The following is a 72,089-nucleotide window of genomic DNA, read 5'->3' on the forward strand; positions in this document are numbered from 1 at the left end:
GCAAGCGGTTAAGTGCGCACGTTCCGCTGCGGCGGCCCGGGGTTCGCCGGTTCGGATCCCGGGTGCACACCGACTCACCGCTTGGCAAGCCATGCTGTGGCGGCGTCCCATATAAAGTGGAGGAAGATGGGTATGGATGTTAGCCCAGGGCCAGTCTTCCTCAGCAAAAAAGAGGAGGATTGGCATTGGATGTTAGCTCAAGGCTGGTCCTCCTCACAAAAAAAAAAAAAAAAAAAAAAATCTATCTTGACACACATTACATTTTTTAAAAATCTCCTTGAAGAGATGAAACATTCTATCCTTTGCCTGATTCATCCAAAGGTGAATACAGAAAGTTTGAAAATACTCCCCTGAAGAAATAAGTTTAGGCTCTTAGAAGACTTTAGCAAACACTGGTTCCAACACTATGAACAAATGAGCTTTTACATGGATTTAAAACTATGCTAGGTGCGATGAGAGAAAAAGAAAAACCTAACAATGCTACTGACGAAAATAACAAATATAAAGATGACACAAATTATAGATTACCTTTTAGAAGATAAGAAAAGCAATGAAGGCTACAAAGGGGAAGAACATTCCAAACAATGGGAGGAAGGCATAGAGGTCAATGGGATACCGAAGGGACCCACCTGGGTAGCAAGGAACAAGCGTCCTTGAAGAACTGTGGGGATTCAGACACAGAGCTAGGGCTCTGCCAAATTATAAAAGGCCTTCCTTGAAAAAGCAAACGAGCGTAATTCCAGCAGCACTACAGAGCAACCAAAGATTTCTGAGGGCCAGTAGTGTTTAAGAAAGATAAGCCAATAGATTCAGGGGGAAGGTGGAATCAAATAAAGCAGCTGCGAGATCACAACAGTAATTCAGGAGAAGAAAATACAAAACAGGCTCACTGGGAACAGCCACATATGAAAAATAATTTGAAAGAAAAAAATATTCCACAACAGTGGTGTAGATAAAGGGAGTAATGTAGAGTGAGAAGCCAAAGCATATAATGGGCTCCCAAGTCTGGGCAACTGGGGAAACAGGAGGCCCAGGGACACAAAGGAGAGACTGGCAAGGAGAACTGGTGACGGGCATAGGACAAAGACGTCAGTCTGGAGCACTGAGTTTGAGGTAGAACAAAGGGGTGTATGTGTGTGCGCGTGTGTGTACTCCTCCAGATGAACAGAAAATTGTGCTTGCTGCACTGGGAAGATAACTCTTCTGTAATTTTAAAATCATATGCAGGTTTTATATATTAAAAGTTAACAAAGAATTATTCTAAAAATATTATGTCTAAGCAAATTACAATGGTGAAGAGCAGGATGAGGAAAAGTAAGGGAGATAGCTCAGTTCTATTCAAAGTGGAGTTACTAACACATTGAATGATTTATGGAATCAGAATTAGAGAAAAAAAGATCTCCTAGGTTACAGCCGACTGTATGCTCTAAGGATCCTTCTGTGAACTTAAGACACTTCAATAACGTCTATAATATACTTTCTCAACACTACAGATAAGACTTAATGTAATGGGAAGAACCCATCTAAATTCAACCTGAGGAAACAACTTCTCAAATATGGAATGGAATACCATATGCAAACAGAGAAGGGAAAAAAATGCCAGGAGTCAAAATAGAGAGAAATAACTGGCAATTGGCACTGGAGGCTGCAGTCTCAGACACAACACTGGGATGTACAAGCCTCGAAACAAACACACAAAAAACTGCAGTAAACTGGATCTCAGCCTCAACATTACCCCTCAGAGAAAACACTGAAAATCCCTCATAAAGTCAAAGTTAACTTTGGTCTTTCACAAATCTCGGAAATTAACTCAGATCAATTTTATTATGAAGTTATTTTCAATATAGACCTAAATATGCACCTAGATCTGGGATTTGTTTTATAAATTTAACAATATTGTGAACAGTGGTATTTGGCAGTGGACGCCAAATAATACCAAAGGCCCCTTCAGGCTCAGGAAAAAAACCAACAACAATAACATCATACAAACAAAAACTCCAGGATCTGTCAATTTTGTAACTCTTCCCTTGGGCAAGTCTCTCTAACTAATTAGAAAGTTAAGTAGAATTAACCATTTCCAAAGGGCTGGGGAGGAAGGCCCTCGAAAACATGCAGAAAAATTGAGGAGCACAAGCAAACAAGTGACAATCCAAAGAGGGAACCAGTGGGATTCACTGGGCCGCAGCACCACTGCCAGCCACAGACCCCAAGCATTAATAGGCAGTGTCCACACTGGATCTGTCAGAAGCAGACTGTTCGTGATGGGTGCAGGAGCACAGCTTACAATTCTGAACTCCACCCTCAACAAAAGAGCCCAAACATAAACAGCCAGGACAAATTGTGTGTCAAGATAAACAAAATTGTGTGTAAAGATAAATAAAAGCAACTCATCTAGGAAGATTTTCCAAATTCCCCACAGTTTTCCTGAAATAAAAGACTTTCTAGAATCGCAGTTGCTATCTAAATCCATTAAAGACAGGAAAATAAATATGCCTATACTTCACAATGAGAAATCTAAGTAGAATCTAAACTATTTCTTGAGAGTGAAAGCAATAATGAGCGGGAAAGGAGGATTCAGGAATAGCCTTCCCAAGCAGGCTTTTATGAAACACTTGAATTACTAGAATGTGTTTGCCTTAGTCTTGCCTAAACATTGAAGAAAATGACAACATAAACCCTGCCATCAAGATTAGTAATTATATACAATAATTACACAAATGAGTAGGTAAGTTGGTTGATTTTTATTCTAAAGTCATATTATATTTTACATTATTTTTGCTCAATAGAAAATGCTATTACCATTGAAGAAATGAACTATAAATAAGTTATTCAGATAGCAGAAATTAGCCCTTTAAGTTTATAATAATTATTGATAAAAATTTCCACAAATTCATTCTATCTCAACTTAACCAAGATCAAGCATATAACAGTCTGCTTTTTAAATTTTATTGTATTTATTTTTTCCCCCAAAGCCCCAGTAGATAGTTGTATGTCATAGCTGCACATCCTTCTAGTTGCTGTATGTGGGACGCCGCCTCAGCATGGCCAGAGAAGTGGTGCGTCGGTGTGCACCCGGGATCCGAACCCGGGCCGCCAGCAGCAGAGCGCGCGCACTTAACCGCTAAGCCACGGGGCCAGCCCACAGTCTGCTTTTTAAACTCTGCAGGGCCACAACTATAACATAATTAAAACAACCTGTTATAATACAGTGACGCTGTGTGGGCCTCTGGGGTGTAGAGGTCTGTTTGCTCCTATATGGCAAACTATCCCTAGAAACTCCTACTTCCTACCTCCCACTTGCCTAATCCCAGAAGAACTGGAAGTTGTCAGGGGAAACCAGAAAGCTGAGAAACAAGCTTGTTAAATCAGTAACCTTAACAATACACATAATTTAAAGTCAAGAGGCTCTGCTCTGAGGTCTGCAATACAGGGACTCCCCAATCTCAAAGCACTGGTGCATTTCCTTGTGCTGCCATTTCCTTGTGAGTCAGAGGTCATCTTAAACTTATTTGCAAGCTCAGAGCTGTGTTTTGGGCGAATGTCACGTATTTTGGAAAAATGACCTGATTGCAGCATTCTGTGTCAGATCCCGTAACATGGGAACAGGAGAACACACTATTCTAAAGAGAAAGAAGAGAAGAATTATCTATTCGTAAATTGTAACCTTTTTGCTAAGTGGAAGTAAGATGTTGCTTTAGGAAAGAGAAATCATTAAAATGCACCAACAAAATATGATCATTTATATCTTTAAAAAAGGACCCCATCTTCCTTGTTTGTAAGCTCATTAACAGAGAACTATTATGGGCAAAGGGCTTATTACAAAATTTGTAAAGAATACCAACAAACCATGAGGAGGGGTTGGGGGAACAGACAAGTGAATAGAAAAAGAGAATAGGTACTTCATAAACGAGGAAAACCAAGCGGTTAATAAATATACCACATGGCATTCAATTTCATTAGGAATCAGAGAAACACAACTGTAAACCACAAGGTGCCAACAGGCATCCACTAGATTGACAAAAACTAAGGCAGTGACAATTTCAAGGGTTTGCAAGAATGTACAGCAACAAGATCTCTCACAAACAGTCACTGAAATTATAAAATAGTGTAATCACTTTGGAAAACCACCCGACATTATCCAGAAAAGATGAAGATACATCTTTCATTAGCAAAATTCTATTCCTCGATATATACCCTTGAGCAGCAGTTCTCAAACTCTGATCTCAGAACCCCCTTACACTCTTAAAAACTGAGGACCTCAAAGAGCTTTTGTTTATGTTGGTTATGTCAATCAGTATTTACCTATTAAAAATTAAGGTTAATTTTAATTGAAAATTAAGAAATTAATTAAGAAATCTGAAAATCTTTTAAAAATACTAATTTAAAGATAACAGTAATAGATTACACAACATACACAGATATTTAGTCAACATAACGTTTTTTTATGAAAAACTATTTTACAAAGTAAAACAAAAATAAATGAGAAGTGTCATTGTTTTACATTTTTTAAAATTTTTTTAATATCTGGCTTGATATCTATCTTAATAGATGGATTGTCTTATCTGCTTCTGATTCAGTCCCTTGAGATATCACATTACATTTAGCCTCTGGAAAACTCCACTGTACACTCAAGAAAGAAAGAGAGCAACAAAAGGAAATAAGATCATAACATCTTAGTATTATTATGGAAATAGTTTTGACCTTGTGGATCTCCCTAGGGACCTCCAGGGCTCCCCGCACTTGGCATCAAAGCCCAGCTCTTTAACATAGTAGCTCTGTCAGACATGTCACAGCTCAGACATGTCACAGCTCTGACAGAGCTACTATGCTGAAGAGCTGGGCTTTGACGCAAAGTCTTTTTTAGCCCAGCAGATTTCTGTTGTTGTTATTTTGTTTCCTCACTATTACCAGAAAATAAAACATTTAGGCAACAAGGAAAAAGATGCTAACTAAACTTCCTCCTAGTTGACCCAATTAGACACAAATGAATGCTTACTGATCTGGAAGAATGGCTTCTTCATCCAAAGAAAACTTTCCTTGAATCCCATGACATAGTTCAGGTGGTACACCCACTGGCTGTGGAAAAATGCATTCCTGATTCTATATCCAAAAGAATGGAAATCAGGGACTCAAACACATACTTGGACACCGATGTTTACAGTAGCATTATTCTTAATAGCCAGAAAGTGGAAGCAACCCAAGTTCTCATCAACAGATGAATGGATAAACAAAATGGCGTATGTACACAAAATGGAGTATTATTCAGCCATAAAAGGAATGAAATTCTGACACATGCTACAACATGGATGTACCCTGAATACATTATGCTAAGTGAAATAAGCCAGACACAAGAGGACAAATACTGCATGATTCTACTTATATGAGGTACCAAGAAGAGGCAAATTCATAGGGACAGCAAATAGAAGAGAGATTACTAGAGGCTGGGAGGAGCGGAGAAGGGAGAAGTATTGTTTAATATTGTTTAATGGGTATACAGTTTCTATCTGGGAAGATGAAAAAGTTCTGGAAATGGATAGCGGTGATGGTTGCACAACATGGTGAATGGACTTAATGCCACAGAATTTTATATACTTAAAAACAGTTAAAATGGTAAATTTTTTTTCTACTTTACCAAAAATTTTTAAATGCATTCTCAATTAATTAACCAAATAATTAACTAACTGAAAACACTTCATGATGGCAAAAAAGACCATATCTCTGTGGAACCTGTCTGATACAGCTCTAAAACGAAGTCGTGCAGTGGGTGATGTTTCCCCACAAATAAGACATCGCCTCCAAGACTATTTCTTCTAGCTGGGGGAAAGGAAGAAAAGAATAAAGATCTAACCATTATACCTACAAAAGCAACTTTTATGAGAGTAAAATAGGAAGCACCTAAATTTTAAAAACTTAATTATAAAGTTTACAAAAAATAATAGACCTAAATGTGTGATGCATCTCTGTAGAAGAAACAAAGCTTTGACAATAAAGTTTCGAAGATCAATGACTATCAGAAAAAATTATCCCTAAAAGATACCTGAATATAGTCTTGCAAGATAAGGGACAAAGTTTTCTTATTTATACAGAACTTAATTTCTTACTATAAGAAACATATAGACATTCTCTGAGGAAATACAAATAAATTGCATCATCTAATAACAAAGATTATTCTATGGATGGTTCATAATTATTTCTATAGGTTTATTATACTAGTATTAAATAAATTTTCCAACAAAGCCCAGCTTTACAATTTCCCAATACTTTTAACTGTCAGTCTTAACGACAAAATGCCACTTTTTGTGTAAAATAACATTTCAAGTTAGCAATATGAGGGCAAATGCTTTTGTTTCAACCTAACCTTTCAAGCAAAGTTATTGTTATTTGGTGGGGATGAAGGGAAGAAGGGAGATGGAGGAAATTAATAATACCCTCCCAACATGCAAAAATACTTTTGTGTATGCATATTATACAAGAATCAAAGTCTTGGGCCTGCCGGGTGCTGTAGTGGTTAAATTAGCACACTCCACTTTGGTGGCCCAGGGTTTCACAGTTTCGGATCCTGGGCGCAGACCACCACTTATCAAGCCATGCTGTGGCAGGTGTCCCACGTATAAAGTAGAGGAAGATGGGCACGAATGTTAGCTCAGGGCCAATCGTGCTCAGCAAAAAGAGGAGGACTGACGACAGATGTTAGCTCAGGGTTAATCTTCCTCACCAAAAAAAAAACAAAAGAATCAAAAAGTCAGAAGATATTCTTGAAGTATTGCTTTTTAATAAATTTAACAAACACTTGTAAGTTAAAAATTTTATTTAATTACTATGCAACTTATGGATAGTAAATTTTAAGAAGCAAAGTTAACTTTTGTCATAAAGAAGTAAAATCAATGATTTATGCTTCCTTTATGGGAAATTTGACAAATGAAAAAAAAGGTCTAATTTTACAAGGAAATGTAAAGTCTCTATTACACAGACTCAATGTCGACCAAGTGGAAGTATGATTCTTACTCTCTTCTGGAGTGAGGTCTGGGTATACCTCTTCTAGGGCAGCTCGCAGCCTTCGCTCATCCACGAACGGCAACAGAGCAACACCTTGGGGAGACAAATGCACACCAAGCAGCCCAGCTATTAGGATCACCTAAATTTCAACTACTGTTGGTCCATATAAACATTTCTAGTAGAATTTCCCTGCTGATATAAAAACATTTTGGAAATGAACTCTATTTAGCCAAATTTCAGATAGAAATACTTCCCCGTTGTGGTAGAAGAAAAAATTCTATTTGTTTTCCATCTTTAAAAGGGTTCATATGGAAAACCACGTTTGCTGAATCTTTACTCTGTGATGACAAAATTTTTAAATTAAATGAACAAGTGGCCACCTGGACACCGGTCTATGTTCTCACCTTACTTATTTACTAGGATGCCTTCGGGCAAGCCAGTAATCTCCTAAGGGCTTGAGCATATCCCTTTATCTTTCTAGGACTTGGTTTCTTCTTTTGTAAAAAGAGATCATTCAACCAAAATACTCAGAAGGTCTGTTCAACTGGAATATGTAGAATGTCTCTTTCAGCTCTAAAATTGCATAGTATTCTGTTTACATTTTAAAACCTAATAATTAGGGCCGGCCCCGTGGCTTACTGGTTAAGTGCACGCGCTCTACTGCTGGCGGCCCGGGTTCGGATCCCGGGCGCGCACCGACACACCGCTTCTCCGGCCATGCTGAGGCCGCATCCCACATACAGCAACTAAAAGGCTGTGCAACTATGACATACAACTATCTACTGGGGCTTTGGGGAAAAATAAATAAATAAATAAAATTATTTAAAAAAAAAAAACCTAGGGGCCGGCCCGGTGGCGCAAGCGGTTAAGTGCGCGCGCTCCGCTGCGGGGCCCGGGGTTCGCTGGTTCGGATCCTGGGCGCGCACCGACACACTGCTTGGCAAGCCATGCTGTGGCGGCGTCCCATATAAAGTGGAGGAAGATGGGTACAGATGTTAGCCCAGGGCCGTCTCCCTCAGCAAAAAAAGAGGAGGATTGGCGGATGTTAGCACAGGGCTGATCTCCTCACCAAAAAAAAAAAAAAAAAAGAGAGAGAAAAAAAAAAAACCTAATAATTTATATACAAAAAATTTTTAGACTTGTTTAAATAACTTTCTCCCCGGGAGGGCATGTAGAATAGTGGCTGTTCATTTTTAGGCTGAAAACTGTCCTCGGGAGTGTGCTGGAATTAAGGTCATTATTTGGACCTACACGCATAATTTTCAAAGAATCACACTGGAATACAATTATCTATTACTACAAAAACATGCAAAGTTATTGAAGCATATATATATTCTGCTGTATATTATTATATATATTATAAATAGTATTTTGGCTAAATAAAAATTTTAAGATAAATAACGAGGAATGCTGACTAGAGCTAAATAATTTTGAAACTACTGCCACTCAAAACTGCTGTATTTGTGACTGTTCCCCTTAAAATGATGAGAAATGAAAGGTTTCCAAAGTTGTCTTTAAATTATTTAGCTACCATATTTTCAAAATTAGGAAACATGTTCAATTTGACTACCTAGTAGGGGAATATATAGATTTTTTAAAGTTAAAAAGAAACTAGGTTCTAGTGTGAATTCTGAAGGTCCAAAAAGTGATTTCAAGGATTATTAACATCCATCATCTGAGTAAGGCTATTTATCCATTACCGGTAAACACTTATGTAGAAAAAACCTAGGCAGTGGTCAAGTTTTATTTAGTCATACACTTAACAAAATCTGTATCATGCAAAACTACATTATCTAGCTTTTGTTTTCTACCTACTAGATTTAGGATTTAAACAAATCATCAGAAAGACTTTCCTTCAATATCAACTCCAGAATCTTACTCCAAACAGTAAGCAACCTGCAGTGCTAATGACAGCAATAAGGTTATTAAGCTAAAATCAGTCTTCCTGGCCAGGGTAGGAAGGAGTGTCTTACACCCAGATGTGATGACGGTCGTGCCTGAGAGGGAGCTGACAGTAACAATGGCAACAGCAGCTACTCTTTCCTACTTTTTTCCCACTGATTTACCATGTTACACGCATTAGCTCATTCAATCCTCTCAACAACACAGAGGCAGCCCAAGCAGTGGTAATACTTAGGTAAACACAGTGGCCATGCTCTCCAGGTTCAGATCTCAGTGCTGCCACTGTGTGACTTTGATCAAATTACTTAAATTCTCTGTTTATGTAGAAAATACAGCATTTGAAATGACTATGCTATATTCCTTTAATACATACTAAGCAAATATTATGAAAACACAACATTGCAAAAACATATGTTCCATAAATGTTGAAAAAGTACCCAGATATATTTTATCTTCTATCATTTTAAGATGTACTCAACTTGGGCCGGCCCCGTGGCTTAGCGGTTAAGTGCGCGCGCTCCGCTACTGGCGGCCTGGGGTTCGGATCCCGGGCGCGCACCGACGCACTGCTTCTCCGGCCATGCTGAGGCCGCGTCCCACATACAGCCACTAGAAGGATGTGCAACTATGACATACAACTATCTACTGGGGCTTTGGGGGAAAAATAAAAAAATTAAAAAAAAAAATTAAAAAAAAAATAAGATGTACTCAACTTAGACAAGAACTCACTTAGACAAGAACTTACTTATTATCATGACTTCCGATAAGTTTTAAAGACATATGCAGAAATGACTATCTCCTAATAGTACTAAATTTTATCTCAAGAAAGATGTGTTCTTGCTACAGTCTAATAAATAAAAATATTTATATAACATATAAAAATATAGAAATATTAAAGGTCTGAGTTTAAACCCATCCTAAAATTCATCTGGAATCTCAAGAGACCCCAAATAGCCAAAACAATCTTAAAAAATAAAAATAAAGTTGGAGGACTCCCACCTCCTGATTTCAAAACTTACTACAAAGATACAGTAATTAAAACAGTTCGGTACTGACTGGCACAAGAACAGACATATTGACCAAGTGAATAGAGAGCCCAAAAATAAACCCTCACATACATGGTCAAATGACTTTCAACAAGGGTGCCAAGACCATTCAATGGGGTAAGGGCAGTCTTTTCAACAAATGGTGCTGGGAAAATGGACATCCACACACAAAAGAATGAAATTAGACCCTTACTTTATACCATATACAAAAATGAACTCAAGATGGATCAAAGACCTAAATGTAAGCTAAAACTAGAAAACTCTTAGAAGAAAACAGGGAGGAAGCTTCATGACATTGGATTTGGCAATGATTTCTTGGATATGACATCAAAAGCACAGGCAACCACCACCAAACAACACAACAAAAATTAGACTTCATCAAAATTAAAAACTTTTGTGCATCAAAGGACACTATCAACAAAGTGAAAAGACAACCCACACAATGGGAGAAAATACATGCAAATCATATATCTGATAAGAGATTAGTGTCCAGAATATATAAAGTATTCCTACAATACAACAAAAACCCAATTCAAAAATAGGCAAGGGACTTGAATAGATATTTCTCCAAAGAAGAGACAGAAATAGCCAATAAGCACATGAAAAAAAGGTTCAACATCACTAATCATTAGGAAAACAGAAAGCAAAAACACAGTGATCACCACTGCACACCCATTAGGATGGCTACTATCAAAAAACAGAAAATAACAAATCTTGGCAAGGATGTGGAGAAACTCTAACTGTCGTGCATTGCCTTCCTTTTCCTCTGGATGATTTATACTACATTGATATACTCAGCAAGTCATCTGCATGCTTATATATTTACTTATTTATTTAAAAAATCCAGGCAAGGATTTATTTAACAAACACTTACATAAATATATTTACTTATTTATGTATTTATATTATTACTTTACTGCCTCCCATTCTCCTATGTCTCTTCTCCTTCCAGTTTAATCAAAACATCCTCCACAAAACATGTTCAAAAACAACCTAAGGCCCCAATCCACTTACATATAACAAAATATGACCACAGACCACAACACTTACACAACCCCAATCAATAGGCTGCAATTCTCATTATCATTCCATTAAGGTAATATGAAATTTCTGTTACTACATAACCAAAACTCAACCCTAAAATCTCATAAAATAATGATTTTCAATTTATAAATTATTATTTATCCCCCTTTGTGCCACAATTCTCTTTGAGTCATTTTACTGGTCATCTGCATCACAGGGAATAATAAAGGAAAAAGAGTGAAAACATGATTTTACCAAACTGCTTATTATCCTACAAAAATATATGGTGGAAGAAAAGGTTAAAATAATTTGCTGAAAGGGGCTTAGGTGTGAAATAATCGTTGGCTCACTGTGTGAGAGACTTCTCCACTGTGTTTTACATTCAGTCATCATCACACATTTGGTGAGTGATAAACAGTACCTTAAATTTAGTACTAATTTTATATTGTCATTCTTACAAAATCTGTGAACAGAAGGAATGAGAAAATAGATATGTAAATAATAAATAAACTTTAAGTAATGATTCATGCCAAGTATTTAAACGAAATTTCTAATACTTTTTTCAAAAGTTTCCATGGAGTATAAGTGAATCTCCACGTGGACACTTCATGTTTCTACAACTCTCAGCAACCTCACAAGGTGTCAATGAGCTACTGATGGAAGGAGCATGTCCCACATCCCATTAATTAATCACAAAGGAGACAAAAGATATAATCATTAATCTATTTCAACTCAATTTACTGTTTATCAAAATGCTACTATTAAAATTACTGTTAATCATTGCTAATCCCAGGTTAGATGAAAAAATATCAAAATTTCACATATAATCTTTAAAATACTTATCTTTTACAGAAATTCTTTCATCCCATAAATCATGTCTGCTTACAGTTTACCAAAAGGAGAAAATTATTTTAACAAAAAGTAATAATGTCTAAATTTTACCTTGCCAGGCATATTTCTTCCCATTTAAATCAACAGCAAAATCTTCAGGGTAGAAGTCAATTATACTAGAATCCTGTATCAGGGAGAAAAGCAAAGATTCAAAACAAAAGTCACATATTTCTGTTATAAAGAATTTGATACAACTTTCATTCAAGTTATCAGGCCTGATAAGAAAATGAAGTTTCACTCCTTTTAAAAAATGTTATTAAGATATCAGGTCACTAATCCCGGGCCTAGTAAAAACAAAATTAACAATTTTATTTTAAAAGATGAAAATAAAAAGGCCTTATTATAAAAGAATTTTAGAACTGACGACTGTGGGCCCAAGACAGTGAAGAGTTTATTAACTCTAATAATTCCTACTTCTCAGCTGGGTGTCACTCTTTCTAGCTAGGACACAAAACACACGCAGCGGTGACTGCAGGTAAACCAGCCTTCATGCTCTGGTACCCACCACACATGGCTGGAACCAATAAAAATAATGACTCACAGGTATGCTGAGAACAAAATGACTGTTATAAGAATTTCTCCCAAACACACATCAATTTTATTTACTGGGTAGGGTACTGATGGCCAAGGAAAGCAGGGAAAAAAAAGTAGCAAAAAATATACAGAAGAATCCAAATACTTTTACTTTGTTTCTGGACTTCACTATTGTAACTATAAGATGCAAAAGCAATTGTGACTAGTGCTAGCAAAATGTACGACAAAAATCCAGTTATCAACACACTCAAAAACTAAGACACTCACAGGATCACTCATGAGCTTCCGCCACGATGGAGGCAGGAAGTTACCACTTGCAGCTGGAAAAACTCCCATAAGTTGTTCCAGTGGTTTAAACTGCAAGAAAGAAAAAACGTTTAAGATAAGACACAATTTTTATCTAAGCCAAAATTCTACAAATGTTATGGCTCTAAATACTCAAGCTTACCGGTTTAGTACCCTTCTCAAAATCAGAAGGCATGTCTGCAATACCTTCAAAGTCTGCAGCAAATGGTGCACAATGAAATGGATAATACCACTTCCAGGAAGCACAGCCCTAAAATCAGTAAAAACAAACAAAAAACAACAACAAAAACAAATCTATGTTAATGATGGACACGGTAAAAACAAAAAAATTAAACTATCAACATATAATATTTTACTGATAAAACATATGACTTCTGGTATACATTCCATATATTAATTTTTTTCCATGAGTCCTAAAAGATGTTTGGATTAAATCTAAACTTTTACTTCGTATCAACGGCTCCTTGATTTAAAAAATACTGCAAAGCCTCTTTAATAATCAGTAGTTAATACCAAACTTTATATTAACAAACACAATTTGGTGAAGGTTTTTATCCTTAAAATGTGTTTGGTGACATTTCTTTCCAACTCGAGAGCTGCTATCATCCCATAAAATGAAGAACAACTGCAGCTGACACTCACTGAGTGTACAGGTGGGTAAGGGACATCACTAGAAGAGTGACTGAGAGTAAAAGAGCCCAAAGTTTCATTTTACAATTCCCTATTATATTTTCATGTGACAACTTTCTCTTTACTTTAAAAATATTTAAGTAAACCAAGCAAAAAGAAAAAACAGTAAGTTATACTCAAAGAAAAGAGAAGCCTTCCTGAAATGAGTTTTGACTCTGCACCTAGTGAATTAAAATCCTGAGGGTCAGAGCCGGCCCAGTGGCACAGCAGTCAAGTTCACACGTTCCACTTCAGTGGCCCAGGGTTCGCCGGTTTGAATCCTGGGCTCGGACCTACTCATCGCTCATCAAGCCATGCTGAGGCGGTGTCCCACATACAAGAACCAGAAGGATTTACAACTAGGATATACAACTAGGTACTGGGAGCTTTGGGGAGAAAAATGTTGAGGGTCGGAGTAAAACACGAAATGAGAATATTTTACAATTGATACTTAGTGTATTAAATTACTTTCTACTTTCCAACAAACTTCACCTATTCCCAAGTCACATCAAATTTGCTTCACTCCCCAAGCACGAAACCAGGTATTATCAGTGCTACAATCCCCTATATGTCCGCCTAATCTCTCACCAATCTGACATCTCATTTTCAAAAGCTTTAAGTCAGATACAGATTACTCCAATGAGAATGCACTTCATGTAACATCACTACTCTATATGGAGGAAATGGTATCCTTCAAATTCCTTTCAAATTCTTACCAGTTATTTTCCAGGCTTTTGTCCTTTGTTCAGTCATTTAGCAACTGTGTATTAGTTACTCTGTTATTTTTTATTCCAATTAAACAAAACAATAAACTTTAATAATTTTAAAGACCAAGTACTGTCAACCACACTATTTAATGCTGAAATTCTTTAGCATAACAAAAATTAGCTTCGTTTATATATTAACACCTAAGGAGCTTCAAAGGCTTTACAAACAAATCTTATTTAAAGTAATGAATTTCTTTATAGGAAGCTTGAAAATATGAGTCTGGGTTCAATTTCAGAATATAGCTCAACAACACACACTATTATAGAAATAACTATTTTCTTAAAATGATTAACTAGAGATTTAGAGGAAAATATTCATTTTGTACCTGGTAATAATATCAAAGAACCCAGCAGAGCCCTTCAACGTAATACTGTACAACTTTACGACAGAATTTGTCATTAGCTGCATCAACGTCAAATTTGTTCTTGTAGTACCGCTGCTTCCAACCAGCTTCCCAAAGCCTAAAAATCAGGCAAAGCCAGTTCATGTTGAATTCATACACTTTCAGTAACTAGCTACCAATTTATCATCCAAATCAATTTATACTTAATATTCAGGTAAAATGTAAATAAGTTAAACAGTAATATTAACATAGCTTCATTTAATTATTTCTAAAAAGTCCACTTTCACAGGATTTATTATCAACTTAAAGATAGTTAAACGTTAAAAACTCAAACACTGATTCTAGAAAGATCATTACAAAACTACAGTAAAAAAAAAGAGAATAACCATTTATTAAAGTAGATACACAACACTTGTTTGCTCAGATTTTCATACTGTTTTACATGTTTTTTTGATTGTAGAACAATTCTACAACTACATTTGAAGATGCAAATACTGAAGATATTTTATATAGTTCAAGTTCCTCAGTTTGTTAAAGTATATCTAAATTACACAAAGAAAGTCAACTAAATTACTTTTTTGAAAAAGAATAATCTAGAAGCCAGGCAGAAATTATGTATATACCTACTCTCCCTATCCTTGGGCCTTCTCCCTCATTCAGCAAAGCGTTGTTGGCATAAGTGAAGGACACGGACACACACACACACACACACGTTCTGGTAAAACTTAGAAGGAGGTCATCAATTCACTAAATTTTCATTAATCACTGAAAATACAATGTGAAAAACCACATTTTCACTCAAAGTATATTTTTTTATTTTTTTAAGTACTCATTTCTCAATCTCTGAAAGATTTAAAGATGCCAAAGAATACTAAAAAAAAATCAAGAACGATCAAGAACGTCAGGATGATTCTCCATTAAGGGCTCTTTTCCACCATGTGCCAGATCTTACTAATTAATTGCAGTCATGTTTCAGAATACACTTTATCAATTTTTTTTATTTATTTTTTTTTTGAGGACGATCAGCCCTGAGCTAACATCCAATGCCAATCCTCCCCCTTTTTGCTGTGGAAGATTGGCCCTAGGCTAACATCCATGCCCATCTTCCTTTACTTTATAGGGGATGCCGCCACAGCATGGGTTGACAAGCGGTTGAACCTGTGAACCCCAGGCCGCCGAAGCGGAGTGTGCACACTTAACTGCTGTGCCACCGTGCCGGCCCCTACACCATACCAATTTTAACTTTGCCCTCACGCAAAAGATTTACAGAACATCAATTAGGAGAAATATCTCCTATCCATAATGTTGAATATCACTATTTTACAGAAACTATTAATGAAATAAATGCTAAGAACTCCAAGCATTTCTTGATAGAAGCAATTCTACTTTGATTATCTTCAGCACCAAAATTAAACAATAAAGTACTAAAAAAATCAAGTTAACTATTAAGCTGATATTGACCATGATGGCTACATGGTAAAACAAAAAATATACTCCAAGAGTTGCAGAAGCAGAGGATAAAAACTCAGATCAGGTAAATGCTCAATCACAAGTCACCACAGATCTCTGAATCTGACATCAAAAGATGTTGGGAAAATACAGAACCAGACATCACACTTCTGAAGTTTCTAATCATAAATACAAACACATCATCCACGTCCTATAAAAGAAGCATGAGCTGTGAACCACTACTGTTTAACTTTGAAATAAATCATTTTGCAAAATTCTAAATGAGTTACAATTATTGAGGTTGTTGGCCCTTTGCACTTGAGCCCAGGGTTCAAATCCAGATTTAATCACACAAGAAGCTGTTAAATCTTATTATATAATGATCTCAAACTTCTGTATAAATTAAAGAATCCAATTTTCCTATTATAAATTTTAAGTATATAGCTAATGGGAAACTTCTCTGTCATGAAATATAGTTGTGCATATGCAAGTTCGTGGTTTTTAAAAATACATTTATCTCTTAACCAAAAGCTTTTTGCATATTTCATTTTAAAGAAGAAACTTTTCAATTGAGATGATTAAAACAAACTATATCAAGTAACCAAATGTAACAACTTTCTGGGTTAAGCAGCTTGAAAATTTAATCTCATAACAGTAACATTCAGATCACATAGAGCTAAACACCTCATGTCTAGCCGATCTAGTGCCTGGTCTCAGAGGGAAAAGCGGCTTGGAGGACGAAAACCAGCATGCATACTAATCTAGATACTTAGGTTTAACAGCTATAGCTTACACATCTAACTGGAATTTACTGACTACCCTAACCCTCCACATTAATTACTGGTGGATAAAAAGATCACAGGCAAGCATCTGAAGGCACTGCTGCTCTAAGCTAAACAGCATTAATTAGACGGCGTCTATTTCAGCAATTTGCTAACAAAGTGCCACCAAAAAATGGCTTCACCTGACGTTATCCTCTGGTTCAGGTTCACTGTCACTGTCTTCTGCTTTTCGCTTAATTCCTCCTATCGGAGACGGGCCATCAGACGTGAAACTCGTATTACGAGATAGTGAAGGACTCTGTAGACAATTATGACATTATAGAGGAAAGATTTAATTATTCATTTCACATAAGAAGTTACATCCAACTACTGTTACCACCATGCTTCACAGTAATACATTTTTTTTAAAGCTATTAAATAGATATGGTAAATATATTTAGAAAGTATAAAGACTGATCTTGGCCTACTCCACCTCTCCAAAAAAGAATAATATAGTACCAAGCCTCCTATGCTTAAACTCAAAAGAATTTGAACATTAGGGTAAAAACTGCTTCAGAAGAAATAAGAAAAACTTAATTTCATAGATTTTTTTTTTTTAATTATAGGACTTGAACATTTTTTTTCTTTGGTGCTTCCCTCGTGTTATGAATTTGTGATCACTTTCCACCAATTAACTAACAAAGCTCTAAGGGGAAAAATATGTATATATGTATATAAATTAATACATAAAATAATGCTGGTGAGAATAAAGTTAGATGTAAGTGGTTCAACCTAGTACAACCATTCTAGAAAGCAACAGTTTAATGAGACTCCGCCAGATATCTGTTAAACTATTTTATACATGTTGTTTTAAAATTCATTGTACAAATAAAATCTATTAGTCATCTTAGAAAAATGCAGCTTTTATTATTATTTCAAAGACTTGGATACCACTTTAAATTTACCATTATCTTTCCTTTGTACCTAACTCAATGAACATAGTAGCACCCTAAAGTATTTTAATATTTAACTTAAAAATTAGGGGCATCTTGGTGGCACAGTGGTTAAGTTCACACACTCCGCTTCAGCGGCCCGGGGTTCACAGGTTCAGATCCCGCGCGCACACCTACACATCACTCAGCAAGTCATGCTGTGATGGCATCCTACATACAAAATAGAGGAGGATGGGCATGGATGTTAGCTTAGGGCCAAACTTCCTCAGCAAAAAGAGAAAGATTGACAACAGACGTTAGCTCAGAGCCAATCTTTCTCACACACACACACACACACACACACACACACACACACAGACAAAAATTAAAATGTTCTGCAACTTTAATGTTAAATGACCAAAAACCGAAGTGGCAGAAAATGTTTTCATGGTAAAGTTTTTCTTCTGTTATTCACAGTATATTAGATATTTCAAGTAAGTTATTTTTAAATCGAGAACTCAGGAGCCTATTTTAATGATACTGTAACTAAAACCTCAGCATGAAGGTAGTTCACACCAAAGGCCAAGAAAAGTTACAACAAAGCAAAACTATATTTCACATAGAGCTCACAACACTTTCCTTTAATAAATGTATAATATCAATTTTATTCATGATACTGTATGGCTAATACTATCAAAAAAAAAAAAAGAAAAGAAAAAAGAAAGCAGGGGCCAGCCCTGTGGCCTAGTGGTTAAGTTTGGGGCCCTCTGCTTCAGCGGCCCGGGTTCAGTTCCCAGACACAGACCTAAAACACTCGTTGGCAGCCACCTATATACAAAATAGAGGAAGATGGGCACAGATGTTAGCTTAGAGCAAATCTTCCTCAAGCAAAAAGAGGAAGATTAGCAACAGATGATAGCTTAGGGCCAATCTTCCTCACCAAAAAAACCCCCCCCAAAAAAAAAAAAACACAAACAATAAAAATAAATCCAGGAAGGCACTGTTGTACTTGGAGAATGAGATGGGTATTTTCAGGCAGACACATCTGAGTCTGAAATACCAAGTCCAACCTTTAATAGCTGTATGGCCTTGGGCAATTTATTTAACCTCTGTCAGCCTCAACTTCAAACAGGAATGATACTGTTCTATCTCTTTACAGGTTATAGCAAGGAGTAAATGCAACAATATATGTAAACCATCAAAGCTGCCTGCCTGGTGCATGGTGGTTAACCATTCAGGAAGTCATCCCTATTAGTTTTTAAACAACACTAATCCATTTGGATTAAATTAGGAGACTGATATTCCTATCAATCATCTAAGTACAGAGAAGTTGTAAACAAAGCAATCTTTCCCAAATTCACAAACAAGATATAAATTATCTTTAGACAACAAAAATAATATACCTTCAAGGGAAAAAAAAAAGAAAAGAAGTTGTTTGCTCTTTAATGCTAAATATCTGCTTCTCTTTTCTGCTCTATCTCTACTAACAAAAGTATTCAGAAATATTCTTTCCTAAACATACCAGAGTCATACCAATTCATTCAAATTTCTTTTTAAAAAGCTGTTTTTGCGATCAAAGTTTATTAAACTGAGAATGGTCGCAAATATAATGAAACTACACTTCAGAATGCAAAATTTAAAAACATATTTATGAGGAAACAGAAGCTATCTAATAAAACATTAACCATGTTGACCATCAGTAGATACCAGTCAAGCACTGGAGCCCAGCACACCCAAACAGCTCAGAAAAAATAACACAGCAAAAATGCATAACTGTAAAGGCTTCCTTTAAATAAACTGGTAATTTAGCTTCATGATTTCCTTAAATTCAACACATTCTAGATGAAAACTCCTCTATGCAAAGATTCCAGTAGAAATAACTGTGTCAAGGAGAATTAAGACAGGATCAAATAAGCAACCTAATCACCAATCTCCCCATTCCTATTCCCATGGCAGACATTATTAATCAATATAGTCTAATCCTGTGGAGCCTGAATATTGGAATCTTTCTCAAAGCAATCATAGCTGGCAAAGTTTAAACCTACCTGCCTCCCTGAGATTAAGAAAAAAGCATTTTATCATCAACGTGGTGTTAGCAATACTAGTCACTCTCAGTTCATTCTGTGAGGACGGTAGTCACTATAATCTTAAATGATGGACATCAGCTTTTTCCATTCTACACAAGCATCTCATTGCAAAACCTTTCACTGACTCTCCATATCCCACTCTGTTAATGGTGTAAGGAATAAGACAAGAAAGGAAAAACAGAACAAAAACACAACAGAAACCCCAGCCACTTCTCTCAGAAGACGCAAAATCTGTTTCCAAATTCCAAATCTAAGGTCCTAAAACGTCTAAGTGTGAATTTATGGGAATATAAATTCAACCAGTCTCATGATATGGCAAAAATTTCACATATAGGGTTGCCTTGTGATAAAGGATTTGAGCATCAATAGGATAACTATTAGAATAATGAAATTTAAATATCCCAACTTATGTAATCTCCTTGGATATATCATAGCAAAAGTTTACATAGGATACTGTACCTTATATAACATCTTTCCTCCCTCTACAACACTCTTTCTCTCGTGCCTACTAGCCTGAAATAAGCAATAGCTTTGATTACCTTTTGTCTGTGTACATTAGTTCACGGTCTGTTCCCTTACCCCTGCTGCTGCCCTGCCGGGTGCTCTGAGCTCATGGTCTGCTGCCATTACAGGAAGCTACTGAACAGAGCATAGCCTTGCTGGCTGAGATGATTTGCTTCTGCAGTCTGGATTACAACGTTCAAATAAGGAGGAATACCATGAGGCAAATCCATTCAGTTCCTGAGTTTATAAATAGGGAGCAACCAAGCCAGCCCTGATGGCCTAGTGGTTAAAGGTCGGCGTGCTCAGGGCTGGCCCTGTGGCTTAGCGGTTAAGTGCGTGCGCTCCGCTACTAGCGGCCCGGGTTCGGATCCCAGGCGTGCACTGACGCACTGCTTGTCCGGCCGTGCTGAGGCCGCGTCCCACATATAGCCACTAGAAGGATGTGCAACTATGACATACAACTATCTACCAGGGCTTTGGGGGAAAAAAAGAAAAGGAGGAGGATTGGCAATAGATGTTAGCTCAGAGCCGGTCTTCCTCAGCAAAAAGAGGAGGATTAGCACGGATGTTAGCTCAGGGCTGATCTCCCTCACAAAAAAGTTTGGCGCGCTCTGCTTTGGCAGCCCAGGTGTGGTTCCCGGACGCAGAACCACACCACTTGTCTGACAGTAGCCATGCTGAGGTGGCGGCTCACATAGAACTAGAAGGACTTATAACAAGAATATACAACTACGTACTAGGGCTTTGAGGAGGGGGAAAAAAAGAGGAAGACTGGCAACAGATGTTAGCTCAGGGCAAATCTTTCCCAGCAACAAAAAAAGAGCTCTAAAAAAAATGTGGATAATTAGAGCTACCTTAAAATATGTATTCAGATATATTCCACGTCTGAGTTGGAGAGTGAGAGTTTAGGCAGTGAGGAGTACCTGTATTTAACAAACTGAGGAATGCTATTCTGCAAAATGCCCATAACTGATCCCTGGGAGGAAAGGGGAAATACGGCAGCAAAACCACCCTCCTCTTGCTCTAGCTATGAGACATTTGGATGTCCTGTCATGCTTCTAGCACCATCACCACCCAGTATCTTTGGGGAAGCAGGAAGCACTGTGGCCCGACTGCATTAGAGAAACACTGCAGCCACTCAGCTATCCACATTTACATGTATGTTCTTTTCTTTCACATCATTTAGATATTTTCATATTAATAAGGATTTAACAGAGTTAAAAATATCTCAAGGCAAAAGAAATTGAGAAAAACTATAAAACAAAACAACTCCAGGCTAAGTGATAAAATTCACACACAACTGTAAGAGGCATCTGAAAGTCACCACTCTTCAATGCTACATAAAAATAAGTTACTTACAGAATTATTCTGCATCCTCATTTCATAGGCTGCTTGTCTCGGATTACTGGCTACTTGAGAACCTGGTGAATTTCTTGAACCCGAGGCATGAGGGGTTAATATTCCACCAGGAGTGAAAGCTGGTTGATCTCTCTAACATAAATGGAAATGAATGTAGAAATTAAAATTAAATCACAACACAGTTAGATGACAGGAAGAAATGAAGGCAATGGAAAAGAGTCCCTGCCGTAAGCTCTTTAAAGACGAAATGGATTTCCGTTAACATTACAGGGTTGTCTACAGTTTGATTTGATGGTAACTTACCCTGTAAACAATAGTCTGTAATATTTAATAACTCTGCTATAAAAGTACATATAATACACTTTTCTGATACATAGAAGCTATTCAAATCTCATTAGGTTATTCCCTTATGTTCACTTACAATTTCAAAACGCATTCAAGACACAATTTTAGGCAAATAAAGATAACTATTAAGGTAAAAAAATAAGCCAAGAGTTTGATTTATACTTAGGAAATACAACTTCTATTCATCCTTCACCTTGATGGAATTTAACTCTTTGTTTCCAATTAGTTAGAGCTATGATTATAGCTACAGTAGGTGACAGTCATGGCTGACTGATAAAAGATTTTTTAACAGACACTGACTGAAAGAAAATAATAATACATAAGGTAGAAATCAAACATGCCCTTCCCTATCTAAGTGGTTTTGAACCCACCTGCAACAATAAATAACTCTACTTTTCTCCCTTATAGGTTCCTGAAATTGCTCGATTCTAATAAAACATAATAATAAAAGGTAGTCCCCAAACTCTTGTTTAAAATCCAGTAAGGAAGACAAGAAAAACAAAAACTTAGGAAGTTAAGTGACTATAAAGTGTTATGCAATTAACTAAGCAAACAAATATCACAAGCGAGAAGCACTAGAGTTAAAAGGAAGGACTGCTCAACCTGGATTACAAGCGGAAGCAATAGGGAGGCCTCGTGGAAAATGTAAGATGGGAGGGAGCCGTGAAGTCAGAAACCCATTGAGAGGGACCAAACAAAGGCAATGCTCTGAGTCAGGAGGGACCTGGGATATTTAGAAGACAACTGGGGAAAAGCAGGGTGAGAACTTGACCAGATCATAGTATGCTCTGCACGCCAGACTAAGATAGAACTGGATTCTGCGGGAACTAAGGAGTCACTGGTAATTTCTGAGCAGAGAAACAACCAAGTTTCGAGTGTTGTGTTCTAGGAAGAGTAACCTGACAAGGATATAGACAGAGTGTAGTAACTTTCAAGAAGATACAAAGACCTAACTATTTTTATTACAAAAACAATACCCAATTACCGGAAAAAATTCAAATAGCTAAGTGCTACCCGGCCCCTCTGGCCCATCAAGTGTATCCCCTCAGACTCTAGAGCTTAGAAAGGACTTCTTTAAAACTGACACCAGCATTCTTTCTCCAGGTAAGAGGCAGCTGGGTAGACATTATGTCCCTAACAAACTACTGGATAAGGAATAAAAAGCTATCTTCCTCCCAAATTGTAAATGTATGTTATTGCCAATCTGATGAAATTAATTAAAACTCACCTTCATTCTTTCTCTTTTCTTTCTGTCGTCTTCTAAAACTGTCCTAAAAGTATAAAATCCACATATTCTGTCAAATAATTACACAAAAATGTAAGAGTTAAACATTACCAGGAATGATTTGGGAGACAAAGTTTTAAAGGAAGACCCCAGAAACGTAACTAATTAAACTAGGCAATGGACTATATGTTCAAAGTGTTGCTTATCAGAACTTTAGATAGACAGAGATCATTCTAAATTGAGTTTAGATACAATTTAATTATGCCTCTTAATTTTTTTCAGATATTTTTTGATATCATTTCAGGAAAGAATGCAAGAGTCATAACAAAGACCCTCTGTTTTACCCTGGAGCAAGTAGCCCACCAATACAGAGAAGATACAAATAAGTAACTCCCCACTTACTTTGGGCCACTCAAAGGCCTCCTTTACCCCAGAAAGCATTCCTCCCACGCCCAAGTTTCTGTGAGCATCAAGGCACTGAGACGACAGCTACGGTGGCCAGGGCTGCTGCTGTGGACTGAAACAGGGGCCAGCAGGTCCTGTACTGACTGTCATTCTACCAGCAGCTGCACTTCCATCACTTCCAAGTCAGTACTGCCACCTGCAATATAACACCCTATTGAGATCTGAACTTTGTGCTTTCTGCCAGGAGAGGGGCTGAATGCTGGACACATGGTGACTGACGACCTTAAAACCTCCTAAGACAGCAAAACCACCAATTTCTTTAATCAAGCTTTTGCCCCATCTTTAAACTTATCTAGGTCACCAATGACCCACAGACTGTGAAATCCATTACTCAGTTTTCAGTCCGTATCTGACCGTGACTCTTTCTTCTTGATCCGTGCTCTTCACTTGGCTTCCAGGACACTACACTCACCTGGTTCTCCTCTTTCACTCTTGCTGAATGCCTTCACTCCTCAACTTCCCAACACCTTAATATTGGCGTTCCTCTTCACCCAGTACTTGGACTCTCACTCTCATGGGAGTGATCATCCAGTCTCACGGCTTTAAACACCATCTACGTGCTGATGACTCCCCAGTGAGGACCTCTCCCCACTCAACATCTCCACTTGGGTGTACAAACTTCACATGCCCCAAATGGCATCCCCACCCCTAGCTTTGTACCTCCCAGTCTTCTTTATCACAGTAGCTCAGACCATTTTTCAATTGCTCAGACAAAATGCTTTGGAGTCATTCTTAATAGCTTTCCTTCTCTCACCCCTAGCATTTAATTCACCAGCCAAATCCACTAGTTTTACCTTCAAAACATGTTCAGAATCCAATTACCTCTTATCAATCTCCACTGCCACCATGTTGGCTCCCTTGGATTATCGCAAAAGAGTCTAATTGGGCTCACTGTTTCTATCTTTGCCTCCATACAGTTAGTCTCAACAGGGCAGCTAGAGTGATCCTTTTATAATATGTGTCAGATCTTGTCACTTTTATACTCAAAGCCCTCCACTGATGCAGAGTGAAAGCTAAAGTTCTTATAATGACCTATAGGGTCCTACCAGATCTGGCCCTCCACCATCTTTCTGACCTCCTCTCCTACCCCTACTACTTTCCCTCTGCTTCCTCTGTGCCTGCCACACTGGCTCCTTGCTGTTCCCTGAACATCCTGGGTAAGCTCCTGCCCTAGAGCCTTTGCACTGGCTATTCCTTCTGTCTGAAATGCTCTTCCTGCAAACACCTGCATGATTACTCCCTCATATCCGTCAAAGTCATCTGTCAGTGAGGCCTTCTCTAGTCATCTTTTCTAGAACTGCAATGTCCTCATGTCCACCTTCCCAGATATTTCCTCATCTGCTTTTTTCTTCACAGCACTTATCACTCTCTAACACATTACACACTTTACTTAGTTTTTGTGTTTACTGTCCATCTCCCGCGGAAGAATATCAGCTCTATGAGGTCAGGAATTTTTGTCTGCTTTTTTCTTTTGTTTTTTGTTGTATCAGTAACACTCAGAATACTATTTGGCACACGGGAAACACTTAATAAATATATGCTGAATAAATGAAGAAGATTTGCAAGACTAAAGGCAAACATCAAAGCTCATAACATAAAAAGCATCATATTTCTGACCTAACTGCTCAACTTTAATAATAAATATTGATGTATTCTTCTTTTATCATGTATTCTGCTGGTCAGTTAAATACCTATTTCTAAGGGTGGTAGTTACACATAAGCAAAATAGGCACACCTGGTTGGACTTTACTGATCTTTAATTTTTGTGTGCTATGAACTTCTTTGGAAGTCTGTCAAAAGCCGGAGACACACTTCCTGGGAAAATACACACACCTAGATACTATTATATTGAATTTCTGAGGGTTCATAAATTTCCCCGACGTCCAACTATGCTGACAAACATCATATGATGTCAGGGATACCAAAAACGATCCAAAGCTTTAATGCCCTCTCTGCCAGGCCAGCTTGAAACTTTATTACTCAAATCTGAAGCACTCTGGTATCTATCAAATCCCATACATCCCAGTCTAATGGCAAATATCACCAATACTTAATAGTACAGAGTAACCTAAAACCACATAAAAGGACTGTTCTAACGTGAGGCTTTTACACCAAGTACTACACCGTCTGTGTAGCTTTTTCTTAAGCATAAATGGCAGCAGGTCAGGTGGAGCCACCATAATTGTTGAAGGCTTAGTTAAAAATGGCTGTCCTGATAGACATTTGATATCCTAGACAAAGTCAGTTACGCTATTTAAATTTTACATGTGAAAAATTCTTGCCATCTCAGAACATTACCAAGTACCAAAGGCTTTAAAAAGAACACTTACAGTCTACTCACACTGGTATATAAAATGGTACCCAAGGTTCTAAAAAAGAGATCACTAGCTATAGCATACAAAGCTGAAGAAAATATAAAATCTTGTCAGATGCAATGACATGTTTTAATCTGTTAGGAGATAATGAAGCAATGTAGCAATATTATTATGTTGCTATTTGCTCAAAATAGCCATATGACTTTTTATAAAATCAGTTTCTAAAAGGATTTCCTTCACTCTCTTTCTAAAAAGCTACTATCTGCTCATTTTACCCACTGCTTGCCTCCCTTGCCACTCTTGCACAATCACCCTGCAACCTACTCTGCCTCCAGGCTACTGCCCCTCCACCCCACTAACTCTTCAGGACCTCTGAACCCCTGGCCATGGACTAGGGGCCTATCTCACTCTGACGCCTCCGGCAGCACCAGTGGCTTCTCATCTCTTCAGGGATTTCCTCCCACCTCTCTAGAACTGACTCCCCTTTCTCCTTAACATCCATGCTTCTTAAGGTTTCTGTTGGAGGCACTTGAACTCCATAAAAAGCTCCAGGGATTTCAACTTCACACTCATGACGTGAAGTATTCTGCTAATGTTCTCAAATCTCCTTCCAAAAGACTTCTGCCCTGAGCTTTACACATATCCATCTAACTGCTTCACGGACTTTCCTCCTCTCAGGTGTCCTGTGACCCCTCCAACTCAGTATCTCCAAAATGAACCTCAATTTCTACCTTGTCCTCACCCCAACCTTCTCTACCCCCACTGCTTGCTGTCTCATGAACGGCCCAACCACACTCCCAACTGCCTAAGCCAGACCGGACTTCTCACCTAAGCACTCACTCCATCATATGTCATCAATTTCCAAGTGCTTTATTATTTTATTTCTTTCTTTTATGTTTAATTGCTTATTCAGAGCTGCAACCCTCTGCCTAGACTGATGCTATCTAACCCAGAGGCCCCTACACTCCACTACCAGAGTACAGAGTTCCTAGGTCTTCACCTGACTTCCACAGCATCAACATTTCCTCTAAAACATGGCATCCACTAGCTCATTCCAAGCATCCTTCCAGTCTTGGAACCCTCATTTCACATCCCGTTGATCAGACACGTGTTTGGATTTTTATCTTAATCAGGATTATGAAGAGAGAAAAAAATTACAGTGCAATTCACACAGTGTGCAATACACAGTTCCACACAGCAAGCATCACAGCCTTTATAAAATAATCAAAGCACTGGCCACTCATGATTACATTGGCGTTTGATACACTATAACAACGCACTCAAAGAGGTTAAAAGTACAATCACAGGATCATCACAGCATATTAGAGACAGGAGCAATTTAGCTACTGCAATAGAAACATTTTACCTCATCATCCTTTCTCTTTTTAAAAATGCTATCCTCAACTTCACCAACTGCTAACATGATCATCTGTACTCTTTGCAGACTGACATAACCACTTTCTGTAAGGTAACCCTGTAAGTGATGAAATACATGTAAAATGATCTTCTTATAAAAGCAAATACTTCTGTTTTGAAATTATTCAAGAATGAACTCACCCCAGTTTTGTGAACCACATTTTTGTATATGTTAACCAAACGGTCAATTGCACCTTCCCTGCCACCAGGAAACAAACATTATGTATTAGGACCAGTACGCACTGTAAGCAAGAAGGCTACAACAGTAGTTTAAAAACCCACACAAACACACATACCGAATCTCTAACGACGGCAGGTGAGGAAGGAAGTCATTTCCCACAAAGAAGCACATGAAGACCCAGTCATCAGTGCTCCTCTCGACATCAAATGTGAACGGTAGGCTGGCCATGGTGAGCTCTCTTTCCAAATACTACAACCAAAAAGGAATGCTGCCATTAAAGCTATGAAATGGCACTCTGCTTTAGAGGGCTGATTCAAGTGATTATTGCCACATACCTCACGAAGAACATTAAGACGAAGGAAGATAAACTCTCCTTCTGCACAAGGAAGACTATCTGCAAGTTCATCGTGCTGCAACAAAAGGAGTAAAGATTAAACAAGTCTACTCTAAACCCTGTAATTTTTTTCCAGCCAAACGAACATTATAGCTTTTTTTAAAGCAAGATCCATTTTAATATTACAAGTACTAAATAAAAAAAGAACACACCAAACCATTTTAAAAATAAAAATTACCCATAATCCCAATCATACCTAGACCAGGGATCGGCAAATGTTTTTTGCAAAGGGCCAGATAGTAAATATAGATATTTTAGCCTGTGCGGGACACACAGGGTCTCAGTTGCATATTCTTTCATGTTTTATTTTGTTTTTACAACCTTTTAAAAATATAAAAACCAGGGCCGGCCCCCTGCATAGTGCTTAAGTTTGGCATGCTCTGCTTTAGCGGCCAGGGTTCGCAGGTTCGGATCCTAGGCGTAGACCTACACCACTAGTCAGCCGTGCTGTGGCGGCAACCCACATATAACATAGAGGAAGACTGGCACAGATGTTAGCTCACGGCTAATCTTCCTTTAAAAATAAAAAATAAAAAATAAAGTAAAAACCATTCTTAGCTCATAGGCCAAATCTAGAGGGCTGGAGTTTGCCAATCTCTGATGGATAGCCAACCAGTATTTTGATGTGTATGCCTCTAGACCCTTCTCTGTGAGCGTACAGTATATTTCTTACCTGCTTTTTTCACTCACTATGTCTTTTAAAGAGGTACTATATTCTTAAAACAGATAGAAACCTCTTTAGAGACTGGATATAATCAAGTGAACCCAAAATATGCAGAAACTAGGAGTAACTTAAAAGTATCAACAAGTTTAAAGTATCAACAAGTTTAATATATTTGATTTGTAGTTCCTTTTAAGAATAACCATTTGAAACATTACTTGTACAAACAAATCATGTGCCATGGACATTATTACCTATGAGACTTAAGCCTCGTATACTTACAAGCTATGTTAGAAAAAGTGGAGAGTAGAAAGAATGAGTACACGCATGCTTTTGAATGTGTCTTTAAAGAGTTTTCAAAGACACATTTCTATGAGAGGGAACAGAGTAAGTAGGTAAAAAATCTAATCAAAAATAGTCTTCTCTTTATTTTAAAAATGAAGCAACCTGAATATATTTAATGCTGTTCAATTATACACTTAAAAATAGTTAAAATGGTATATTTTGTATTATATATATTTTATCACAAAAAAAATAAAATAAAATTTTTAAAAATGAGGCAACTACCATCTCAAATTTCTTACCTTTCCCTTCTTTTCTCTTGGCAAACCTTCACAGTCCTTAACTTCATGTCCAAACTGATTACAAAGAGCACATGGCTTGGGTTTGTTTGGTTTGAATTCTTCTCTAATAATGGTAAAGTTGGGTTCATATGTAGCAAGGCCGAGCATAATGAGATCAGCTATCAATCAACAATGACAAAACACTGAACAGTGAGCACTTTCAGAAGATCCTTACCATAACCAAAGACATAAGACATTACCATAACACAAGACACCAACACAAAGAAAAGCCCAAAGGAGCACACAAACAGAGGCAGCAAAGTCAAAATGCCTAAAACTTCCTAGTAGTTCTCAGCCAACAAGATGTCCCCCAGATACATGGGCCTAGAGTGTAGACTACCACTCAGGAGTCAACACTCGTCCATTTTAAAGGTATGTGCAGCCATATTAAAAGGTAGAAAAATGTAAGAAAAAAATTAAAGATAGGTAAACATTAATCACAGATTAAATAACTCAGTACTAATTTCCTCTCAAACATAAAATCAGCAAGGCACTTTAGAATTTCCAGGCAATCATGAATAATTCATTACTATACACCAACTCATCAACTTGCTACGGTTTAATCCAAGAGACTCAAATTCCAAAGAAGAAACTTACCATCTGCTCCACATAAGCAATGATGAGTGTTTGGGTCATGGTTAGGCTGAGCTAAAGGAGGAGAAAACATATATTTATTATATTTATACCAGAGGAATATCACATTTTACCATTTTCTATATAATGGCTTGTCAATCAGATATTCATAAGTGATTTTTTCCTCTTTGTCTTCTAATGTAATCTATAATTTTATGTTCTCCTTCACCAGGAGCACTAGCATCAGATAAAATAACCTATAAAAGACAGTTTTTAACACTTTCAGCTCATCTCCAATTTTCTAGGACAAAAATCAACAGAACTGAGTATCTTAAAATAAACTGGGATAATTCTATTAAGATGTTATTAATTGGAAATTTTTCTTAATAAGGTGTGTGTGTATTAAACACCAAAACTATTTACTTACCACATGGAATAGAAAATCAAATGTCTGGGTTAAACTTAGCCATTAGCAAAACCGACCAGTCACAAGTCTCCACCATTCTCACTGCCACCTAAGGACACAGCACTGAAGCACACAAACCCTGGGAGCAATCAATAAAAGACACCCAGTAAACACAATTTCCCACACCTAATAACAGGGAAATAGGCTTATGCCCTAAAATCACACAACAGTTTGTTTAAATTTTACGTAAATACTTAGGAGAACACAGTGATTCTTTAAAGGCAGACCCACGACTTTAATTTTGCTATATTTTGATTTCAAATAGAAATTTTCATTTAAAAATTACTTTCATACATAAATAGATATTTTTTAAACCATGAGTACCATTTTATGGCTTCATAGTGACGGTACGAGGACAAAAAATTGGCATTGAGAGAAAATTCGACTGTCTAAAACTGGATCATGCAAGACATCCCATTTCTAATAACCCTGGCAGCCTCTCCTTTCCTCTGACAGTCAACTAGGATTTCACAGGGGGGAAAAAAGAAAAAAATACTATCAGTCATATCAAAGTATAGACTCAAATATCACCTTCATCTTTTTGAAGTACCAAAATGTGAAACTTACTGTCAAATTTTTCCACCCAGGATCATTATTTAAACGATCAGCTATGTAATAGCGAAGGCATTTAGCAAGATGGTCCATGAACTCGGTTCCCTAAAATGATAGAAGGAAATAAATTAAGCTATCATTTAAGAGTTAGCAATAGCCAGCAAAGTCTGAGACTACTTACTGGTGTAATACAGTTGCTGTCAAATCTTTCTTTTATTTCTTCTGGAGGAAGAAAGCCACCTAGAGAAAAAGGCAATGTTTTGTTATCGCCATAAAAAGTGAGGTAAACTACACAATATTAAGCCCAAACAACAAAAACAGTAAGTTCAAATACAAAAAAATGAGAAGTATTGTCACTTGAGGAACAATGTTCCCCTTTCTGGGAAGAAAATAAGATTCCTCTCCTCAAATTTAAATAAAGCTTTAACAGAAGTGTCAAACAATATATAGTACACAAAAGATACTATATTGTTATATAAAAATATAAAAATTATGATGTTCTTCCTAAGGCCCTCTGCAGCAGAATACACACACGGGTTAGGGGTTCTAATTTGATACCAGTTCTTAAAATAAAGGTGCCTTAGAAAAACAAAATTAGGGCCAGCCTCGTGGCTTAGCCGTTACGTGCGCGCGCTCCGCTACTGGCGGCCTGGGTTCGGATCCCGGGCGCGCACCGAGGCACCGCTTCTCCGGCCATGCTGAGGCTGCGTCCCATGTACAGCAACTAGAAGGATGTGCATCTATGACGTACAACTATACACTGGGGCTTTGGGGGGAAAAATAAATAAATAAAAATTATAAAAAAAAAAAGAAAAACAAATTAAAATGCTGAATTTATCACAGCTTATGATAAGAAATAAATGATAAGAAATAAAAATATCAGCTAGAGGGATACAAAAATCCTATTTTTCCCTCTGTATCACTGATTAGCTTTTTCTCAAGACACAAACATATTTCATAACATGTTCAAGAAAGAAGACATCTTTAAAATCAAAGACAATCTGTTATAGATACAAACAGGTTTTAGAGTATTAGTATAAGCTACAGCTAAAAGTAACTATATACTCGCATACTTCTAGCAAATTAAAATAACATAGAATGTATCATAATTGCAGGCTTGACCTGACTACACTATGGTATCCTTTTTCAACTTCCAAGTGTAATATCCTGAGCCAATAAACTGTGGCTTTCCTGGTCTATCATATTGCCCTATGTAACAAAACACCAAACAAACCACTCTGCTACAACCACACCCCATCTCACACACAGGTGTCTTGGGAAAGAACCAGTCAGAGTGGGCATGAAGACCTCTTGACCTTTCTCCTCTCTGAGCTTTAGCCAACTCCTACCTATGTACCCATCAGGAATTTCAAGGCTTTGAAGAATTGCAAAAATGGCCACATCCCACCCCTCCCCTCCTCAAAATTGAGAGAACCCTGGGTACCTCACTGCCTCGGTTCCTGCTACATCAATCTAGACTGACAGTGTGTGTGACTTGGTGAAAGCCTGGAATATGGATCACATCATCCCAGGCCTCCTCATGTAGACCTCTGAGTTCTAAGAGGAAGCAATAGGCACGCTACCAAGACTGATTTGAGGAAAATGTTTACAGAATGCTAGCTTTCTAATAGCCCCCATTAGAAAAAAAGAAGTAAGAAGCACTTAAAATATTTGTTTTACAGATATAGAAAAGTTAGCAGAAGAGCTGCACTTGTCCTGAGAGGGACTGACAATCTGCTCTCCCTACCAGAATTCCCTCCTTGTATTCCCAAGTTTCTCTTTTACTACAGAGTTTGGAAACAAATAGTGAAGAATTCCATTAACAACTTTTCCTCAACAGTGAACATAAATTTTCCTTGCATATTCTGGGATTCTAAGTAAATTAAAACCTTATCTATTTGAAAGAAAAAGTTGCCGCCCCTCCCCCTTCTGCATACATCTTATAAAAAGTCCACCTTCAAGACTCATTTTCTTTACCTTTTGCCAGTATTTCTTCCCTGACTCGCTGCTTCTCTACTGCTGCTTCCATTCCTTCCTTTGATGCTCTGAACCTCCTCGAACGCTGCTGGTTCATTTTAGCACGTGGTTCCTGAAAAACATGTATTTCACATTCACATAATATTATTCAAAATATTTGCAACTAAATCTGCACATTATTTTGAATCAGTTGTTTTTATAAAACTAGTACACTAAAATGGAAAAGGTAAGTAATATGTCTAATAATCCTTTCACGACAGACAGGAGATCCTGAGGACTTAAATTTGGACCAAGAACCTAAAAGCTGAGCTCAGTGAGTGACATATCAAATGGACAAACATCCTATGAAGCCACAGCACTTAACAGTGCAGGCCCCATGACCTAATGCCAATTTCACTGGGTTATGGTGCTTCAAAGCACCCAAGAAGAAAGCTCACTTGACTCAAAGACTCAGCCAGCAGACAATGACTACAGAACCAGAATCAGGAAGAGCTTCCTTCTGTCCTTGCCTAAGAGGAAGGACGGTCTCCAAATGAGATCCACAATGCCCTATAAAAGCAAAAGAAAACTACTTGATCTGTAGGACCCCAAGGCACTTCCATTTTGTACTTCCCACAATAAGCTTCATAATCACCACTCTGTCTCTACAAGCACAGCAGGAGACAGGGAACAAGGTTTTTACCAAAAGTACTTTTAAATCATTCTAACCAAGTGAAATTTAAATCACTGGATAAACCTAAATGAAGTGAACTGGACTGTAAGGTTCTGAAGTTACTGAACTGAGTTTTGGGGTTGGAAGGGACTCTAAAGTATCCTGTCTACAAAAAATAAGTTCTTTTATATTCTCTTTTAAACAGTTCCCTTTTCTGTAAAATGAGACCACCTAATCTAATTCTTTCAAGCACCAAGTTCTATGATCTACATTTATATTTTAAGAAAAAAACATGTTACAGACATGAGCACGTACACAACGCACACAAATATGTACATATTTTATACTTGATCTAGCAGTAAGGGCATACTGCAGTAAAGTTAAAAATTTTCTTCAAGAAACTTAGCTAATGTGAATTGGAATATGCTCCAAATAAGACATATTCCTGTTCCCTTTATTCTTTACTCCACTTTAACTACAACTTAACAAGTTATCAGGTAGCTAAGATTTTTCTTTGAGTAAAGAGAACCTCACAGAAAAGTTAATCTTCTTGGACCCAAAGTTTTCTGGATTTTCAAAATCATTCCATTAGCTACTACAATTGCTAAATCTAAAACATAAAGAGAATCTATTTGCATATGGATAAATAAATTTAGGCTTATGATTTACCTTAATTTTCCTTGAACCCTGGTATATAGTTTGCTAACCAATTATAACCTAAACTACTTGATATTATTATCATAGGTCAGTAAGTTATTCCCCTCTTAAGGTCCTGTGATGACTAATCACAGCCTATAGGATAAAATCCAAACTCCTGAGTGTGGCAGGTAAGGCCTTCTTCAAGTCATCACTCTACTTTCCTTTCCAATCTAAAACTCCTACAGTTGCCCAAATATGTTAGTGTGATCATAGGCATGGAGAGTGTGTTTACCTGCCACATTTGAGAAGTCCATAAGGTCCTCCCTCCCCATATCTGTCCCATCCATCCCCTTCCACTGCCCACCAATCTCCAATTATTCTTTATCCTTCAAGAAATGGGACAAAAGTCACCTCCTCTCTATCTTCCAACTCTCTTAGTAGCACTGATACCTTCTTCCCTCAACATGCTGCATGTGTTATCTAGTGCCTATAAAGCCCATAAATAACTAACTTCACTCATTTATCTAAGTCTCTGTCCCTTTACTGGTAAGCCCTTCAAAAGCAAGGGCAGTCACCAACATCCCCAGCATTTCACAGTACTTGGTACAAAACAGGCATAAAAAGTGTTTGAATGCATGACTGAAGGATGAGGTTTGCTTTCTCAAATTTACCACACTCAATATTTTTCTTTATTTAGCTGACTTTCATTCTAGACACTGGGAACACAGCAAAAACAAAAACGGAAGACTCTAAGTTAATTATTTTAGCACTTACCACTCCATCTATTGCCATGTAGAGAAGTCATCTTGGTCTTACTATATTGAAAAGTCTGTCAATGTATTCAAAAATTGCAACCATCATTTCATCTTCGTTTTTTGGTGCCGGTCTATAATGATAAGCAAACAATGTAATATAATATAGTACTCCTCTGTAACTGGTGATGTCAGTCACAAAAACAGGTTACGTACTTGTCTTCAGGATGAGTACAGGGATGGATGATTCCATTCATATCCAAATACAGATTACCAAACTCCACGTCATTTGGATTAGGTTTACTGGCATCAACAGGAATCTTTACACCATTGCATTATTTTGGCTATGAGGAAATGATAATTAATAGTAGTTTGATTGTTCAAGTCTGAAATTGATATAACCTAGGCTCAGTAAATACCTGTGTTTCATTTCTGAATTGGAAATAAAACACTTTAAGCAATCTTTAAATTATAAGTTATCTTATTCCTTAAAGCAAACTGAAGTAGATATTTCATTTGTAGAAAGGAGACAGCTTCCAACACAAGTTAATCTTCTCTATGTGGGGGATAGTTATCAAATTTCCAAATCATTCAGTTGTCCAAGCGAGAGACCAGGGGAGTCACCTTAGAATTCTTTTCCCTTACCACCCATTCCAATAAGTCCTGTCAATTTAACATGAAAAACGCTAACAGCATCAGGGCATCATCTCTCACCTACAAGACTGGAACAGTCTTCGTATGGACTGCCCGCCTCTAGACTCTCCTGTCTCCAGCCTGCCCTCTATGCTGCCAGAGTTTTTTTTTCTAAAATACAAATGTGGCTGCATCTTAATCTTGCCTGATTCTCCCAGTGATTCCCATAGCGGGTGTAAACCAATGAGCCTGGACCCACCCTAGTCTCCTGTCCCACCACGATATTGTTCAGGTCCAGCCCATCTCGTCTAAGTTCCTGGAAAACGCTCTCATCTCTCAATGTCTTTGCACACTGCTTCCTCTCTCTCAACACCCACTTCCTGAAATCTCAGTAATTTTCCAGGGTCAGACTCAGATCAAATGTCGTTCATTTTATAACGCTTTGTACACATCTCCTAAGAAATGAACTGCTCTTCCTTCTGCATTTCCACAGAATTTTGCTTATTCACTTGTAGCACTTCCATGGTTTTATAATTAATTTGTCATTCTAACCCAGCTACACTGTGCATTCTTCAAGAGGTAAGGACTGTGCCTTACTCACTTCTGGAGGCACTCAATTATACTTTTGTGATAAACATTACCTTTCTTTGTCTTTTTCTCCCAGAGCTTCAGCAGATAATAAGAATATGAGATAGGCTTTTACTGTTACTAATAGTAAAAGTCACTTAAAAAATAATAGTTCCCCAACACATGCAAAGCATCATTTGTAACAGCAAAAAACTGTGAACAATTTAAAAGCCCACTATGTACATGCTATATCATGGATGAACCTCAAAAACATTCTAAGTGAAAGCCAGTCATGAAAGACCACAAAAGATTCCATTTATATGATCCAGAATAGACAAACCTATAGAGACAGAAATAGATTAGCTTTAATCTGAGGGTAGAGGAAAGGGAAGGGAGATAGGAAGTAACCACAAGTGGGTACAACATTTCTCTTGGGAGTGATGTAAATGTCCTAAAATTAGATAATAGTGATTGTTGTACAACTCTGTATATATACTAAAAACCACTGAATTGTTCACTTTAAATGGGTGAACTTTACGGTATATAAATTATATCTCAATAAAGCTATTAAAAATAGATAAATAAACGGTCAACTTAATTAGGGAAAAAAAAGAGCCCAAAGAATGGATTAATAAACTGTGATATGTCCATATAGTAGAATATCAAATAGAAGTGAGATTCAAAAAATAGAGCTGGATGGTCACAAATATATTGCTAAGACAAAAAAGCAAGCTGCAGAAGAACACATACAGGACACCACTTATCCAAAGTCATCACACAGACAAAACAATATTAGGTATTGTTCAGGGATGAATACATACGCAATGAAAGCAAAATTAGAAAAGCAAAGGAATGATAAACACCAATTTCAGGACAGTGGTTATCTTTGAGAGAGAGGGAAAGGAATGAGATTGAGCTTCAGTTTGGATTTATAATTGGGAGAAAAGGATATCAAAGAGATTTAAGGGAAGAATAGGGAAGAAGCTATCAGACAGTGTTCCATACCTCCGTGCTATGAATCAGGAAAGAGGGGTTCAATCAGAAGCAGTGAATGGGATAACTGGTAAGGAAAGCAGGAGGTCAATTTTTGGGGGGTCTATTGAAAAAGATAACCTGATGACCCCCAAACATAACAAAACAAATTCTATGAAGGCAGGAGGCTCTCTGCCTATCCAACTAACCTCTACACTCCAAAGTCCACATTTTCCTCTCTCCTGCACCAAATAGACACCAGACTCAGGAGAATCCACACCCACTTTATTTATGCTCCCCAGGAAGCCAGATAGTTAGTATTTTAGACTTGTTGGCCATATGACCTTAGTTGCAACAACTCATATCTGCCTTTGTAGAGTGAAAGCAACCATAAAGAATACAGACATGAATGGGTATGGCTGTGTTTCAGTAAAACTTTATTTACAAAAACTGTACACTGGCTTGCTAACCTCGGCCCTAGCGCCTAGCACACCACTAGGCATATTGTAGCTCTTCACGGATGTTGCGTATAGCTACATGAGAATTTCTACTTCCACTACCTAGAAAGTATAGCACGGGGAAGGGTGCATGGGGAGGTCCTAACTTTGAGAAAAGAGCTCCAGGCATTCCCAATAAGAAAACTGAACATACTTTCCTCTCAGGAGTTACTGTAGATATAGTCAACACATTAATTACGTAAACTTAGAGTTTCTTTCTTCAAGAGAAGATTTTGATGCTCACCAAAGGAACTCACTCCTCAAGAGCCTTGCCAAACACAAGCCAACGTGTCTCCTGCTGCATTAAAGAGATCCTCAATCAAAGGGCAGCTAAAAGGAGAGCCACTCTGAACCCTAAAAACAATTCATTTCAAAGAACTTTTCACTATCTCTTGGATTTACCAGATGATAAACTGAGCACACACTGCAGCCTTCCCTTTTTACTCCAAGACCACATGAAAGACTAAAAACAAACAAATAATCACAACTGCATAACTGTACTGGAATACCAGAAGAACCCTCTGCGGCTGAGAAACCATGAGGGATGCCTGAAATGTGGAAAACTAGATCTGACAAGATGGAGCACACAGCCTAAAACAGGCAGAGAGGAGTTCGGCAGCCGAGAAGTGGGAGAACACAAGAAGGCTCCAGGCCCAGAGAGGGGGCTCAAGGGATAGTCTCTGGATGATCCATCACCACCAGCAGCAGGAAGAGCCAGGTGGGTCAACCCCTGCACTCTCCTCTCACCCCCTCAGGTCCCACGTGCAGCAGGCAACTGGAGACAGGATTCCCAGAAAACACGGGCGCTTGAGTAGGAAAAGCAGCGCAGTACGCTGGCTCTCTAGCAGTTCCCCAGAGCAACAGGGTGCACATCTACCCAGAGGGCTGGCCGTCCAGCAGTTCCGCCAAGCAGCAATCCCACTTCTCCTCCACTTCACGAAAAAGAAAGGGATCTATTTATCCCTAATAGGCAGTTGGGAAATTATCCTATTTGTACACAAAGATGCCAAGGAATCAAGATAAAGAAGATATTTAAGGGCTGGCCCCATGGCTCAGCGGTTAAGTGCGCGCGCTCCACTACCGGCGGCCGGGGTTCGGATCCCGGGCGAGCACCGACGCACCGCTTCTCCGGCCATGCTGAGGCCACGTCCCACATACAGCAACTAGAAGGATGTGCAACTATGACATACAACCATCTACTGGGGCTTTGGGGGAGAAAAAAAAAAAAGGAGGATTGACAATAGATGTTAGCTCAGAGCCGGTCTTCCTCAGCAAAAAGAGGAGGATTAGCACGGATGTTAGCTCAGGGCTGATCTTCCTCACAAAAAAATAAGTAAATAAAACTGTTTAAAAAAAAAAAGAAGATATTTAAAGAATTAAAGATGGTACAAACATGCAAATAGTGAGTCTGTATAAAAACACACTCCACAGGTTTTGAAATAAACCCCCAAAATGAGTTTCCACCACCTTCCTCTTCCAATCTTATAATAAGGCTTCCGGCTCCTCAAACGTAAAGCTGAAGCCACTCCTGTCAGTGACAGCTAAGCGTATGCATTTTTGTGTGAGCCTGCACAGTATTTAACAGCAGCATTAGAAAACCATGAATCACGCCTGAGGTTCCACTGTAACACTGAGTTCTCACTACTGGAAGTCAGATGCCAAACTACAGCATTTGGTTTTAGATTTCCCTTAAAGCAGCTTGGAACTCAAGAACTGCAAAACATGGGTGATATTTTGGGGAGAAATGGTCAAAAGGCTAAGGAAAATTTCAAATTGCAGCATTTTGGTTAAAAATTCAGGCCATAAATACCGATACAGTTGCCAAATAGAAAATTTTAACATCTTTAGTGATTAGTATTTTTTCAAGTAGTATGTATCTTAGGTCCTCATTTTTATACCGTGTTAGTCAACAAGGACTATTAATTATCACTAACATTTACAAAGCACTTAAAATGTGATAGGCACTGTTCTAAGGGATTCTACTCATGGATTATTCCCCTCTCGCCTCACAAGAACCCTGTGAGGTACAGAGTAGCCCACTTATAAATGAGAACACAAATGCTGAGAGGGATTAAGTGGCTTCTCCAAAGTCACACTACTGCCAAGAGACCCAGCAGTTTGAATCAGAGCTGGGATCTTAACCAGTATGTTAGACTGACTGATTATAATTTCACTAGATTCAACATGAATTTATTGAACATTTATAATGTGCATCAAAGACTACAGCCAGTGCTACAGAGGACACAAAACATGTAAAACGTGTGAAATTGATCCTCGCTCTCTAAGACACAAGATAACACTGGAGAGATCGACTTCCAGCATGACAGCGTGAGTAGCTCTGCTCACCTGCTTCTCGGGGAAACTAGTGAATTTTTTTTTAAAATAACACCATTTACAGCCCTTGGAAACGGTCCTAGGGCAAGACAGCAATCTAGTCACAAAAACCTAAGAAAATTCAGCATTGACAATACAACAGAGCATGGAAAAGTTTCAACCTAAAGACACTCTCAAGAACAGTGCAAGTTGTGGTGAAAAGCAAGTGGGAAGAGAATCCTGGATCTAATGAAGATACAGCCCAGACTATAGGCCAGCTAGTTTGTAGGAGAGAACCAGGGAATGAGACAGCTGGGAAGAGCCCTCTTGGGGTTCGTACAAGTACCAAACATTAACCTCAGAAACTAATCCCCGGCAGGAGCCACAATTTGACTGGATTAGTCTGTAGAGGAATTTATGCCCCAGGGCACTGCTGAAAACAACACAGCAATGGGCCACAATTGTGGAGGTTAACTGCTGGGTGTAATGAGGGCAAGAGTGGGAGAGAGTCCTACCTGTACCTGTCATCCTAGGGTGGCTCTGGGCATGCCCCAAACTGCACCACCCAGAGAGCAATATCAGAGGTCTAACACAGTGAGGAAGAAATACATCTCACTAAAATAATCCAGCTGGTATATAAACAAATAACAGTACCAAGCCCTGAAAGAGTCTGGGGGTGGGGGGCCAATACCCAGAGTTGCTACAATATGTTATCTAAAACGTCCTATTTATAGCAAAAAACTACCAGGCATGTAGAAAAACAGAAAAGTATGACCTATACACTGGGTAAAAGGCAGGCAACAGAAACTGCCTGTGAGAGCATCCAGATGTTAGATTTAACAGAACAGAGTTTAAAGTAGCTATTATAAGTATGTTCATAGAACTAAAGAGATGTACATAAAAGAAGTTATGATGACAATTTATATCAAATAGAGAATATCAACAAAGATAAAAATTACAAAAAAGAAACAAGTGGAAATTCTGGAGTTGAAAACTACAGTAACTGAAATAAAAAATTCAACTAGAGGGGCTTGACAGTACATTTGAATTGGCGAAAGAATTAGCAAACTTAGATACATTAATAGAATTTATGCAAGCTGAAGAGCAGAGAGAAATAAGAATGAAGAAAAATAAACAGAGCCTGATAGAAATACGGGACCAATTAAATGCACGAACATACACAGAACTGGAGTACTGAAAAGAGAGGAGAGAAAGGAGCAGAAAAAATATTCAAGGAAATAATAACCCCAAACTTCCCAAATTTATTAAAAAACAATAACTTATACATGCAGGAAGCTCTAAGAACTCCAAGTAAGATAAACACAAAGAGACCCACAAACAGACACATCAGAGTAAAAAATGCTGGAGGTAAAAGACAAGGAGAAAAATGTTTAAAAGAATCAAGAGGAAAAATGATGAGTCACTTACAAGGAAACCCAATAAGACTGACAGCTGGCTTCCAGCAGAAACAGGGGAGGCCAGAAGGCAGTGGGATAGCACATAGAAAGTGCTGAAGGAAAAAACTGTTAACTAAGAATTCTATATTCAGGAAAGGTACTGTTCAAAAATGAAGAAAAAATAAAGCCTTTGCTAGATAAAAATTGAGAGAATTCATTGCTAGTAGACCTGATTTACAAGAAATACTAAAGAAAGTTCTTCAGGCTGAAAACAAGTGACCCCAGGAAAGGTAATTATACATATTGTTTATCCTTTCTATTCTTAACTGATTTAAAAACCAATTGTATAAAATAATATCACACAATGTATCATGGCTTAAAACGCACAATTTAATGTAAGTGTAATGTATTTCCTATAACAGCCCAAAAGGAGGTGGATGGAAGCAAAGTTGCAATGAGCTAAGGAAATGACTGCAGATGGTAAAATGATAATTATAACAATGCAATGTTGAGTTTGTAACATTAACAGATATAATACATATAACAACAATACCAAAAAAAAAGGGAAAATGGGAATCAAGCTGCATAGCAGTAAAGGTTCTGCATATTACCCAAATTCAGCTAGTACAAATCTAAAGCTGATGAGACGTGTATAGTAAACCCCAGAGCAATGACTTAAAAAAATTCAAAAAAAAAAACTAAAAAAAAGATCACTAATGAAATTAAAATGCTACATTAGAAAATACATATAGAAAACAAAAACTAAAATGGCAGATGTAAATCCAACTCTATCAGTAACATTAAACGTGAATAGATTGAACAATCAAAAGGGAAAGATTGTTAGATGGGATTTAAAAAAACACGATCCAACTATATGTTGTCTACAGGAGACACACGAGAGTCACAGAGACAAAAACACTGAAAGTAAATGGATGGGGAAGAATATCATGCAAACAGCAACCACAAGAAATCTGGAGTGGCTGCACTAACATCAGACAACACAGACTTTAAAACAAGAATACTAGAGACAGTGACATTTTATAATGATGAAATAGTCAACATTTCAAGACAACAATTAAAAACATACATGCATCTATTAATGGAGCATTGAAATACATGAAACTTTTAACAGAAATGAAAACAGACAGTTCAACAATAGTTGGAGACTTCAATACCCTCATACACAGCTGGTGGGAATGCAAACTGGTGCAGCCTCTATGGAAAACGGTATGGAGATTCCTCAAAGAATTAAAAATAGAGATGCCCTATGATCCAGCTATCCCACTACTGGGAATCTATCCAACGAACCTGAACTCAACAATCCCAAGGGCCTTATGCACTCCTATGTTCATTGCAGCATTATTCACCATAGCCAAGAAGTGGAAGCAACCTAAGTGTCCCTCGACTGATGACTGGATCAAGAAAATGTGGTATATATATACAATGGAATACTACTCAGCCATAAAAAAAGACAAAATCGTCCCATTTGCAACAACATGGATGGGCCTGGAGGGTATTATGTTAAATGAAGGAAGCCAGAAAGAGAAAGACAAACACTGTATGATCTCACTCATATGTGGAATATAAACCAACACATGGACAGAGAAAACTGTATGTGGTTACCAGGGGCAATGGGGGTGGGGGGTGGGGGGTGGGCACAAGGGGTGAAGGGAGACATATATATGGTGATGGACAAACAAACATGTACAACCCAAAATTTCACAATGTTAAAAACTATTAAAACATCAATAAAAAAAAAAGACAAAACTGAAGGGAAAAAAAAAAAAGACAGGACAAGATTACCAACTTTACAGAATCAAAAAGGATTATAAACAAATACTATGAATAATAGTACACAAATTAGATAACTTAGATGAAATACACAAATTACTAGAAAAACACAAACTACAAAAATGACTCAAGATAATCTGAATAAACCTATAATAAGTGAAGAGATTGAATCAGTAATCCACAAACTATGCACAAAGAAAAGCCCAGGCCTAAATGGTTTCACCGCTGAAATCTACCAAACACTCAAGGAAGAATTAACAGCAATTCTTACAAAAAAAAAAAAAAAAAAAGAAGAGGAAGAAACACTTTCCACCACATTTTATGGGGGTAATATTACCCCTATACCAAAATCAGACAAAGATGTCACAAGAAAGCAAAACTACAGGGGCCAGCCTGGTGGCGTAGAGATTAAGTTTGCACGCTCCACTGTGGCGGCCCAGGGTTCACAGGTTTGGATCCCGGGTATGGACTGATGGACCGCTTGTCAAGCCATGCTATGGCGGTGTCCCATATAAAAAAAATAAATAGAGGAAGACGGGCACGGATGTTACCCCAGGGCCAATCTTCCTCCGCAAGAAGAGGAAGACTGGCAACGGATGTTAGCTCAGGGCTAATCTTCCTCACCAAAAAAAAAAAAAGAAAACAAAACTACAGACTAATATCTCTTACGAACATGGATGTAAAAGTCCTCAACAAAATACTAGCAAACTGAATCTAGCAATATATAAAAAGAATTATACACCATGACCAAGTGGGATTTATCCTAGGGATGCAAAGTTGGTTTAACATCCAAAAATAATTAATGTAATACATCATACAAATAGAATGAAAAACAAAAAATCACAAGACCATCTCAGCATATGTAGGAAAAAGCATTTGACAAAATTCAACACGCTTTCACGATTTAAAAAAAAACTCAAACTAGGAACAGAAGGGAAGTTCCTCAATATAAAGGGCATCTACAAAAAATCTCCAGTTAACATCATACTTAATGGTGACATACTGGATGGTTTCCCTTTAAGATTAGGAACAAGACAATGATTTCCACTCTTGCCATTTCTATTCTAAATTGTAGCGGAGGTTCTAACCAGGGCAATTAGGCAAGAAAAAGAAATAAAAGGCATCTATATCGGAAAGGAGGAGGTAAAACTATCTCTATTCGCATGAAGTGATCCTGTATATAGAAAACCCTAAAGAGTCTACCAAAAAACTATTAGAAGTAATAAATGAGTTCAGCAAGCTTGCAGGATACAAGATCAATATACAAAACCCAATTGAATTTCTATACATTTGCATTGAAAAGCCCAAAAGTAAAATTAAGAAAACAATTCCATTCACAATAGTATCCAAAACCAGGAATAAATTAACCAAAGAAATGCAAAACTCATACTCTGAAGTTGATTCTAAATTCATACGGAATTCTAAGGCAACAAGCTACAACTAACAAAACAATTCTGAAAAAGAAGAATAAATAGTGTAAGACTCATACTTCCCAATTGCAAAAGTTACTACAAAGCAACAGTTGTCAAGACAGTGTGGTACTGGTACAAGGACAAACATACAGATCAATGGAACAGAACTGAAAGACCAGAAATAAACCTATACACCTGTGGTCAACTGATTTTTCACAAGGGTGCCAATGGTGCTGTGACAATTGAATAGCTATATGCAAAAGAATGAAGTTAGACCCTAACCTTATCCCATAAGCAAAAGTTTACTCAAAATGGATCATACACTTCAATTGAAGAGCTAAAACTATAAAACACTTAGAAGAACACACAGGCATAAATCTTCATGACCTTGTATTTGGCAATGGACTCTTAGATCTGACACCAAAAGCAGAAACAACTAAATAAATGAATAAATAAGTTAAACGTCATCATCAAAATTAAGTACTTTTATGCTTCAAAAGACACTATCAAGAAAGTGGAAAGACAATCTAGAATGGGAAAAAATATCTGCAAATCATATATGTAATGAGGAACTTGTATTCGGAACATATATTAAAAAGCTCTTGGGGCCAGCCCGGTGGTGTAGCAGTTAGGTTCGCGCGCTCCACTTTGGCGGCCCAGGGTTCATGGGTTCTGATCCCAGGCACAGACCAACGTACTGCCTATCAAGTCATGCTGGGGCTGCGTCCATATAAAGTAGAGGAAGACGGGCACGGATGTGAGCCCAGGGCCAATCTTCCTCAGCAAGAAGAGAAGGATTGGCAACAGAAGTTAGCTCAGGGCTGATCTTCCCCACCTCCTCCCCCAAAAAAACTTCTTACAATTCAGTAATAAAAAGACAACCCAATATAAAATAGGCAAAGAATCTGAACAGATATTTCTCCAAAGAAGATATACAAATGGCCAATAAGCACATGAAAAGATGCTCAGTATCATTAGTCATAAGGGAAACGCAAATCAAAACCACAATAAGATACCACTTCATACCCACTAGAATGGCTAAAATTAAAAAAGTTAGATAACAAGTGTTAGTGAGAATGTGGAGAAACTGGAACCCTCAAACACTGCCACAGGAATGTAAAATGTTGCAGCCACTTTGGAAAATAGTCTGGCAGTTTCTCAAATAATTAAACATAGAGCTACCATGTAACCCAGCAATTCTACTCCTAGGTATATATCCAACAAATGGAAACATGTCCACACAGAAACTTGTACATGAATGTAACAGCATCACTCATAATAGTCAAAAGGTGGAAACAACCCAAATGTCCAAAGACACACAAACAGATAAACAAAATGTGGTATATCCACACAATGAAACATTATTTGGTCATAAAAAAGAATGAGATACTGACATATGCTACAACATAAATGTACCTTGAAAATATAATGCTAAGTGAAAGAAACCAGCCAAAAAAAAACCCATATACTATATGATTCTATTCCTAGGAAAGTCAGAATAGGGAAATCTATAGAGACAAAAAAGTAGCTTAGTGGTTGCTTAGGGATGGGGTAAACAGGGTCAGGGGATAAAGGGATGGTAGCTGAAGGGTTCAGGCTTCTTTTTGAGGTGATGAAAATATTCTAAAATTTACTGTGGTGATGGTTACACACATCTGTGAATATATTTTAAAAAACCACTGAATTATAAACTTTAAATGGGTGAATTGTATGGTATGTGAATCATATCTCAATAAAGCTGCCTAAAAAATGTAGTAGCCAGCTCCAAAAAAAAACATCATAGTGAAGAAAGCAGAATGTAGGGTCAGAGAGCAACATCGCTTTTGTTCATCATTAATCCTTCCTGCCCTTAAAGCCATGCCTGCATGTTTGCAAAAAAAAAAAAAAAAAAAAAAAAGGACTAAATGAAGTAGACGAGTGACAGGAAAAAAGCAGGGTAGGAAACCTGGATTTCACCACATGAAAAGAGCACAATTCTACATTATGCAATGTCACCAAAAATTAGACATAAAAATATCCTCACTTATACCTGGACATACAAACTACTAAAAACTCACTTACCAAATAAATTTCTGAAACATCAAATGAGTCTGTGTAAGGCTTTGTTTGAAGAACTTAACTTGTATTAATTGATTTAATCCACACAACCACCCTATGTGGTACATATATAGCTGATCTTCATTATTTACAAGTTCCATATTTGTGAATTCACCTACTCACTAAAAGTTTTTTGGAATCCCAAATCAGTATTTGCAGCATTCTCATGGTCATTCGCAAACATGAGCAGAGCAGTGAAAAATTTCAGTCTATCAACACACACGTTCCAGTTGAGGTCAAACAAGGTGACACTCTGCCTTACTTCAGCTCTCATACAGAAATGACCAGAGGATAGAGATGGTAGGGAGCAGTGTGGTGTAATGCAAGAAGCTCCAGTTCTTTCGAGTTTAGGAGAGTTTAAGTCATTTTCCCAAGATCAGAAAGCTAACGAATGGAGGACTGTATGAGCCAAGGACACAAAGTGAAGAAATTGATGGTTGAATGAATTAATAGTTAAAAGGCTAAAAAAAGAGATAAAACGAGATCATAAAAAATACTTACACCAAAAGAAGAAAAAATGGAGAAGGGAAACAAAAAACAGATGAGACAGAAAACAAACAGTAAGATGATAGATTTAAATCTAACCATATCAATAATCACATTCAACGTAAATGTTCTAAATGCCCCAATTACAAGGCAGAGATTGTGAAAACAGTGTGGCAGTTCCTCAAAAAGATAAACACGGAATTACCATATGATGTTGCAATTCCACTCATAGGTATATACCCAAAGAAATGAAAGCAGGAATCACTCACAGGTATACACCCAAAGCACTGATGTGGCATACAGATACTTGTCCACCAATGATCATAGCAGCATTATTCACAACAGTCAAAAGGTAAAAATAACCCAAGTGTCCAAACAAAATGTGATAAACACATACAATGGGATATTATTCAACCTTAAAGAGGAATGAAACTCTGATATATGCTAAACATGGATGAAACTAGAAAACATGCTAAGTGAAATAAGCCAGACACAAAATGCCAAATACTATATGACTCCACTCATCTTAGGTACCTAGAATAGGCAAATTCATAAGACAGAAGGTAGGGGAGAAGGGAGAACGGGGAATTATTGTGTAATGGGTATAGAGTTTCTGTTTAGGATGATGAAAAAGTTACAGAAATGAAGAGTCACAATGGTTTCACAATATTGTAAATGTACTTAATGTCACTGAATTCTAAACCTTATAATGGTTAAAATGGCAATTTTTATGTTACATATATTTTGCCACAATAAAAAAAAAAAGGGCAGAGATCATCAAACTATAAAAAAGCAAGACCCAAGTGTATGTTGTCTACAAAAACAAACACTTTAAATATAAAGACACAAACAGGCTAAAAGTAAAAGGATGGAAATAGACCATGCTAGCACTAGTCAAAAGATCTGGCTACATTAATATTGAACAAAGTAGACTTCAGAGCAAAGAATATTACCAGGGATAAAGAGGGCCACTTTATAACGATAAAGGAGTACATTCATCAAGAAGACATAACAATCCTAAGCATTTATGTACCTAATAAAAGAGCTTCAAAATGCAAGGAGCAAAAAACAATGGAACTAAAAGAAGAAACAAACAAATCCAAAAAATTATAATAGGAGATTTCCACACCCCTACCAATAATTGACAGAACAAGGAGACAGAAAATCAGTAAATGTTGTTCAAGTCTTTCATATCCTATCAACAAACGTGATAACATTTATAGAACACTCCACCCAATAACAGCAGCACATATATCTTTTTAAAGTCAAAATGAAACATTTACCAAGACCATATCCTGGGACATACAACAAATCAGATAAGCTTTTAAAAGATTCAAATTATGCAAAGCATGTTCTCTGACAGGGGAACTAAATTAGAAATCAATAACAGAAAAAAAGTCTGGAAAATCTCCCAAATATTTGAAAATTAAATAATACTCTTCTAAATAAGCAATGGGCCAAAGAAGAAGTCAAAGAGGATATCAGGAAATATTTGTTACTGAATGAAAATGAAAACACAACATGTCATTATTTGTGGCATAGAGTTGAAACAGTATCTAGAAGGCTGTTTATGGCACTCAACACCTTTATTAGAGAAAATGCAATGTACCAAAGCAATGACCTAAGTTCCCACCTTAAGAAATAAGGACAAGAAACGCAAGCTAAACACAAAGTGAGCATAAGAAACAAATAAGAGCAGAAGTTGATGAAAAAGAAAACAGAGAAACAACAGAGAAAAATCAATGAAACCAAAAGCTAGTTCTCTGAGATCAGTCTAACCAGACTATTAATGGAACAAAAGAGAAAAGACAAAATTAGTATCAGAAATAAGAGAGGTGACATCACCACATTTTCTATCAATAGTAAAAGGATAATAAGGAATACTATGAACAACTTTTGTCAACACATTTGACTACTCAGATGAAATGGACAAAACCTGTGAAAGTTAAAAATTACAACAGCTCATTCAAAAAGAAATAGATAATCTGAATAGCTCTATATCTACTAAAGAAATTGAATTTGTAGACAAAAACCTTCCCCCAAAACTTCAGGCCCAGAAAGCTTCACTGGTGAATTCTACCAAATATTTAAGCAAGAAATAACACCAATTCTAGACACACCCTTCCAGAAAACTGGGGAGGGTATATACCGCGCAGCTCAATCTGAGGCCAAGGTTACTCAAAAACTAAAACTAGACAAAGACATTTCAAGAACACTACAGACAAATATCCTTTTTGAACATAAATGTAAAAATATAAATGAAGAAATCTTTAGCAAATTGAATCCAACAGTATATAAAAATAATATACCATGACCAAGTGGGATTTACCCAAGGAATGCAAGGCGAGTTTAACATTTCAAAATCAATGTAATTCATCATATTAAAAAACTTAAAACAGAAACCATGGGATGAATTAAAACTATAAAACATCTCTAAGAAAACACAAGAGAGAATTGTAGTGACCTTGGCTTTGGCAAAGATCGTTAAATACAATACAAAGAGCGGAAATATAAAAAAATATATATAAAACAGACTTCATTAAAATTAAAAACTTCTGTTCTGTGCACTGGTAAGAAGTAAAAAGGTAAGCCAGAGTAGGAGAAAATACCTGCAAAAGATATATCAACACGTAAGAAACTCTACAATTCAATAAGACAAACTACCCAACTTAAAAATGAGCAAAAGATTTGAATAGACACCTTGCTCGAGAAGATATACAGCACGCAAATGAGCACCTGAAAAGATGGTCAACATCATCTGTCATCAGGCAAATGAAAATTAAAACGACAACGAGATAACACTAGACTAGAACGGCTAAAACTCAAAAAGACTAACCAGACTAAGTGCTGGAGAGGGAGTGGAGCAACTACAGCCTGCACACATGCTGGCGGCAATGTAAAATCGTACAACCACTTTGGAAAACAGCTTGGCAAGTTTTTAACTAATCACACACCTACCACACAATTCAACCATTTCACTCCTGAGTATTTTCTCTAAAGAAATGAAAGCACATGTCCACACAAAGACTTGTACACCAATGTTCACAGAAGTGTTTTGTTTAATAGCCCAAAACTGGAAACAATCCAAATGTTCCTCAATCAGGTGAAGGAACAAACAAAATGTGATACATGCACAACACAGACTACTACTCAAAAATAACAAGAAATGAACTATTGATATATGTAAGAACATGGGCGAATTTCAAAATAATTATTCTGAATGAAAGTAACTGAGCCAGGTAAAACAAAGAGTACATATTATATAATTTCATGTATATAAAATTGTAGAAAATGAAAACTTATCTACAGAGTCAGAAATCAGTGGTTGACTAACGACAGGCAGCACACAGTTGTAGGGAGGAATAACAAAGGGCCAGAAGGAATGTTTTAGAGGTGACGCTCATTATCTTGATTATGGTGACGGTTTCATGGATGTACACATATCTCAAAATGTATTAAACTGTACACTTTAAATATGTGCAGTTTGTTGTAGGTCAATAATACCTCAATAAAGCTGCGAGAGGAGGGGGAGAACAGAGAGACGAAAGAAAAATAAATCAGCCTAGGAGGACCAGGATCCAGAGTTCAGAGAGGGCAGTGAAAAAGGAGGTCAAGAAACAATCAAGGAGCATTCCCTAGAACTGAATAACACAAGTCCTCAGCCTCAGAGTCAGCCAAGCACCGATCAAAATAAACTGAAATTTTAAAAGAATCTATACCTAAGTACACAATCATGAACACTTACACTACCGAGGATAAAGATCTTGAAAACATTCAGAAAGAAAAATAGATCAACTACAAAAGAACGAAAGCAGAACATAGAAATTAAGCGCATGGCCTTCCTGATTTTGACAATGGCTCTGCCATGTATTAGCCAAGTGACCCTGAGTACGTTACTTAACCCCTCTGTGCTTCAGTTTTCTCATCTGTAATAGTAATAATAGTAAGGAGTAGTAGTCATGTGGTTGTTATGAGAATTTAATAAATTAATCTATAAAGTGCCTAGAACAGTGCCTGGTATGTGTTAAATACTACATAAGTATCAGTTAAATAAATAAATCACATTAACATTCAACTTCTCATCACAGGGCCGGCCCGGTGGTGCAACCAGTTAAGTGCTAGCACTCCGCTGCGGCGGCCCGGGGTTCGCCGGTTTGGACCCCGGGCGGGCACCGACGCACCGCTTGGCAAGCCATGCTGTGGCAGTGTCCCATATAAAGTGGAGGAAGATGGGCAACGATGTTAGCCCAGGGCCAGTCTTCCTTAGCAAAAAGGGGAGGATTGGCAGATGTTAGCTCAGGGCCGGTCTTCCTCACCAAAAAAAAAAAAAACTCATCAAAAATACTGGATGACATAAGTCAAAAGAACAGCACTTTCAAAGATTTGAGGGAAACTAACTTGCAAACTCGAACTTGATGCCTAGCTAATGACCACTCATGTGTACAAGGGTAGAACAGATTCAGAAAACTCACACCCTGCACGGCATTTCTTAAGAATTCAATTGAGAATAAAAACCAAGGAAGGATTTAGGCCAAGAAAGATGATCAGAAAATAGTACCCTCAACTGAAGAAAGGAATTTTTAAAAATCTCAGGAAGCAGCTTTCCAACAAGCCTAAAGAACCAGGTGTGACAGCAACAGAAATAAAGACCTCAAGAAGGAGTCTCCAAGAAGAAAGAGGACTTGATAGAATACCTAATAAAACAGCGAGTTTGGATGTGGAACCGTATAAAGAGGAAAACAGAAAAAGAACACCAAGAAAAAGACAAAAGTAGCACAAGAAAAGAAACAGTATCACAGCATAACTTGAATCTGGAAAGTGACAAGAATTTACAATACTATTTGATTTTTCAGCTTTTAAAACAATCCCATATATAGCCAAAGCCCTGACAATTTAATTTGGGATGCCAACAAGGCAAAAGGACAGCTGGCAAGCTTGGGGTGAAGAGTAAGAGCAGCAGAGGTAGAAAAGCTAATACCTAACCTTAGAAAGTGAGAAGTCAAGGGATACTTTAAATAGAAGACGTAATAAAAAAGACACATTACTCAAAGTTATAAAGCTTACCAAGAGAAGAAATAAAGACAGTGATTTACTATTAGGAATGGGGCAGGGGATGCCGCATAAGTGACGCAATCCTCTTCTATCATAGCTAGAATTCAATAGATAGATCCAAAACCAATAAATCAGGCATAATCATGATATCTAGAGACAGAACCAAAACAGTTAAAAATGGTTATCTCTACAGAGTAGAAATGGGATGAGATGCAAGTCAAGTTTGATGGAAGTTTTAAAAACAAAGGAAACCAGCATTCAGTTTAACACTTTCTCTTTGGGAAAAACACAAGGAATACTGAAACTGCCGTCAAAACCAGGCTTTCGGTTCCTCCTGGATAGGAGCTAAGTAAAAATCAAGATCTCACCAACCTCAGCAAAAGAATGCAGTTCACTGTGACTGATGGGCACTTCCTTCAAAAACGAAGGGGCGAGGGGCATGAAGCGCCGCTGAACCTTCCCAATCCAGAAATTCCAAGCACAAAATCGAACTCGGACGGGATCACGGAACGATAAAGAGAAAACTCAATAACGGCCAGAAGTCGACACATACATTAACAAACAACCAACCAAGTATTTAAGTGCATCCAGGAATTCTGAAAATTTCAACAAGCCTTCTGTCCAGCAGTCGGGGCACCTAGAGAAGGGGGCACTTATGAGACTTCTGTCTCGTCCTAGACGTTTCTAAGATGCTGCTTTCACCGTAGGATCTAAAACAGCAACAACAGTCCTTTCACACCAGGAGAAAACCTTTCGAGCACGGGCAGTAAACAACAGAAAGCTCGCCGCGGGGGGGTTACTTTACAAGGTTGTGAGAGGCTGGGATCAACACGTGCGCCTCGCTCCCCAGCTAACTCAGCGGGCCAGGCGTGTGCAGCCCAACACCTTCGAGCCTGTTCTGAAACCCGAAACGCGCTGCGCCGAGAGGAAACACAGCCGTGGGCGGGGCCTTCCGGGCCGGAAAAAGCGGGCAGGGAGGAGCAGCCCTCCAGCGAGCACAGACCCTGCTCGGCCCTCGCCCCGCCGAGGCTGCTCTCCCAGGGCCCCGAAAACGAGTGTCGGCGACCAACCGCGTGTCGGGCCGCGGCCGCCCGCGGGGCCCACAGAGCAGCGCGGGCCCCGGCGCGGCACCCCGGGGACAGGCGGCGGGTCCCGAGGGCCGCGGCCCAGACGCGCTGGGGCTCCGAGCTTGCCGCCACGCACCTCCTCACCTTCTCTTCCACGCAGTCGACAATGATGGACGGGGACTTGCGGCTGAGCCAGCGAGAGAAAGCCGGGCCTCCCATAGCAGCGGCGCGGCCCTCGACGAACGTAACCAGACAGACAGGCGGGAGCGGCAGCCGCGGCACCGGGACTTCCTCCCACGTGCGCGCCGTCGACGGGAAGTGATGTCATGGCGCCGCCGCCGCAGGGGAAGCCGGGAAGGAGGCTCGCGGCCGGGCTGGTTGTCGGATTCGGGGTTCTACGGCTGACCGGGTGGTGGGGGCTGCGGCTGGCCTCGCTTGCGGCGTTAGCTTTCAGTGGTGCCAGCCCTGAAGCCCGAGGTCGACCTCATGTGAGTCGCGGGGAATCCCGGGCTGCACCGGCGTCTTGCTTCCCCAGCCCTCGGGTTCCACTGGGGCGGGATCCCCGTGCTCCGCAGGCGCCCGGGGAGGTAGGTCTTCCTTGCCGGTTTGATCACCTCCTTTTTCTCACCCATCTCAATTCAGAGTAAAATCAAAGCATCTAAACACACTCATTATTTCTATGTCCTGGTTTCTCCCGGTTTTGTGCCACAGTACGTACTTGGACTATGAAAAGGAATATTTTTAGGTATTTTACACGAATGATGGCTGGTTTGCGTAACTCCCTTTAGTTATAAAATGGGATCTAGCCGGCATTTAGCATCTAATTGAACCTTCCAGCTACATTTATGAGTATAAAATAATTGCTGATATCACTCTCCAGCATTTATTTGAGCACTTACCACGTACTAAAGCTTTGGCTAAGTGATTATCTCATTTAATTGTCACGTGAACCTTCTGAGAGTGTTACATATTATCATCTTCATGGAACAGATGAGAAAGCCAAGCTGTAAAGGGGTTAAGTTACTTGCTTATTCATACTGCTGTGTTTCAGTCCAAGTAAAGATCATTTAATGCTCTGTCCTTACACTAACAGGATGCTTTTATCCTTTATTTTCTGATGGCTTCAAATCCTTTTTTTAAGCATATACAAAGAGATCTGGAAGAAGAGAGATTTATGTCCATTTGTTCAAGCCTGGAAGTGTTTCTCCATGGAATCCCCTCTTGGCTTGACAAATCACGCTCAGTCCTAAAGGCTCACCTCAAGAGGCCTTTATGAAAGTATTTCTCCTTGCTACCTGGTGTGCAAATATTTACTGCCCCTTCCTCTGTGGTCTGATGCCACTTTAAACTTCTTTAAACTGTTTAAACTGCTGGTGTGGAAATTAAGAGAAATGGTTAGCCCATGTTTCACTTAAGGACAGCCAGAACTATTCCGGAGTATTATGTCTATTGTGAAGTCCCTCATTTCTTCTGGAAACAGGCCCTCCTCGTCAAGTATTTGGTTCCCCTAGGAGGTGTTGTGTTCTTGTAAGACCACACACAAGGTAGGTGATTGAACAGCTGGGCAAATTGGGCCATTGAGAGTCCTTGCCCAGCATTTTTGAACTGAGAACCACAGGAAGGTGGTAAGGCAGTCCCTCCCAGATAGCTGAAAGCTGAAAGAGAATGGGACTTGCTGCCAGTCCGCAATGAGAGAAGCAGATTTAAGTCCCTGGTTCCAGTGGTTTTTGAGTACAGCTAAATCCCTCTTCCTGCAGTTTGGTTGGTAAACCTATTCTTTAATTCTATGAGCCAGTAAATTCTCCTTTTGTCCCACGCTAGTTTGGGACAAAACAATGGAGGCCAGAAGGCAGTGGGATAGCACATATAAAGTGCTGAAGGAAAAAACTGTTAACTAAGAATTCTATATTCAGGAAAGGTACTGTTCAAAAATGAAGAAAAAATAAAGACTTTGCCAGATAAACAAAAATTGAGAGAATTCATTGCTAGTAGACCTGATTTACAAGAAATACTAAAGAAAGTTCTTCAGGCTGAAAACAAGTGACCCCAGTAAAGGTAATTATACATATTTTTTATCCTTTCTATTCTTAACTGATTTAAAAACCAATTGTATAAAATAATATCACACAACGTATCATGGCTTAAAACGCACAATTTAATATAAGTGTAATATATTTCCTAGTAACAGCCCAAAAGGAGGTGGATGGAAGCAAAGTTGCAATGAGCTAAGGAAATGACTGCAGATGGTAAAATGATAATTATAACAATGCAATGTTGAGTTTGTAACATTAACAGATATAATACATATAACAACAATACCAAAAAAAAAAGGGAAAATGGGAATCAAGCTGCATAGCAGTAAAGGTTCTACATATTACCCAAATTCAGCTAGTACAAATCTAAAGCTGATGAGACGTGTATAGTAAACCCTAGAGCAATTACGTAAAAAAATTCCAAAAAGAAACTAAAAAAAAGATCACTAATGAAATTAAAATGCTACATTAGAAAATACATATAGAAAACAAAAACTAAAATGGCCGATGTAAATCCAACTATATCAGTAACATTAAATGTGAATAGATTGAACAATCAAAAGGGAAAGATTGTTAGATTGGATTTAAAAAAAACATGATCCAACTATATGTTGTCTACAGGAGACACACGAGAGTCACAGAGACAAAAACACTGAAAGTAAATAGATGGGGACAAATATCATGCAAACAGCAACCACAAGAAAGCTGGATTGGCTGGACTAACATCAGACAAAATAGACTTTAAAACAAGAATACTAGAGACAGTGACATTTTATAATGATGAAATGGTCAATAGTTCAAGACATAACAATTAAAAACATATATGCATCTATTAATGGAGCATTGAAATACATGAAACTTTTAATAGAAATGAAAACAGACAATTCAACAATAGTTGGAGACTTCAATACCCCACTTTCAATAATGTATAGAACAATTAGACAGAAGATCAACAAGGAAATAGACGACTTGAACAACACTACAAACCAACCAGATCTAACAGACTTCTACAGAGCACTCCATCCAACAACAGAATATACATTCTCAAGTACATAGGGAACATTCTCCAGAACAGATCAAATGTTGGGCTATAGAACAAACCCCAATAAATTTAAAAGCAGAAAAATAATACAAAGTATGTTCTCCAACCATAATAAAATAAAATTAGAAATCAATAGTAGGAATAAATCTGGCAAATTCATAAATATGTGGGAATTAAACAACACATTCATGAATAACCAATGAGTCGAAGAAGAAATCTAAAGGGAAATCAGAAAACGCTGGTTCTTTGAAGAGATCAACACAATTGACAAACCTCTGTCCAGTCTGACCAAGAAAAAGAGAGAAGATTCAAATTACTTGAATCAAAAACAAAAGAGAGAAAACAACACTAAGATATCACCTCACGCCCGTTAGAATGGCTATAATCACCAAGCCAAGAAACAACAAACACTGGAGAGGATGTGGAGAAACAGGAACCCTCGTACACAGCTGGTGGGAATGCAAACTGGTGCAGCCTCTATGGAGAACGGTATGGAGATTCCTCAAAGAATTAAAAATAGAGATGCCCTATGATCCAGCTATCCCACTACTGGGAATCTATCCAACGAATCTGAAATCAAAAATCCCAAGGGCCTTATGCACCCCTATGTTCATTGCAGCATTATTCACCATAGCAAGAAGTGGAAGCAACCTAAGTGTCCCTCGACTGATGACTGGATCAAGAAAATGTGGTGTATATATACAATGGAATACTACTCAGCCATAAAAAAAGACAAAATCGTCCCATTTGCAACAACATGGATGGGCCTGGAGGGTATTATGTTAAATGAAGGAAGCCAGAAAGAGAAAGACAAACACTGTATGATCTCATTCATATGTGGAATATAAACCAACACATGGACAGAGAAAACTGTATTGTGGTTACCAGGGGCAATGGGGGTGGGGGGTGGGCACAAGGGTTGAAGGGAGACATATATATGGTGATGGACAAACAAACATGTACAACCCAAAATTTCACAATGTTAAAAACTATTAAAACATCAATTAAAAAAAAGACAAAACTGAAGGAAAAAAAAAAAAAGACAGGACAAGATTACCAACCTTACAGAAACAAAAAGGATTATAAACAAATACTATGAATAATAGTACACAAATTAGATAACTTAGATGAAATACACAAATTACTAGAAAAACACAAACTACAAAAATGACTCAAGATAATCTGAATAAACCTATAATAAGTGAAGAGATTGAATCAGTAATCCACAAACTATGCACAAAGAAAAGCCCAGGCCTAAATGGTTTCACCGCTGAAATCTACCAAACACTCAAGGAAGAATTAACACCAATTCTTACAAAAAAAAAAAAAAAAGAAGAGGAAGAAACACTTTCCACTACATTTTATGGGGCTAATATTACCCCGATACCAAAGTCAGACAAAGATGTCACAAGAAAGCAAAACTACAGGGGCCAGCCTGGTGGCGTAGAGATTAAGTTTGCACGCTCCACTGTGGCGGCCCAGGGTTCACAGGTTTGGATCCCGGGTATGGACTGATGGACCGCTTGTCAAGCCATGCTATGGCGGTGTCCCATATTAAAAAAAAATAAATAGAGGAAGATGGGCACGGATGTTACCCCAGGGCCAATCGTCCTCTGCAAGAAGAGGAAGATTGGCAACGGATGTTAGCTCAGGGCTAATCTTCCTCACCAAAAAAAAAAAGAAAACAAAACTACAGACTAATATCTCTTACCAACATGGATGTAAAAGTCCTCAACAAAATACTAGCTAACTGAATCTAGCAATATATAAAGAGAATTATACACCATGACCAAGTGGGATTTATCCTAGGGATGCAAAGTTGGTTTAACGTCCAAAAACAATTAATGTAATACATCATACAAATAGAATGAAAAACAAAAAATCACAAGACCAACTCAGCAGATGTAGGAAAAAGCATTTGACAAAATTCAACACGCTTTCACGATTTAAAAAAAACTCAATAAACTAGGAACAGAAGGGAAGTTCCTCAATATAAAGGGCATCTACAAAAAATCTCCAGTTAACATCATACTTAATGGTGACATACTGGATGGTTTCCCTTTAAGATTAGGAACAAGACAAAGATTTCCACTCTTGCCATTTCTATTCTAAATTGTAGCGGAGGTTCTAACCAGGGCATTTAGGCAAGAAAAAGAAATAAAAGGCATCTATATCGGAAAGGAGGAGGTAAAACTATCTCTATTTGCATGAAGTGATCCTGTATATAGAAAATCCTAAGGAGTCTACCAAAAAACTATTAGAAGTAATAAATGAGTTCAGCAAGGTTGCAGGATACAAGATCAATATACAAAACCCAATTGAATTTCTATACATTTGCATTGAAAAACCCAAAAGTAAAATTAAGAAAACAATTCCATTCACAATAGTATCCAAAACCAGGAATAAATTAACCAAAGAAATGCAAAACTTATACTCTGAAGTTGATTCTAAATTCATACGGAATTCTAAGGCAACAAGCTACAACTAACAAAACAATTCTGAAAAAGAAGAATAAATAGTGTAAGACTCATACTTCCCAATTGCAAAAGTTACTACAAAGCAACAGTTGTCAAGACAGTGTGGTACTGGTACAAGGACAAACATACAGATCAATGGAACAGAACTGAAAGACCAGAAATAAACCTATACACCTATGGTCAACTGATTTTTCACAAGAGTGCCCATGGTGCTGTGACAATTGAATAGCTATATGCAAAAGAATGAAGTTAGACCCTAACCTTATCCCATAAGCAAAAGTTTACTCAAAATGGATCATACACTTAAATTGAAGAGCTAAAACTATAAAACACTTAGAAGAACACACAGGCATAAATCTTCATGACCTTGTATTTGGCAATGGACTCTTAGATCTGACACCAAAAGCAGAAGCACCTAAATAAATGAATAAATAAGTTAAACTTCATCATCAAAATTAAGGAACATGAGAAATGTAAAGTTCCTGCTTTAAAATTTCATCAGGGGCAAGCAACTAATTCAAATGGAATGCAGTCATCTAAAGGACATCTTTTTAATGAGAAATGCTATTACTAAAGGAGACTTGGGCTGTTTTAAATGATATTTAGCCCAAAGCAACAAGGGAGGTATTTCAGCAGGTGACTGCTTCCATTCCCATCTATAAATTCTTCCCCAGTGACTCAGTGCCCTTGCCTGATCAGTATTTTATGTTGATGACAAATCTCGCACACAACTCACTTATCATTGCTTGAAAAACTTACAAGAAGTGCTACTGTTTAACAAAACTGAAAAAATATATTTTGTCCTTTATGGAAAATAAGGAAGAAAGTATCAGGAAAGGAAAGAATAATTTAGCTCAAGTACTTGGTAAGAAATAGGAATACAAAAACAAATAACCAGAAATTGCTAGTATATGTATCAGCCATCTCAGAAAGAACAAACAGGCCACTTTATTTCCTTTAAGGCCTGACATTTTTCTCTCTGCCCTTTTCCGACACCCTCCATTGTGTGGTCTCTAAGCAGCCCTACTGTGAGCAGCTGTAGACGCTAATTCGTGGTTCACTGAGGTGTCAATTGAGTCTTAAACCAAGGAAACAACAGCTGCAAAACAATACTTGACTCTGGTGCAAATATTTTCAAAGGTAGACTAAAGTTTCAACTGTTATTTTAGATAAACAAAACCCCAAACCATAACCTTCCATCAAGTCACAAAACAAAAGAACACGCGGCCGGAGTTTAATTCATTGCGTAGCGACATTTCTCATCGTGTTGCCGCTATTTAGACAGGCTTTCACGACTTTACCTTGACAAACGACTTCCTTCACTAGATGAAAAACTAGCTTCCGAAGCGATTTTGTTAGTTGTCTTTGTCCTGAATGTACCGCTGCCAATATTCAAACCTGTGAGAAGCACAAACATGGAGAGGGAGTGTCAGCCACCACGCAGCAACGAGTGAAGAAGAGGGCTCACAATAACTTTGGTGAAACAAATGTCAACAGGGGAAGATGCTGCTCAAGCCACAGAAGGCAGGGAGCTTCTGAGGCAAGGAACATGTTGATAGAACTCTGAAAGGAAGTGGAGCGTTTTCCGGTGATACTTAGAAGCCACAAAAAATAAAAAATAAAATCATTCGAAGAGCTCTATTCCAAATGACCACGATGCACATGTGAGCACATGGGTCTCTACTACAGCACCATGCACTGGATAATTCACCTTGTTATAACACATGGGCAGCAAGGGATCATCAAAATAATGGGTGCTGGGAACCAGGTCTCAGAAATAACTGACACCGCTGGATGACAGTTACCCACCCCACCCACCCTTAAGCCCTCTGCCAAATCCTCTGTTTTTCCATCTCCCAGGAGAGACTGAATCTCCATTGAAAACCATCAAGGCCACTCTTTAACCAGCCTGAAAAAGTTGATGGGGAAGATGCACAATCCACCTCTTTCCTGGAGCCAGGGGAACCAGACTGTTCCCATGATGCTATCAGCGTGCAGGGCAATCCTTGACCTCTGCCCCCTGGGTGACTTCAGCCTTGGATGTTTCTGCTTCAAGTCTGATTCTTAACTGGCAGTCACCTGAGATCACGGATAGAGAGTGCATGGGTGTCTCTGCAAAAGGCATTTGCTGAGTTTCTATCCTGTAACCTGCTTGCCTGCATGTAACCTCTGCAGCCAAGCCATTCTCTTAAGAATGTGTCCGTGCTCAGCCCGAAGAGGGTTTCCATGTGCTTACCAGCATAAGGCCTTTTCAGACATGGAAAGGAAGGCGCAAGGTGGCAGTGGCTTTCCTTAGTGACAGGTCCAGAGGCAGAGACCTAACACATCTGATGCAGAAAGTAACTGAAACATGCACTGCTTCTTCAATAGTCAGATTTGGGGTGGCTCCTGAGTTCAGGGTGCCCATCCTCACCACTACCTGTAACAGCAGTAGCGGGGTACGCTAACCACGGGGTACATGGCTTCCGTTTCCCTCCACCCTGCCAGCCTGCCTCCTGCTTCTCTTTGGAGCTCAGAGAAGTCCCCAGGATCAGAGTGAGAGCGAGAGAGTGAGAGTGAGAGTGAAAAGTATTGTGTGACCACACGTAAACTAAACGCCAGAGGCCGTATCTGACCTCAGAGATGGCTGACACCACCAGAAGGACTTCTATGATCCCAACGCAGGAAAATGTGGAATCTTGCAAAGCACATAGTGTAAATTTGAGTGTGGAGTGAGGGAACTGAATCTAGGGGTGCTTGATTATACAACCTATAAAGTATCACTTAGGAATAAATTAATAAACAAATACATTAATCATTAGTATATTAATAGTACCAACATTTTTTTGTGTGTGTGAGGAAGATGAGCCCTGAGCTAACATCCATGCTAATCCTCCTCTTTTTGCTGAGGAAAACCGGCTCTGAGCTAACATCTATTGCCAATCCTCCTTCTTTTTTTCCCCCAAAGCCCCAGTAGATAGTTGTATGTCATAGTTGCGCATCCTTCTAGTTACTGTATGTGGGATGCGGCCTCAGCATGGCTGCAGAAGCGGTGCGTCGGTGTGTGCCCGGGATGCGAACCGGGCCGCCAGTAGCGGAGCACACGCACTTAACCACTAAGCCATGAGGCCGGCCCCCAACATTTTTGATATACATCCAAGGGACTACAACTTATGTCAAATTTACTCATCCTTTGAACTTGTCCAATTAACTATCCATATAAAATAAACTTACCAAACATAGATGTGTGGAGTCACCTTCCAACCACGTGTGTCTGCTAACTGGCTGTAAGGCTCTGAGGGAGGTGCTACTCTCTTGTCGCCTCCTTTTGTGAAATGAGGGGGTTGGATAAATACTTTCTAAATCTCTCTGGATTCTAATTCTGTGACTCAAATGTGAAGAAAGTGGTGAAAAGCAAAGGGTTAAGGGCTCACGAGTGCTACATCTTTCCAAAGTGATGAAGCCCTCCATCGGGACAGAGGCCCTGCTTCATACCTCAGCCAACTACAATGTCTCACATTCGCGGAGTTCACATAACACCCAGCACCACCGCGGCCAGCAGTCGCTGAGGGCTGCTCTCTAACAGGCCCTGTGCTGGGCATTTCGCCTGCAGTGGCTCACTGAATCCTCAAAACAACCAAAATAACAGAATTTTGCAGCAACCAATTCTAACACTAATATTATCTAGGAAATAGCTCTCTGAAGACAGACAGCTAAGTCTAATGCACCATATGTCCCTCGAAAAAATGCCTGTCTGATATAGACATCTTTGAGACAATTGGGAAATCTGGATATGGCCTGGGAATTATGTGATGTTAAGAGATCACTGTTCATTCTGATGGGTGAAATTATGGAATGGTGGTTTATGTAAGGATAAGGAAGTGACTAAGGTGTACTTCCTTCTGTATGAATCCATTTATTTTCACAAAGGGAGCTGAAGTGACATACTAAAAAAAGGTGTAATAAAATAAAAACCAATGAAAATAATAAAAATGCAATAAAGTATAGGAAAACAAAGAAAATTACAATTAAAACAAAAATCCTAGATTGAAGGAACTACACTTAAGCTTAAAATTTAGCTTTACTGGGATTTACAGTCTTTTCATTTAAAAAGCCCAAAGTTTTCCAACATTCTGGTGAGGGAAAATAGCCCAGGATGATGTTCCCCATTGATGATTAAGAAACTGGAAGATGTGGGAAAAGAAAGAATTTGGGGTGTCTCCTGTGGTACTTAGTGACAAGTTACTATCATGACATGCCAGGTATAATCCAAGGGCCTGTAAGGACCATCGCCATGCCAGGGCTGGCACATATCCAGGAGAGAAGACTCTTCCAAATTCTTGTTTGTTAAGGACTGAAAAAGTACTGGCTGATTCTGATCCAGTGATAGCTTATTACAAAGCAAACTCCAGAAACTTTCAAAGAATGACCACCCTTCCCTGAGCACAGCACTAGCTGCTGCCTTGGGTCACCTAGACACTGGCTGTGAGTGCTGAATCTGCTCACTTACCTGACAGTTGTGATGCAGAAGCATCTGCCTTTTGGAACCTGTCTTCAGTTTGATTTGTATTATCCTGAAGGGTAGACCACTTCAGCAACTGGTAGGCTTTTGTTTCTACAGATTTAAAAAAAGGCACAGATAACTGGATATCCACATGCAAAAGAATGAAGTTGGACCCTTACCTTATACCATACACAAAATCAACTCAAAAAGGGTTAAAGACTTAAACATAAGACTGAAAACTATTAAATTCCCAGAAGAAAACATAGGAGAAAAGCTTCAGGACATTGGTTTTGGCAACGATTTCTTGGATATGACACCAAAAGCACAGTCAACAAAATTAAAAATAGACACACAGGACTATCTCAAACTTAACTTTTGCATGTCAAAGGAAACAATCAACAGAGTGAAAAGGCAACCTACACAATGGGAGAAAATAACTGAAATCATATATTTGAAAACGGGTTAATATCCAGAATATATAAGGAACTTCTACCACTCGACAACAATAACAAAAATCAAATAACCCGATTAAAAATGGGCAAAGTGCTTGAATAGACATTTCTCCATATACAAATGGTCAATAAGCACATGAAAAGATGCTCAAAATCACTAATCACCAGGGAAACGTAAATCAAAACCACAATGAGATATCACCTCACACCCATCAGGATGGCCACTATCAAAAGAACAGAAAATCAGCGTTGTGGAGGATGTGGACAAATCGGAACTCTTGTGCACTGCTGGTGGGTGTAGCTATTAGGGAAAACAGTATGGAGCTTCCTCAACAAATTAAAAATAGAATTACTATATGATCCAGCAATCCACTCTGGGTATATATCCAAAAGAACTAAAAACAGGATCTCAAAGAGTTATTGGCACACCCTTGTTCATCACAGCATTTTCCACAATGGCCAAGAGGTGGAAGCAACCCAAATGTCCATCAATAGTTGAATGGATAAAGAAAATGTGGCATGTACATACAATGGAATATTATGCAGCCTTTAAAAAGAAGGAAATCCTGTCACATACTACAGTGTAGATGAACCCTGAGGACCTTATACTAAGCGAAATAAGCCAGTCACAAGAGGCCAAGTACTGTATGATTCCACTCATATGAAGTAACAAAAGTGGTCAAAATCATAGAAACAGAAAGTGGAAAGGTGGTTATTAAGGGCTGGGAAGAAGGGGGAGGGAGTATTAGTGTTTAGTGGGTATAGTGTTTCAGTATTGCAAGATGAAAAAGTTCTAGAGATCTGTTGCACAACAATGTGAATATACTTAACACTACTGAGCTGCACACTTAAGAACAGTTAAGATGGTAAATTTAAAGTTATGTATTTTTTACCACAATTAAAATAAAAAGTAGAATTTGTCCATGACAATTCAGGTTTCTGCCTGTTGTCCCAGCATAATAATTAATAGAGTTGTCTTTTGTTAATCAAAAGTTTCCTAATTTAGACAATAAATTATATGGTGACGCTACTTAAGAGACATATGAGCCAAATGCAGTGCAATGGCACAGTTTGGCTACTCATCAAAAAACATCAACTGAAAAGATATCTGCTTGGCTCCTGACTGAACACTGATTGGATATATGATATTGCTAAATTGTTATTAACTGCTTTAGGTGTGAAAAAAATACACAGAAATACTGAATTTTCTACTACCTAGAAACAAGTTTCTTGAATTCCTCCTACGATGTTAACACTTTTCAAATGCATGCAAATTAGTTTTTTGAACTGTCCCTTTTTAGAAACTCTGAAAACAAACAAACGAAAAACAATTTAGTTGAACCCAGGTTTCAAGACTCGAAGTCAAGTTGTATGAATGTATTTGAGGTGGCCAAATTCTAGTCATTATTTTGAGTGGGTCTGTGGATAGGTTCAACTCACAGTAAAATGGTTTCTCTCCAGTCCAGGCCTTGCAGAAGCGGCTACAGGAATGAATCAGAAGACACATAACTGACTGCCTTGGTTGGGCAGCTGGTCCTCTGCAGCACGCGCTGCCCTGGCCCTCAGGCTTGCACATTCGAGTGTGGGGTCTCTGGGCTGAGTGAGGGGCGGGAAGGTCAGGAAGGGGAGGCGGCAGCAGGATGAGCTGGGGGACCCACCGCTGAGAAAATCTAACCAGGCTCATCGTAGGGACAGAGAAGAGCATCTGCAGGGAGCAAAGCCAGGTGCCCCAGAGGGGTCAGCAGCAGCCTGGGCACCCACAGGACACCCTTACCCTGCAGGACTGTTAACAGTGTCTGCTGTAAGTTAAAGTGGGGAAGACTGTTGGGAAAAACAATAAATAATGATCACGTAAAGAACCTGAGAGACACAACTTTCCCATTACCTCAAGGCTCAAGGATGCCTGGATGAAAGAGAGGCTGGAGAAATAGAGTTTTAGCACAGACATAACAAAACAGCATCCACGTCCACATCTCCAACATGGCCACAAACAAAAGGACTCCTGCTGTCAGCACCGGAGGCTGGCAATCACTGCTTTCCTGCTTTTGCTGGTTCAATTTAAGAACTTAACCATGAGCCCCTTATTACTGGATTAAAACTACCATCACACTGACGAATACAAATGTAACTTATCTTGCCCTACTGAGAATCAATCAAGATAAAAATAAGTACTTAAAATGAGCATCATATTTTGAAATATTAAATGCTATATAGTTAAAATATGTACAGATCAGGGACTCAACTCTGAAAATAATAAATCCTAAGGCAACACTTTTTAACATTGCTGGATTGTGATATTAGTTGGGCAAACCTGAACTAGTATTTTGACAAATTTAATAAAGAAAACACCAGATGTCATGCATGCAGAAGGGGAAAGTACTGTTTTGCATAACTTGTGTATATGTGTTGGGTACTGGCCTAGGACAGAAAGTGTTTCTTGCTGTAGATTAGTCCCACTGTCCTAGGACAGCATCATAACACTCTCCTGTCAGTCCTACTACCTATATTACTTCAGATTTGTGGTAAGGTACTTTTGGGAGAGGAGAAGTATCAATAAAATCAAAGAATTCTAAAAAGGTAAGGAATCACTGTAAAAGAGGTAAAAATGTTCTGTTTTGTTTTTATTCTATAAAGATCAACCAAAAAGTTTTTCAGCTTTTAGGATACAAGTCCAGATCATAATGACCATATGCTATTTCTGCACTCAATTATACTGACTTGGTCAAGGAAAAGAGAGCAAAGATAAAAGTTAAAAAAAAAAAAGAATAGGAAAAGAAAAAAAGAGTAGCTTCTTGGTAAACAAAGGCTCCTGGCAGCTGGAAGCTGGAGTTAGGCTTTCCTCTCATCTATTGTTGTGAGGTAAATCATCTGACTCCAGTGAGCTGGCTCTCCTGCTCCTCAGAAAACACGTGCCTTTTATTTTTAGGAGAAGATTTTCGTGAAAAATATAAAGCTAGTAGTTGTGAGTTAATTTCACATTTGGGAGGATTAAGTATTCTGTCCAAATATAGGACAGTACGGATATTATCACTGGTCTGAGTCTAGCAAAGGAGGAATGTGAAGTGAATTCACATTAGCAGCAAGGGACCATTTTATTTTACCACTCTGGAAAAGAAAGGCCATTTCCATGTTCCACACACTTTCCATTCTGGTTTCCTTCTCTTCCTTCCTCTTATTCTTTTTTTTTAATTGAAGTATAATCAACATACAGCATTATATTAGTTTCAGGTATGCAACATAATGATCCAATATTTGTACATATTGTGAAATGATCACCACAGTTAGTTAACATCAGTCACCATACATAGTTACAAAGTTTCTTTTCTTGTGGGTGAGGAATTGTAGGATCTACCCTTCCCTTGCTTCTTGAAGGACTTGGACTCTGTAACTGGCCTTTCCCTTCAAGGCTGCCCTGAGTCTGCTTTCAACCGTACACAGTTTTGGAGGGATGTAGCTTGTCTCTCCAGTCTCGTTCTCCCAGAGCCCACCCCGCTTCCCAGCCATAGCTCCTTACTGGTATTTGATCTTTAAACCTTCTGTAGCCCTTCTCTAAGCGGAAAGTCAGTGAAGCTCACCCGGACAATTTTTATCTGGGACATAGCCGCCCTGACCTAAGTAATAGAGGGTTGGCAAAATCAAGCTGAGGACTGCTGGGCACATGGCCTGCTCCCATCCCCGATGCATGCTTCCTCGTGTGGTTTAAGGGCAAAGTGAAGTTTAAAAGGTGAAAGGATTAAGTGTATTCACTTGGAGGAAGAAACACTAACTGAGGCAGGACCAAGACACCAAACCAGCCAGAGGGGTTGGAGCAGGCGGCAGGTGCTGCTGTCTAACAGGAGGTCTGTGTCGGGCAGCAGATGCTCAGAGCTGTGGTCATTCTCCCATGGCATGTATCACACCCTCAGTCACCCCTGTTTTAGTCAGAAGAGCTGCACAAAACATTTGAAGGACTGGGAAACAACCCAAAAAGGAAAAACAAAATTAAGGTTTGGTTAAAAAATAACAATGAGGGGCCGGCCCGGTGGCGCAAGCGGTTAAGTGCGCGCGCTCCGCTGCGGCGGCCCGGGGTTCGCTGGTTCGGATCCCGGGCGCGCACCGACGCCTTGCTTGGTAAGCCATGCTGTGGCGGCGTCCCATATAAAGTGGAGGAAGATGGGCACAGATGTTAGCCCAGGGCCGTCTTCCTCAGCAAAAAAAAGAGGAGGATTGGCGGGTGTTAGCTCAGGGCTGATCTCCTCACAAAAAAAAAAAAAAAAAAAAAAAAAAAAAAAAAAATAACAATGAGAGGATAAAGGCTACATAGCCTGCGTAGAAACAAGGGAAGAGGGTTTAAGAACAGAAATTGCATAGATTGGACAGGGCAGGATTATAAATGCAGATGCTCTGGGGCCAAGCAGGTAGCACAGAGAAGTGAGTCTGGCCAGCTGGAGAGCACATGCCTGGCCAGGGGGGACAGCTGTTCTCCGGCTACAGCCAACTGCTGCCAGGTGGGAAAGTGGGCCTAGTCTTGCCAGACTCCTGCCTTTCTTAAAAAAAAAAAATGCAACACTGCACAGGCCAAACAGAACACATTGGAAACCTCGAAACTAGATGGTGGTGAGCAATTTTTTCTGTGTTCCCTAAAAGTGGCACAAGAACACTCGGAGAAAAACTTCAGCCAAGGGATATAAGCTAGATGTTAGCAAAAGCTTCCGTAGTTGACAGAGCTGAGAGACCCGGGAACACACTATCAAGGCAGGCTGCAAGAGCTGTGTGGAGGTTTTTAAGTAGCTGCTTGTATCAAATAGACCAGGCTTCAGACTCTTTGGAGGCAAGAGTCTACGTCTTGCTAGGGGCACTCGAACAATTCAGACCTCCTCCTGGAAAAGCCTAGAGGTCTTGGCCAGGACGCCAACTTCATAAGTCAAGTAGGCAAAGCTACGGGCATGAAGTTTCTGGTAACTCAGGCCCAGGCTCTCCTAGAAGGAAGAAGGATAGTGAAGAATCAAGCAGTTCAAAGCTGCACTGTATTGCCCTGCAGATTTATAGTTACGAAATGAATGAACGAACAAAAGAGCAAAAGTAACAAGTCTAGAGTTCAAATCAGCCTGCTATAGACAAGTGGGGGCCGAGTTCCTCCAGTTCCAAGGAGAAAAGACTTGAGTCTTCTCAACTGCAAGTAAACCCTAAGTCTGCAAATTCGAGGACTAGGTAGCCCCTTAAGGCTTTACTTTCCAGCCTGTGACTGAGAACTCCAGAGAAACGTTTCCGCTCATTAGTCATGTCAAACTCTCAGAAAATTATTGAGAAGTGCGTATAATTAGATAAAACAAATATTTCTAAAGAATACAATTATTGTCAATTAGAATGTTCTGGTACACACAGAAACAAATATATCTGCATGCTCAAGCTTTCAGTTCTGGATCTCTCAGTCAAGCATCTATTATACACTCAAATCTGTGTCAAGATTTAATTTAAAAAGTAGAAAATATTGCAATTTAAAACATAAAATAAAGGAGTCCGGGGGTTAAAATCCATCCTTGGCTATTAATTCCAGACTGATGACACAAAGAGATAAATATGTTTTTCCCTACTTTGTTACATAAGCCAGCCAAACCCAATCATCTATCTTCCTACAAAGTGGTGAAGAATCACTGAGATTGTTTTTTTTTTTTTTTTGGATATGCATTTCGTGTCTAGAAAATGGAAACAGCCAGAGAAGGAAAGCGAAAACATGCTGAATAAAGGGAGATAGGAGAGAGATGATGTTGAGGAGGGAAGAAAGAAAAAGCCTCAACTTCTTATCTTTTATTCTCTTTTATATGCAAATGTACACCTGCTAAAATATTTCTAAATCTAGAAAGAAAAAGAAAAAGAAAATATTTGATGAAAAAGTGCTTTTAACAACTCATTACAAGAACCAGAGAGAGGCAGGGTTCACCAGCCTCTAGGGGTGTCTCCAGGCAGAGAATCTGCCTCTGGCTTGCGCAGAAATCCCTAATGAAAGAAAGAAAAGTTGGGCCCGGAAAAGGAGTAACAAAGGGAGATGCAAACAATACCATCACTACAAATAGAAAAACAACCTTGAACCAACAAAGAACTGGGCATCTTTGAGTAAGGAAGGGGAATTACTATTCCTATAGGAAGTATGTAGAAATTTAAAAATTAAATTTGAAAAGTATTTTCTGTCCACTGAGTTTCCCAGTGCTGTTACTTTTCACATATTTCTACACCCATGCAAATTTTTTTCCACACTGTTACTAGATGTGTTGCTGATGCAGCAAACATAGTCATTTTTGTAAAATAAAATAAAAATTGTGACATATATTTCTAAAATTAATTCTAAAGATAAATATTATCACTGAAAATCCAGAAGTCATTTGTCTAGTAATCTGCTCAAATGAAAACAAGAAAATATTAGGATATGGGTGCCTTCACAATTCTGAAAATACAGAAAACTCATCTATATTTAGGATTTTTTTCAAAGGCCATAAGTCAATGTGAACCTGAAATACATAGGTTGGATCCATGACGAGAATCACTTTTCATGTCCAGACTTTCTGCAATAAACTCCACTCCCCCAGTGTTGTGGGCCTGTAAATCTATTGCCAAGGTTTCTCTGTGCTCTCAGAGACTGCTGATGTACAGAGAAGAGAAACTCCTACTTCACATGAGTTGCCTGAAGCTGCTTCAGAAAATAAATATTTAGGGGCCAGCCCTATGGCATAGTGGTTAAGTTCGGCATGCTCCGCTTCGGCAGCCTGGGTTCGCAGGCTCGGATCCTGGGTACCAACCTATACAACTTGTCAGCCATGCTGTGGCGGCGACCCACATACAAAATAGAGGAAGACTGGCACAGATGTTAGCCTAGGGCTAGCCTTCCTCAAGCAAAACAAGAGGAAGATTGGCAACAGATGTTAGCTCAGGGTGAATCTTCCTCAGTTAAAAAAAAAAATTTACATCACATTCTTAATTTCTACGGAGTAATTCAACAATTACACTTGAAAATAAATGTCAGGCTTGTAACTGAACTTTAACGAATGTTCCAAAACTGAACTGAACAGTTCCGCTGGTATTACTTCATATGTAAATTTATAACCATAGTGCCTGCCACTTAACATTGTTCAGCCATGGGAGGGGAATTTTTAACTCTCCAAGTCATGCAATCTTGAACTTTTCAAAGATTGAGTAATCTTGATCAGGAAGCTATATTTTATTGGCATAATTAAATATTTTTAAAAACAATATTTTTAGCAATTTGCATTCAATGATTTATATAATGAGAAGAATCAGAAATAAAGACAATAATATTATCATTAGCATTATAGTAGGGTCAGGAATAATCAATGTATAAGATGAACTAGATGTTAGAAATGTAAAATATGAAGAAATCTCTCTTCACCCCCTACAGTGGGTTGAATGATGTCTCCCCTAAAATTCATGTCCACCCAGAACCTCAGAATGTGACCTTATTTGGAAATAGGTTCTTTGCAGATGTAATTAGTTAAGGATCTCAAGATGAAATCATCCTAGATTTGTGGTGGGCCCTAAATCCAATGACAGGCATCCTGACAGGAAGAGTGGACACAGAGACAGAAAAGAAGGTGATGTGCTGATGGAGGCAGAGACTGAAGTCAAGCTGTCACAAACTGAGAGCCACCAGAAGCTGCAACAGGCAAGGAAGCCTTCTCCCCTAGAGCCTTCAGGAGCACGGCACTGCTGGCCTTTGGTTTAGACTTCTGGCATCCAGAACTGGGAGAGAATACATTTCTGTTGTTTTAAGTTTGTGGTACTTTGTTACAATAGCCCTAGGAAAATAATACACTTCGTGATCCTCGATTTTATTAAAGTATCTGAAGCCCAACCTCTTCTCTCCCCACTTGAGTCTCTTGCATAAAATGAAGGTGTTTCACAACATGACCTACAAAGGCTCTTTCAGCTTTGAGACCCCCTGCTCCATGGTTCTCAAACCTGGGGAGTCACCTGGGGGTGTTATAAAAGACTGATGCCTGAGCCCCACCCCTAGAGGTTCTGATGTAACTGGTCAAGGGTGTGGCTGGGGCATAGGTATCCACCCAGGATTCTACTGTCAACGACCAAGGAGAATTTCTCTAGGCATTTATGAATTAATTTCCTTGAATGCAGGAGCAACCAATCGAAAACACTCTTCAGAAAGGTGCCTTTCATTCTTTACTGACCATGTTAAACAAACACCACCGCCCTGTAATGTCATGAGTGAAGACGCTTTGCTGTAGCAGCAAAGGGGAAGCCCCAGCAGCCTGACATCTACCACAGAGACAGGGCCACAGGGACTGCAATGGACAATCCAGCAGCATGAGATGGTTCCCCTGGTTTTGCACGAGTTGGGGCTCCCAGGCTTGGCAGGTAACACGTCTTTCCTGATCCTCGTGCATTTCTGGGACAGGACAGGTGAGACACATTCTTAGTAAAGTCTCCTTAGTGGAGTGTTACGCCACTGTACTCTGGCGTCCAACGTTGTCACCACAGTCTTCTCTCCCAGGGTAAATCCAGT

General features: G+C 38.6%; 1 protein-coding gene across 1 annotated transcript; it reads right to left on the minus strand.

Annotated features, from left to right (window-relative positions):
* Positions 1-5,692: 5,692 nt before the first annotated feature.
* On the minus strand, positions 5,693-53,356 carry LOC131402901 (5'-3' exoribonuclease 2-like). The gene is given in 22 exon segments (XM_058537378.1): positions 5,693-5,814; positions 7,006-7,089; positions 11,910-11,982; positions 12,660-12,749; positions 12,841-12,948; positions 14,461-14,596; positions 16,892-17,007; positions 21,571-21,700; positions 23,140-23,186; positions 27,287-27,394; positions 27,478-27,535; positions 27,633-27,766; positions 27,853-27,927; positions 29,157-29,314; positions 29,793-29,845; positions 29,955-30,025; positions 30,802-30,891; positions 30,968-31,026; positions 32,764-32,875; positions 34,829-34,940; positions 35,023-35,150; positions 53,235-53,356. Coding segments are annotated over 22 exon segments (2,139 nt in total). The 5' UTR covers positions 53,310-53,356.
* Positions 53,357-72,089: the final 18,733 nt, after the last annotated feature.

The sequence above is a fragment of the Diceros bicornis genome, unplaced genomic scaffold (assembly GCF_020826845.1).
Source record: "Diceros bicornis minor isolate mBicDic1 unplaced genomic scaffold, mDicBic1.mat.cur scaffold_333_ctg1, whole genome shotgun sequence".
NCBI lineage: Eukaryota > Metazoa > Chordata > Mammalia > Perissodactyla > Rhinocerotidae > Diceros > Diceros bicornis.